A 72089-nucleotide genomic window follows, 5' to 3' on the forward strand; every position below is an offset into this window, starting at 1 on the left:
GAAAAGTCAAGCGTGCAGCTGCCAAGATGCCACTTGCCACCAGTTTGGCCATATTTCAGAGCTGCAACATCACTGGAGTGCCCAAAAGCACAAGGTGTGCAATACTCAGAGACATGGCCAAGGTAAGAAAGGCTGAAAGACGACCACCACTGAATCACAGAAAAAATGCACCACACGGATATGCCACTGACTATACTGGCTAGTCATAAATGCAGATATTAAAAGCTGAGACTTTTGCCAATATATTCCTGTCAGGAAGATATCGGAGCCCCAGGCACCACGTCACGGTTCTCAGCATGGCAAGGGGTCCTACCACTACGCTACCTATGGTGTAAACAAGGTCTGAAGGTGATGTAATCCAGCTCACAGCCAAGCTTCCACACAACCGCCTAGCAGGACAACTAGTGCAATGTGAACAAAGCCAGACTGTAAGCCACACCCATATCAGACCATGTAATGGAGGCTACCAGGTGCAAAGAGTGTTTGAGTGCCAGGTGAAGGCACATACACTACATGTAAAACAAGACAAAAACACAGAAATATAGTGGCAAATCTGGGGGAGCTGCTCAACCCCTAACACTGTAGCGTGTTTTTCATTGGGGGAGCAGCCCCACCGCATGTGGACCGCAGCAAACGACTATCCCCAGCAAAAAATATTTTGCATACGGTGGAGGATGTCGGCGCGGTCCACATGCACCACAAAGGCATCCTACACAAAACGGAGCATTGTGCGGATGAAAATATAATCATAAATCACAGAAAAAATGCACCACACGGATATGCCACTGACTATACTGGCTAGTCATAAATGCAGATATTAAAAGCTGAGACTTTTGCCAATATATTCCTGTCAGGAAGATATCGGAGCCCCAGGCACCACGTCACGGTTCTCAGCATGGCAAGGGGTCCTACCACTACGCTACCTATGGTGTAAACAAGGTCTGAAGGTGATGTAATCCAGCTCACAGCCAAGCTTCCACACAACCGCCTAGCAGGACAACTAGTGCAATGTGAACAAAGCCAGACTGTAAGCCACACCCATATCAGACCATGTAATGGAGGCTACCAGGTGCAAAGAGTGTTTGAGTGCCAGGTGAAGGCACATACACTACATGTAAAACAAGACAAAAACACAGAAATATAGTGGCAAATCTGGGGGAGCTGCTCAACCCCTAACACTGTAGCGTGTTTTTCATTGGGGGAGCAGCCCCACCGCATGTGGACCGCAGCAAACGACTATCCCCAGCAAAAAATATTTTGCATACGGTGGAGGATGTCGGCGCGGTCCACATGCACCACAAAGGCATCCTACACAAAACGGAGCATTGTGCGGATGAAAATATAATCATAAATCACAGAAAAAATGCACCACACGGATATGCCACTGACTATACTGGCTAGTCATAAATGCAGATATTAAAAGCTGAGACTTTTGCCAATATATTCCTGTCAGGAAGATATCGGAGCCCCAGGCACCACGTCACGGTTCTCAGCATGGCAAGGGGTCCTACCACTACGCTACCTATGGTGTAAACAAGGTCTGAAGGTGACCACCACTGAACAAGACACACAAGCTGAAACGTCAAGACTGGGCCAAGAAATATCTCAAGACTGATTTTTCTAAGGTTTTATAGACTGATGAAATGAGAGTGAGTCTTGATGGGCCAGATGGCTGGATTGGTAAAGGCCAGAGAGCTCCAGTCCGACTCAGACGCCAGCAAGGTGGAGGTGGAGTACTGGTTTGGGCTGGTATCATCAAAGATGAGCTTGTGGGGCCTTTTTGAGTTGAGGATGGAGTCAAGCTCAACTCCCAGTCCTACTGCCAGTTTCTGGAAGACACCTTCTTCAAGCAGTGGTACAGGAAGAAGTCTGCAAGGTAAGAAAAACATGATTTTCATGCAGGACAATGCTCCATCACACGCGTCCAAGTACTCCACAACGTGGCTGGCAAGAAAGGGTATAAAAGAAGAAAATCTAATGACATAGCCTCCTTGTTCACCTGATCTGAACCCCATTGAGAACCTGTGGTCCATCATCAAATGTGAGATTTACAAGGAGGGAAAACAGTACACCTCTCTGAACAGTGTCTGGGAGGCTGTGGTTGCTGCTGCACGCAATGTTGATGGTGAACAGATCAAAACACTGACAGAATCCATGGATGGCAGGCTTTTGAGTGTCCTTGCAAAGAAAGGTGGCTATATTGGTCACTGATTTGTTTTTGTTTTGTTTTTGAATGTCAGAAATGTATATTTGTGAATGTTGAGATGTTATATTGGTTTCACTGGTAAAAATAAATAATTGAAATGGGTATATATTTGTTTTTTGTTAAGTTGCCTAATAATTATGTACAGTAATAGTCACCTGCACACACAGATATCCCCCTAAAATAGTTAAAACTAAAAACAAACTAAAAACTACTTCCAAAAATATTCAGCTTTGATATTAATGAGTTTTTTGGGTTCATTGAGAACATGGTTGTTGTTCAATAATAAAATTAATCCTCAAAAATACAACTTGCCTAATAATTCTGCACTCCCTGTACAGTGAGGAACAGATGTATTTAAACACCCTGTGATTTTGCAAGTTCTCCCACTTAGAAATCATGGAGGGGTCTGAAATTCACATTGTAGGTGCATTCCCACTCTGAGAGACAGAATAAATCAAATTTAAAAAAATTAGGAAATCACATTGTATGATTTTAAAATAATGTATTTTCCTTACACTGCTGAACATAAGTATTTGAATACCTGAGAAAATCAGTTTTAATATTTGGTACAGAAGCCCTTGTTTGCAATTACAGAGGTCAAACATTTCCTGTAGTTCTTGACCCGGTTTGCACACACTGCAACAGGGATTTTGGCCCACTCCTCCACACAGATCTCCTCTAGATCTGTCAGGTGTTGGGGCTGTTGCTGAGCAACACCGAGTTTCAGCTCCCTCTAAAGATGCAACTCATCCTTCTTTTTCCTCCAAACATGACGAGTGATGTTTAGAGCAAAAAGTACTACTTTGGTCTCATCTGACCACATAACTTTCTCCCATGTCTCCTCTGGATCATCCAGATGGTCATTGGCAAACTTCAGACGGGCCTGGACATGTGAAGACTTGAGCAGAGGAACCTTCCGTGCAATGCATGATTTGAAACCATGATGGTGTAGTGTTCTACTGACAGTGACCTTTGAAACTGTGGTCCCAGCTCTCTTCATGTCATTGACCAGCTCCTCCCTTGTAGTTATGGGTTGGTTCCTCAACTATCTTATCATCAGTGATACCCCACAAGGTGAGATCTTGCATGGAGCCCCAGTCTGAGGGAGACTGACAGTCATCTTTAGCCTCTTCCATTTTCTAACAATTGCCTGGCAATTGCTTGGCAATTGCTCTGTAGCCCTTTCCAGCCTTGTGGAGGTCCACAATTTTGTTTCTGGTATCTTTTGACAGATCTTTAGTCTTGCCCATGGTAGGAGTTGGCGTCTGACTGACTGTGGGGTAGACAGGGGTCTGTAAAGAGCTCAGACAGGTGCTACTGAGTAAGATTCATGAGTGGAGTAGAGGTGGACTTTTTAAAGGCACAGTAACAGGTCTTTAAGAGCAAGAATTCTTGCTGTTTCTCAGGTGTTCAAATACTTACGTTCAGCAGTGCAAGACAAATAAATTCTTTAAAAATCATACAATGTGATTTCTCAATTTTTTTTTTTAATTCTGTCTCTCTGAGTGGGAATGCACCTACAATGTGAATGTCAGACCCCTCCATGATTCCTAAGTAGGAGAACTTGCAAAATCGCAGGGTGTGCAAATACTTATATTCCTCACTGTATGTACAGTCGTGGGCAAAAGTTTTGAGAATTAAATAAATATTGGAAATTGGAAAAGTTGCTGCTTAAGTTTTTATAATAGCAATTTGCATATACTCCAGAATGTTATGAAGAGTGATCAGATGAACTGCATAGTCCTTCTTTGCCATGAAAATTAACTTAATCCCCCCAAAAAACTTTACACTGCATTTCATTGCTGTCATTAAAGGACCTGCTGAGATCAGAATGTTGACGAGCACAAGGCTGGAGATCATTATGTCAGGCTGATTGGGTTAAAATGGCAGACTTGACCTGTTAAAAGGAGGGTGATGCTTGAAATCCTTTTTCTTCCATTGTTAACCATGGTGACCTGCAAAGAAACGTGTGCAGCCATCATTACGTTGCATAAAAATGGCTTCACAGGCAAGGATATTGTGGCTACTAAGATTGCACCTCAAGAACTTCAAGCAAAGAGGTTCAATTCTTGTTAAGAAGGCTTCAGGGCGTCAAAGAAAGTCCAGCAAGTGCCAGGATCATCTCCTAAAGAGGATTCAGCTGCGGGATCGGAGTGCCACCAGTGCAGAGCTTTCTCAGGAATGGCAGCAGGCAGGTGTGAGCGCATCTGAACGCACAGTGAGGCGAAGACTTTTGGAAGATGGCCTGGTGTCAAGAAGGGCAGCAAAGAAGCCACTTCTCTAAAAAAAAAATCATCAGGGATAGATTGATCTTCTGCAGACAATATGGTGAATGGACTGCTGAGGACTGGGGCAAAGTCATATTCTCCGATGAAGCCTCTTTCCGATTGTTTGGGGCATCAGGAAAAAGGCTTGTCTGGAGAAGAAAAGGTGAGCGCTATCATCAGTCCTGTGTCATGCCAACAGTAAAGCATCCTGAGACCATTCATGTGTGGGGTTGCTTCTCATCCAAGGGAGTGGGCTCACTCACAATTTTGCCCAAAAACACAGCCATGAATAAAGAATGATACCAAAACACCCTCCAACAGTGGGATTTTCCAATGCATTTTCCAGCACGATGGAGCACTTTTGGGTCCATGGCCTGGACATTTTGGGTCCATGGCCTGGAAACTCCCCAGATCTTAATCCCATTGAGAACTTGTGGTCAATACTCAAGAGGCGGGTGGACAAACAAAAAAACACTAATTCTGACAAACTCCAAGAAGTGATTATGAAAGAATGGGTTGCTATCAGTCAGGAATTGGCCCAGAAGTTGATTGAGAGCATGCCCAGTCGAATTGCAGAGGTCCTGAAAAAGAAGGGCCAACACTGCATATACTGACTCTTTGCATAAATGTCATGTGATTGTCGATAAAAGCCTTTGAAATGTATGAAGTGCCTGTAATTATATTTCACTACATCACAGAAGCAACTGAAACAAAGATCTAAAAGCAGTTTAGCAGCAAACTTTGTGAAAACTAATATTTGTGTCATTCTCAAAACTTTTGGCCACGACTGTAGTGCTGGGCCAGCATGCTCGGCCGAACACTTTTTTCACTTATTTATTGACTATGCACTCATTTTAATGCCGTAGCCTTGTTGGTTACTGACATTACAGTGATTGGCTGGCTGGAAGGCATCATCGGGTGCTGTATAGCACCCGATGACACGTGGTTCGGCTCAGTCTTAGTCAGGCAGAGCTGCAGCAGAAGGGACAGATAGTGTAGAGACAGAAATAGTGTTAGAGACCCAAAAGTCCATTTAAGGACTATTGTTTTATCTGGCTGCCATATACAGTTGAAACTCGAAAAATTTGAATATTGTACAAAGTTCATTTATTTCAGTAATGCAATTTAAGAGGTGAAACTTACATATGAGATAGACTCATTACATGCAAAGCGAGATATTTCAAGCCTTTATTTGTTAGAATTTGGATGACTATGGTTTACAGTTTATGAAACCCCAAAGTCACAATTTTGAGGTACCCTTTGCTCAGGGGGTACCGATTAATTAGCTGACTAGAGTGTGACACTTTGAGCTTAGAATATTGAACCTTTTCACAAAATTCAAATTTTAAGCTGCATTAATTCCTTTTAATTTGCATTACTGAAATAAATGGACTTTTGCTCGATATTCAAATTTTTCGTGTTTCACCTGTATATTATTAGCGCAACCTGCGCTACATTGCATGCAATTGTTTGGCCGCTGCTGACAGTGACACTACCTCTGCTATATCTGTTGCGTTACATTTGCGCTGTGAAATTCAGCGCAATTGTTTGGCCGCTGGTGACAGCGACATTACCTGGCTACATCTCCAGTATAATGTTAGCGCATCCGAAATATCAGTGACATTCAGTGCAATTTTTTTACCGCTGGTGACGACATTACCTGTGCTACATCTCCATTATAAAGTTAGCGCATCCTAAATATCAGTGACATTCAGTTTAATTCTTTCGCTACTGCTGACAGTGACATTACCTGCGCTACTATCTCCTATATAACATTTGCAAATCCTAAATATCAGTGACATTCAGTTTAATATTTTCACCGCTGGTGAAAGCGACATTACCTGCGCTACATCTCCTGTATAACGTTTGCGCATCCTAAATATGAGTGACATTCAGCTTAGTTTTTTCACCACTGGTGACAGCGACATTACCTGCACTACATCTCCTGTATAACGTCTATGCATCCTAAATATCAGAGACATTCAGTGAAATTTTTTCGCCGCTAGTGACAGCGACATTACCTGTGCTACATCTCCTGTATAACGTTTGTTATTTGTGCATACACTTAAAAAACCTGTGCTACTGTACGTGTGACATACTTGCAATCATATATTCCATTTAATATGCTCAAAGCGAGCAGTAAGGGACAGGGAAGTGGCTTTGCTGCTGATGGTTCACGTAGAGGCTGTGACCCTGGGTACCATGAAACTGTGCCTGCTGCCAGAGCACAAAAAAAACACAATGTCTAGCTTCATGTCCAAGTTTGCAGGGAGGAGCAGGACACAACTCTCGAAGTCACATCAGTTGGATTGCAGCAGATAATGCTTCCAGTTGATTAAGCACCACCCTGCCTTCGACAAAGTCCAGTCTAAGCAGTCAAGAGTCTGGTCAACAGAATCCTCACCCTGATCCTCTTTCCTCCCACCATGGAGAGTCCTGTCAAACAAGTGATCCCACACTCTGATATTCCGAGGAGCTCTGTTCATCGCCATTCCTTGATTTGGCCCTCTTGCCAAGTCCGCTTGAAGAGGGACGTGATGAGTTCTTCTGCACTAATTCCAAAACTCTTGAGCATCCACAGTCAGGAAAAGATGACAGTGGGGAACGGCAATTAGTGTTTCACGAGGTGCATGATGATGATGAGACACAGTTGGTTGCCAATAAGTCAACCACAATTAGTGCCTCAAGAGGTTCATGATGAGGATGAGACACAGTTGTCAATAAGTGAGGTTCTTGTTAGATAAACAAGTTAAGAGGATGACCAGAGTGAATAAGTGGAAGAGGAGGTGGTAGACAATGAAATCACTGACCCAACCTGGGAAGGTGGCAAGCCGAGCGAGGACAGCAGTACAGAGGGGGAGGGATCTGCAGCAATGCAACAGGCTAGAAGAGGCAGCGGGATGGCAAAAGGGAGAAGGCGGGCTACACCAAACAGGCCCACAACTGTTTCCCAGAGCACCCCCTTGTGGCAATCTCCCTTGCCAAGGGGTAGGTGTTCAGCAGTCTGGCACTTTTTTGAAGAAAGTGCAGACAATAAAATAATTGTCATTTGCAACCTGTGCAGTACCAAAATGAGCAGGGGTGTGAAAACTAGCAACCTCACCACCACCAGCCTAATAGGTGGGCCAAGCGCCTGGGTCCACAATCAGTGTCTGCAGGTCACACCACTGCCTCTTCTTCCCCTGTGTTACAAGCTAGCCAATCCCCTGTCCAATACGCAGGATACCTCCCGCCCTGCCCCTATACCTTCGCAAGCACCATCAGCTAGCACATCCACTTCTTTGTCCCAGCACAGCATACACATGTCCATACCCCAGGCCTTTGAACGAAAGCGCAAATACCCAGCCACCCACAGGCCATAGCACTAAATACGCACCTTTCCAAAATTCTGGCCCTGGAAATGTTGCCATTTAGGCTGGTGAACACTCAGGTTTTCCGCAGCCTGATGGCGGCAGCGGTCCCTCGTTACTCAGTTCCCAGCCGCCACTATTTTTCCCCGTGTGCCATCACCGCCTTATACCAGCATGTGTCCCGTAACATCACCAGTGCCCTGACCAACCTAGTTATTGGGACTGACACATGGGCAAGTGCTTTTGGCCAGGGACGCTACATTTTCCTGACGGCACACTGGGTGAACGTTGTGGAGGCTGGGAGCGAGTCGTACCCTGGGTGCTACCGATGTCAAGGATTGAGGGCCCTACTTCCATCAGGATTTCTGCCAACATCTACATTAGTGGCTGTAACCCCCATTCTCCTCCTCCACCTCCACCTCCACTTCCACCTCTGAATTGTCATCTTGCAGCACCAGTCAGCCATCAGTCAGTAGCTGGAAGCAGTGTAGCACTGCAGTTGGGTAGTGGCAACAGGCTGTGCTGAAACGTATTTGCGTATGTGACAAACAGCATACTGCTGCAGAGCTGTGGCAGGGTATAAGGGACCAGAGTGAGCTGTGGCTCTCACCACTCAACCTACAACCAGGCATGGTTGTGTCTGATAATGGCAGTAACTTGGTGGCGGCTTTGGAGCTTGGCAAGCTCACACACATACCATGCCTAGCCCACGTGTTAAACTTAGTGGTTCAGTGGTTTCTCAAAACCGACCCAAATTTGCCTGAGCTACTGGTAAAGGTGTGCCGCGTGTGTGCCCATTTCCGAAAGTCATCTACAGCCGGCAACGCTGCAGCAGCACTTGCAATTGCCAGCTCACCGACTGTTGTGCGAAGTAAGCACGTGCTGGAACTCCACATTTCACATGTTAGCCATGCTTTGTGAGAAGCAGAGGGCAGTAGTGGAATACCAGCTGAAACACGGTCGTGGCCATTTCATTCATTTTCCGCTCATCACAAGCGACTAGTCAGCATGGATGTCTGATCTCTGTGAGGTTTTACACAACTTTGAGGAATCAACACAGTCGGTGAGTGGCGATGCCGCTATTATCAGTGTAACCATCTCACTTCTGTGTCTACAGAAAAGCTTGCTGCTCAAAATAAAGGCGGACACTTTGCATGTGGAAGAGGTGGAAATGGGGGAAGACAGTACACAGGGTGCTATCCAGACCACACTCCATTCGTCTTCTCAGCAAGAATTTAATGATGATGAGGAGGATGAGCAGTAGACGGTTGCCTCTGCTACAGTGGGCAGTACCCATAGCAGGTTTATTCCATCTGTTCAGCGTGGATGGGCAGAAGAGGAGGAAGGGGATGAGGAGATTGAGAGTCATCCTCCTGCTGAGGACAGCAAAGTTTTGTCTGTTGGGACTGTGGCACACATGGCTGACTTCATGTATTTCAGCCTTTTTCGTGACCCTCGCATTTCCACGTCCTTGTGGAAAAATTGCTCCAAAAATTTACAGCTGACAACGCTGGTGGCAGAGTACGTAGTTCCCTGGTCAACCGAGGAGGTGAGATGAAGGGAACACACAGCAGTTCCAGAGGCAGGGCAACACTCTCCAAGGCCTGGCATAGTTTCATTACACCCCGCCAGCACCCTCACTCTGATGCGTGGCCTACTGTCACAAGGAGGGAAAAGTTTTGGAAGATGGTGAAGGAGTACGTAGCGGAATGTGTCAGTGTCCTCAATGATCCCTCTGTGCCTTATAATTATTGGGTGTCCAAGCTGGCACTAACTGGCGCTCTACGCCTTGGAGCTGCTGGCCTGCCCTGCCACCAGCGTTTTGTCAGAGCAGGTATTTAGTGCTCCTGGGGGCTAATAACTGATAAGCGCTTCCGTCTGTCAACTGAAAATGCTGACAGGTTGACTCTTATGAACAATGAACAAGGCCTGGATTGCCCCTGACTTCTCGACTCTAGCAGGGGAAAGCGGCTGAACATAAAGGCACTTTAAGCGTGGCTTTTATGGTGCATTGAATACACTCAATTCCCATGCACCTCTTCCACCACAAATAAGGGTATATGGTTCAATCTTCCTTTTCTCGTCCTCCTCCATCATATCAACATGCTTATTAGGCTGCCGTCGCTCCTAATTTTTTAGAGGGTCGCCAGCAGGCCCTAGCCCATAATGTTTTAAATGGTTAGATCAGCAGCAGGCCCACACCCCAAATGTTTTAGAGGGTCAGCTCAGCAGCAGACCCTCACCCCAAATTTTTTAAATGGTCAGATCAGCAGCAGGCCCTCACCTCTAATGTTTTAGATGGTCAGCTCAGCAGCAGACCATCACCCCTAATGTTTTAGATAGTCAGATTAGCAGCAGACCCTCGCCCCTAATTTTTTTGATGGTCATCTCAGCAGCAGGCACTAACCCCTAGAATGTTTCCTAACAATTTTTCCTCTAAAATCGACTTTATCTTTGGTTTTGTGCGTATTATTGTCAGTCTGTAAAAGTGGTGTACTACTCGGACAACACCGTTCTCAACAGAGATCTGGAAGTCCAAGATGCATCCATTGGTCTCTGGAATAGGTGCCTTATTCTTTAGGGCTTTGCGGCCCATGGCAAAGTGTCATGCCTTTTTCTTGAATCAGCTAGCTAAGCGCATCGAGCCCCTAAGGGTAAGACTGCGTGTACACAAGACTATACATCATCATCATCATCATCCAGACAGCCTCCCCATGCTGTTCCCAAACCATTTCAGTTGTGTTTTATTCAATTTCTGACCTTTTTCTATGAACCAGACACCCTCCCCTCTTCAGAGCAGGGGTGCCTGTTTTAATGTTCGGGTTCTCCCATTGACTTCCATTGTGCTCGGGTGCTCTGTAGAGCACCCGACCATCCCAAAGTGTTCTACTCGAGCACCCAAACACTTTGGTGCTCGATCAACATTAGTTATATGTGAGTACTCACATGTCACAATTCTAATGGGCCACTGTGGCATTTACAATGCTTGACTGTGGCACACTGCCATTGAGAGAGGTTTTGTCCTGCCAGTAAGTGGGAGTGGTGGATCGTAGTGTTACAATAAAGAGTAGTAAAAAAAAAAATCAATGCAGAAAACTCAGGACATACTGTATACCTTCGGCCTCTTGCACACAAACCATTTTTTTTGCCGTTTTTGTGGATTCCATTTGCAGTGCGTATGCGGAACCATTCATTTCAATGGTTCCGCAAAAAAAAACTGAATGTACTCCATATGCATTCCGTTTCCGTATTTCCATATATCCGTTCCGCTGAAAGATAGCACTTGTCCTATTATTGCCCGCAAATAATGATCCGTGACTCCATTCAAGTCAATGGGTCCGCAAAAAATACGGAATGCATACGGAACACATCCGTATGTCATCCGTTTTTTGAGTATACATGCCCACTTTGCTCATGTGTATACTGTTAAAACACATTACTGTACATTACATTAATGATTAAAAATGTTATGTTTCTGTTTGCGATCTGCAAATAACGGATTGCATACGGAAACCATAAACAGATTTTTTGTGGAACTACGGAACGGAAACGAAACAGAAACACAACAGAAACAAAAAACTGAACAACGGATCCGTGAAAAACAGACCGCAAAATACAGAAAAGGCCATACGGACGTGTGCAAGAGGCCTTCTTGATGTTTTAGGCCAGTTGCAGAACAAATTAAAAATATACTAAAAAGACATCAAACTTAGATAATTGGTTTTCAATGCCTTTAGACTGTCCCTATTGTGCTCCTCTAGTCCTGGGTCTGGTCTACATTATGATGATACCCTACTGATCACCAGTATGGCACTGTTAATCGATCACTGTATGACTGTGTTATTTACTTACTGCATGACAGTATTATTTAAACACTGTGCAAGATCAGACTGCTGGACAAGAGTACCAGAGGATCCTTTGGTGGTCCCAGATTCTAAAATAATTGTGGACCCCAAGAACTGGCAACCATAACTTTGGGGCTGACTTCAGAACAAATTATTACCTTCTAGGGTTTTTTATTGATTAATTCACAAAAAAACTATTTAATATTAATGATGATGTCTTCAGTACGTACAATGACATTAACAAAGTTTCCAATATACTTAAAGGAGGAAGTGTACATGTTTTGCACATGTTTTTGGGATGTAGGGGTCTCAAGTGCGGATGAGTGAATTGACTTCAGATAAGACATCCGAAGTCGATTCACATAAAACTTCGTTAGAATACTGTACAGAGCGAAGTTATGTATGAGTCAAAGTTATTAACTCGCCAAGTCTTGCAAGACTTTTGGTAATAACTTCAAAAATGAATTAAAAACCTTTTACCGAACTCAGGTAATATATCATATGACCTAACCCCTCAGGTAAACACCGTAAAAAAAAAAAGCGGTGTCAAAAAAGCAATTTTTGTCACCTAACATCACAAAAAGTGTAATAGCAAGCGATCAAGAAGTCTTATGCACTCAAAATAGTGCCAATCAAACTGTCATCTCATTCCACAAAAATTATACCCCACCTAAGACAATCGCCCAAAAACTTAAGAAAATATGGCTGTCAGACTATGGAGACACTAAAAAATGATTATTTTTTTTTGTTTAAAAAATATATTATTGTGTAACACCTAACTAAAAAAAAGTATATATAATAGGTATTGCCATGTCTGTAAGGACCTGCTCTATAAAAATATCAAGTGAATAAAGATAAATTGCGGCACTCAACTTACGTTGCAAAATGACCTTTTTATTTCAGCAGAGGGGAGGGATACAAAACAGGATACAATCGCAGGTTACATGGCGACGGTCGTTTCGCGTTGTCCACGCTTTATCTGGCCATGTTTGACAAACGTGGCCAGATGAAGCGTGGACAACGCGAAACGGCCGTTGCCATGTAACCTGCGATTGTATCCTGTTTTGTATCTCTCCCCTCTGCTGAAATAAAAAGGACATTTTGCAACATAAGGTGAGTGCCGCCATTTATCTTTATTCACTGGATATTTGCATCTTCACCTACATGGCTAAGCACCACTTGTTGCTGCTTCTTAGTGATCACCCGAATACATTTGTGTCTCGGATCCAGATCCAGCAATTATGGCAAGAGAGAAATGGGGAGAGGCGCTCATAGGGTGGTAAGTTACGATAGTTCGGTTTAGCGAAATGGATGGAGTAAGCTCACCTTTTGGTGTTGTGCGTGTGTGAGCACAACGTCCGTAAGGGCAGATACACAGGGAGAAGAGGGTCGGTGCTGCCAGTACCCCTTCGGTCCCTTTGGATGGAGTTGCCAAAAACTCCTAAGGATTGTGGAGGAAGTAATGAATGGTTTGTGTGCTAGCATACAGTAGCACAGAAACGACCTCAATTCGGCGGCTTTTGGTGTAATAGCTGTTTATTGTGCAATGGACAATGCATTTCGGAGTTTATAGCTCCTTTCTCAAGTCTAGAAAGATACAACAAGAATGCCGAAGCCAAATGTATCCCCACATAATCAGAGGGATATGTATGTACATTATACAATAAAAAAAAAAAGAAATATATATATATATATATATATATATATATATATATATATAAGTATCAAAAGGATAAGGCAGCACTCCAGGTAAAGTGAAAAAAGGTGGATCTTTATTCCCTCTGCCTTTTTTCACTTTACCTGGAGTGCTGCCTTATCCTTTTGATACTTATCTACATATAGCCGCCTGAGCCCACGGCTGTGAGGACGTGCACCGGTTTTTTGTCTTGTGCTGCTGAGACCCGCATTTTGTTTATATATATATATATATATATATATATATATATATATATATAAATAAAAAAGATAAGAACTGTGGTTTATAGAGAAGAATAAAATGTGAATGCAAAGTAAACTAAAATAGATCAATTGATTAAAAGAAAAGAAAATCAATGAATGTTTGATATCACATGTTACATATTACGCGTGAAAGGCCACTCATAGACCCAGTGATGTCTAATAAATTCTACTAGCATAAAATTTGCGTACTCCAGTATGTCCTAAATGAACAACGTTATCATATAGGTAGATATAAATGGCATAAAAGTTTCACACTTTTTGTATATAATTTATATAATGTATATAATTCCACATGTGTTAATTCATAGTTTTGATGCCTTCAGTGTGAATCTACAATTTTCATAGTCATGAAAATAAAGAAAACTCTTTGAATGAGAAGGTGTGTCCAAACTTTTGGTCTGTACTGTAGCTGCTTCCACAAAATACTGATTAAGGGGTTTGATACACCTACTGCCACCAAATATTGATTGAGACCTTTGATATACCTGCTTCCACAAAATATTAATTAAGGGGTTTTATATACCTGCTTCCACAAAATACTAATTGAGGGCTACGATATACCTGCTTCCACAAAAATACTGATTAAGGGGTTCGATATACCTGTTTCCGCCAAATATTGATTGAGGCCTGCAATATACCTGTTCCACAAAATACTAATTAAGGGGTTTAATATACCTGCTTCAACAAAATACTGATTGAGGGCTGCGATATACCTGCTTCCACAAAATACTGATTAAGGGGTTTGATATACCTACTGCCACCAAATATTGATTGAGGCCGGCAATATACCTGCTTACACAAAATACTAATTAAGGGGATTGATAAACTTGCTTCCACCAAATATTGATTAAGGCCTATGAGATACCTGCTTCCACAAAATACTGATTAAGGGGTTTGATATACCTGTTTCCACCAAATATTGATTGAGGGCTGCAATATACCTTCTTCCACAAACATACTGATTAAGGGGATTGATATACCTGCTTCCATCAAATACTGATTAAGGGGATTGATATACCTGCTTCCACAAAATACTAATTAAGAGGTTTGATATACTTGCTTCAACAAAATACTGATTGAGGGCTACGATCTACCTGCTTCCACAAAATACTAATTAAGGGGTTTGATATACCTGCTTCCACCAAATATTGATTGAGGCCTACGATATACCTGCTTCCACAAAATACTAATTAAGGCCTCTTTCACACTTGCACTGGGAGCCGCACGGATAGTAAGTATGCTGCTCTCCCGCTCCCCGCTACACTTTACCATGGCTGCCAGGACTTTAGCGTCCCGGCAGCCATGGTAACCACTCTAAAAAAGCTAAACGTCGTATTCGGCAATGCGCCGAAACGTCCGATGTTTAGCTTAAGGCCGGATCCGGATCAATGCCTTTCAATGGGCATTAATTCCGGATCCGGCCTTGCGGCAAGTCTTCATGATTTTTGGCCGGAGCAAAAAGCGCAGCATGCTGCGGTATTTTCTCCGGCTAAAAAACGTTTCGTTCCGGAACTGAAGACATCCTGTTGCATCCTGAACAGATTTCACTCCATTCAGAATGCATTAGGATAAAACTGATCAGGATTCTTCCGGCAGCCCCGAAGACGGAACTCTATGCCGGAAGACAATAACGCAGGTGTGAAAGAGCCCTAAGGGGATTGATATACCTACTTCCACCAAATATTGATTGAGGCCTGCGAGATACCTGCTTCCACAAAATACTCATTGAGGGCTGCGATATACCTGCTTCTACAAAATACTGATTAATGGGTTTGATATACTTGCTTCCACAAAATACTGATTGAGGGCTACGATATACCTGTATAATAACAATGCAAAGACTAGTGTTGAGCGCGAATATTCGAATTGCGAATTTTTTTCTCGAATATCGCAATTTCGAGATTTCGCGAATATTTAGAATATCGTTCTATATATTCGCGAATTCGAATATTCGTTTTTTGTTTTTTTTTATTATTATATTTTTTTCTTTCCCACTTCTCTAAAGTTGTTCTTACCTGTCCTTTGGATTCCTGGCTTCCTGGCTGCTCCAGTCAGTGGCGTTTTCAACTTACTGCTATATTCCATATTAGCTAAATTACAATCTAATCTATATGTGTATTTTACGAAATTTCGCAAATTGCGATGCGAATAATATAACACGAAATAATCGCATGAAGATTTCAATTTAGCACTGCTATATTCCATATTCTAGCCTAATATGGAATATAGCTGGGCTAAGTTAGCACTGCTATATTCCATACTAGGCTAGAATATGGAATATAGCAGTGCTAAGTTGAAATCTTCATGCGATTATTTCGTGTTATATTACTCGCATCGCAATTTCGACTTTTGCAAATGTTCTTAATATTGCTCTAACTTCGTCTTTTAGAATATTACGAATATTCTAAAAGACGAAGTTAGAGCAATATTACGAAATTTCGTAAAATACACATATAGATTGTAATTTAGCTAATATAGTGCTATAATCCCTTTTTTTGCCTCTAAATTTTTTTTTGCCTCTTCTGAACTTAAGTTTTGTAAAATATGTACACTGTTAAAAAATATTACTATAGCAGTATATTAGCTTAAATACAATCTATGTGTATTTTACGAAATTTCGTAATATTGCTCTAACTTCATCTTTTAGAAATTTCGTAATATTGCTCTAACTTCGTCTTTTAGAATATTCGTAATATTCTAAAAGACGAAGTTAGAGCAATATTAAGAACATTTGCAAAAGCCGAAATTGCGATGCGAGTAATATAATACGAAATAATCGCATGAAGATTTCAACTTAGCACTGCTATATTCCATATTCTAGCCTAGTATGGAATATAGCAGTGCTAACTTAGCACAGCTATATTCCATATTAGGCTAGAATATGGAATATAGCAGTGCTAAGTTGAAATCTTCATGCGATTATTTCGTATTATATAACTCGCATCGCAATTTCGGCTTTTGCAAATGTTCTTAATATTGCTCTAACTTCGTCTTTTAGAATATTACGAATATTCTAAAAGACGAAGTTAGAGCAATATTACGAAATTTCGTAAAATACACATAGATTGTATTTAAGCTAATATACTGCTATAGTAATATTTTTTAATAGTGTACATATTTTACAAAACTTAAGTTCAGAAGAGGCAAAAAAAATGTAGAGGCAAAAAAGGGATTATAGCACTATATTAGCTAAATTACAATCTATATGTGTATTTTACGAAATTTCGTAATATTGCTCTAACTTCGTCTTTTAGAATATTCGTAATATTCTAAGAGACGAAGTTAGAGCAAATCACGAAATTTCGTAAAATACACATATTAGCCTAGCCATAGTCAATTAGCATAGGAACGTTGCCTTATACTATCAAGATAAATAATCGCAATACGCGAAAAAAAAAATCGTATATTATTCGCGATAATTGGAATAATTACGAATATTCAATTTCGACGAATATAACACGAATATTCATTCGAATATTTGCGGAATATCGCGAAATCGAATATGGCACCTCCCGCTCATCACTAGCAAAGACAGGTGCACTCTACGGTCTTTTTAAACCCTCATACTGATGTTAAAATTGAGAGATTAGCCAACATATCCTACTGTGGAGGACATGTCTGAGCCCGAGCACCATGCCAAGGTTTCTCAAATAGCTTGGGACCTAAAACTCACTTACTTATGCCGTATGGGCAATACCAGGAGCAAGTGGGCGAATTACAGAAGCGTAAGGTCCGACTCATCACCAACTCACCAGTTACCTCCAGCATGTAGCCATGCTTGCAATGGGAGGAGTCTACAAGTCCCACTCAAGACTGGCTGATATGGCCCAGGACTCACCGGTGAGTTGGTTATGAGTTGGACCTTATGCTACTGTAATTCTCCTACTGGCTCCTGGTATTGCCCATATGGCACAGGTAAGTGAGTTTTAGGTCCTGAGCTATTTGAGAAACCTTGGCGCGTTGCTCAGGTTCAGACATGTCCTCCACAGGAGGATATGTTGGCTAATGTTCTCAATTTTAACATCAGTATGAGGGTTTAGTAAAACCGCAGAGTGCATCTGTCTTTGCAAAAGTTATTATATTGGTTATCACATCCACATAATTGCAATTTTGTGTAGGATGTCTATTGTGGTACTTGTGGTCTGCTGTGGGCATTCTCCCGAGCAATGGGCTAGAAGAGCAGGATTTGCTCCCCTGTATACACAAGCACGCCATTTATTCTGTTGGTCTACGGTATACCTGCTTCCACAAAAGGCTGATTAAGGGGTTTGAAATACCTGCTTCCACCAAATATGGATTGAGAACTGCGATATACCTGCTTTCACAAACTTATTAAAGGGATTTATATACCTGCTTCCACCAAATATTGATTGAGGCCTATGATATATCTTCTTCCACAAAATACTGATTAAGGGGTTTGATATACCTGTTTCCACCAAATATTGATTGAGGGCTGTGATATACCTGCTTCCACAAAATATTGATTAAGGGGTTCAATATACCTGTTTCCTCCAAATATTGATTGAGGCCTGCGATAGACCTGCTTCCAGAAATACTGCTTTTCTCTAGGGAAAGGGTCATTTTGAAAATGACAGGCAGGGAAGAGGCAGGCCATTCTGCAGGTGTGGTAGGGATCGGGCTAGTGTCAGTGCCTAAGTGGGAAGTTGGAGAAGGCGCGTGCGATTAATTCAAAAGACGCACCAGAGCTGGTTGAGTGGCTCATTCAGCCTTCTGCTTCTGCACCCTCCTTAATCTCTGTTTCTGCACCCTCCTCACTCTATGCTGTGTGCACCCCCAAAGACACCACCCCCACCATAGCCCTTCCACTCGAGTCAGAGGAATTATTTTCTCATCCATTCCCAGATCTTACCGATGTGCAGCCATTTTTGACATCAGATGAGGAAGAGGAGGTAGCAATGGCCGCCACCCAGCGGTCTGACGACAGTACCCAGATCAGCCCAAGGAGGGAGGTCCCAGCTGTTGCTGCCTACTCTGATATCTCAAATGTCAGTGGTGGTGAAGGTGGCGATGACGTGTCGATGGATGTCACGTGGGTGCCCACAAGAGAGGAAGAGGAGGGGAGTTCAAAGAGAGAGACGGAGGAGAAGGAGGAGAAGCAGGCAGAGCTTGCATGGCACAGGAGGCAAAGAGCAGACTGCAAATGTATCTGGAGCGCGGCATCCACCATGCATGGTCACTTCTGGTGCTCCCAGGACGCTGTCACATGGCTCCGCAATGTGGTCTTTTTTTAACGAGTCAGCTGCTGACAATAGTGTTGCCATCTGCTTCCTGTGCTGTCAACACATAAGTCGCGGTAAGCCCAACACTCACCTGGGGATGACCGCCTTAAGAAGGCACCTGGCCTCCCATCACCGAGCCCAGTGGGAACAACTCCATCAGAACCCACAAAGCCACTATCCCGGCGCTCCACATCCTGCCTCTTCTCCTACTCCTTCTCCACTTTCCTCCTATTTGTCCTCCCCTCCACCTTCCACCGTGCCGTCGTCGCGTTCATCTGGCAGATGGCAGGTTTCCATGGCCCAAATGTTTGAGCGTAAAAAGTTGATGACAGCGGATAACCCTCTTGCTGACCGCTGGCTTGTTGGAACTGGTAGCCCGCCAACTACTGCCATATAAACTGGTAGACACAGAGGCCTTTAGAAAATTTGTGACCATTGGCACACTGCAATGGAAGGTCCCTGGAAGGAAATATTTCTCCCAAAAGGGCATCCCAGAGCTATATGGCCACGTTCAACGGCAAGTGAATATATCTCTGGCACACAGTGTCGGTGCCAAGATACATCAGACAACAGACACGTGGTCTATGAAACACGGGCAGGGAAGGTACATAACTTTTACTGCCCACTGGGTGAACCTTCTGATGGCCGTCAAGCATGTAACCCGTGGCTCCCGCGTGGTTTTGCTGTTACCGCCACAGATTGCATGCAGGCCTGCCTCTTCTTCTCTTTCTACTACTCCATCCTCCGTCTCCTCCTCGGCTGACTCCTCCTTTTCCACTGCTACCGCCTCTCCTGCTGCGCCTCTCAAGGTCCCCAGAACCTATTCGATGTCCCAGGTGAGACGTTGCCATGCTGTGCTCCGGCTGTTGTGCCTGGAAGCCAAGAGCCACACCGGTACTGCACTGCTTTCTGATCTGCGGTCACAGGCCGATCAGTGGCTAACCCCGCTTAATTTGATAGTTGGTAAAGTGATGTGCAACAATGGTGCCAATCTGCTGAGCGCGCTGAAGCAGGGCAAAATGACACACGTGCTGTGCATGGGACACTTAGTCGTGCAGCGTTTCGTTGCCAAATACCCCCAGGGTTTCAGGATGTCTTGTGGCAGGCCAGGAAAATCTCTGGCCATTTTAGAAGATCTTAGACGGCCATGGCTCGCCTTGCTGACGTTCAGCGACGACACCACTTGCCCGTCAGATGTCTGATTTGTGACAGCCCAACGTGCTGGAACTCCACCTTGTATATGCTTAATAGGCTGCTTCAGCATCAACGTGCCAATAACGACTACCTGTACGAACTCTGCAGCAGGTCAGGTTCTGGGGAGCTTGGTTTCTTTTCACCGCGCCAGTGGCTGCACATATGTGACACATGCAGACTTCTGCAGCCATTTGATGAGATCACCAAACTGGTCAGTCGCAGCCAGGGCGCCATCAGTGACATTGCACTTTACGCCTTCTTTCTGGAGCGTGCATTGCGTTGTGTGTGGAAGATGAGGAAGTTGCAATGCTGAATGAATTCCCAGGGGGTGCTACCCCATCTGAGACATTTCAGCAGTAGTCTGAAGAGGAGTCAGAGGAGGATGGTGGCTGGGGGGGAGGAGGAGCAAGAAGAGCAGGCTTTGAGGGGTACTTTAAACTTTTTGGGGATCCCTGGGGTTGCCCGTTGCTGGGGGAGGAGACCAAGAACGACATTCTTCTGGGCGATCAGCAGGAGCCAGGATGCTTCCAATTTAGTGCAAATGAAGGCCATCATGCTCCAGTGTTTGAAGAGAGACCCCCGTATAAAAAGCATAATGGGAAAGGACCAGTACTGGGTGGCAACGTACTTAGACCCCCGATACAAACACAAAATGGCGATCATAATATCACAGAGGGCTGGCAGAATAAGAAGGAAGGAACCCCTGGACTATTGGGTGTGCAGGCTTGTCCTGTGGCCAGAGCTGGCAAGATTTGCCATGGAACTCTTGGCTTGCCCCTTGTCGAGTGTCCTGCCCGAAAGGACGTTCAGCGCAGCAGGGGGGAACGTGATCGATAAGCGCACTCGCAAAGCTCACAACAGTCTGGACTACCTCACATTTCTAAAAATGAATGAGGCATGGATATTGGGGGAATTCAACACCTGTGATGGCCATGTGTAATTGAATTTCCTAATGCCAGCCCACAAATATCTGCCACCACCCAGAACAAAGAATGGTCCTTGTCTTATGTATATTCAGCGGCATAAAATGTCTTTTCTGTCAGGTGAATGCCTAATTTTTGGGGCCTATATTGGCCTACAGTAAAATTTTTAGCCAGTGACCGCCTAAATAAAATATTTTTAGGCTCCAGCAGGGCACATTTTTGAGAGTTTCCCTTTAAGACGCGTAAAATGGCACCTGATTAAAATACATATTTTTTATGGAAATTTTTGCCAATTATTCCCCTCTAGTAGGTCACTGTCCATGTTGTGTGACTATTTGCGCACTTCTAGTAAGTATTTGGTGGCTGCAAATATGACCTGAAGGTTTTTCAGGTTCACCTGCCATTAAAGTCAATGGGGCCCGCCGCTGCGAATGCGCATTCGCGAACCGTCCCATCCATCACTAATGGAGACACTAAAACATTATTTTTTTTGTTTTAAAAATGCTGATATTGTGTAAAACTTAAATAAATTAAAAAAATTGATATATTTTAGGCATCACCGCATCCGTAAGAACCTGCTCTATAAAAATGTCACATGAACTCAGGTGAACACCGTAAAAAAAATTTTTTTGATAATAATTAAATTAAAGCCATTATTTGACACCTTGCATCACAAAAAGTGTAATACCAAGCGAACAAAAATTAATACCCCCCCAAAAAATAAAGAACTATGGCTCTCAAAATATGGAGACACTAAAACATGTTTGTTTTTTTGTTTCAAAAATGCTGTTATTGTGTAAAACTTAAATAACAAAAAAAAAACATATTAGGTATCACCGCCTCTGCAAGAACCTGCTGTATCAAAATATTCAATGACCTAACCCCTTAGGTGAACATCGTAAAAAAATTTAATAAAAAATGTGTCTTACATCACAAAAACTGTAATACCAAGCGATCAAAGTCATATGCACCCAAAAATAGTACCAATCAAACCGTCATCTCATACCAAAAATAATGAGTCCCTACATAAGACAGCTGCCCAAAAAATAAAAAACATTTTTTTTCAAAAATGCTTTATTATGTAAAATTGAAAAACACAAGATAGTCATATTTGGTATTGTCGCGTCCGTAACAACCTGCTCTTTAAAAATACCACATGATCTAACCTTTCAGATAAACATTGTAATTAACAAAAAATAAAAACTGTGCCAAAACAGCTATTTTGTGTTACCTTGCCTCACAAATAATGTAATATAGAGCAACTAAAAATCATATGTACCCTAAAATAGTACCAACAAAACTGCCACTTTATCCCGTAGTTTCCAAAATGAGGTCTAGGGGTGTATCAGGGGGTCTTCAAATGTGATATTGCAGCTTAAAATTATCCCAAAGAAATCTGCCTTCCAAAAACCATATACAGATGTAGCAGGGTTAGTACTCTAGCTTTTAACTCAATTTTTTAAACTCATAGCGTTATCTTGAGATAGAAGCCATTGAAAAGCAATTGAAGGTGTTTGCTTAGATTAGATAATATAACACAGCACAACAAAACTACAGAATCAGGGCAAAAAATATTGACTTTTGTTTGGCTGTTAACCCTTGCTTTGTTATCGGGAAAAAAGTTATTAAAATGGGAAATCTGCCAAAAAAGTGAAATTTCATCTACATTTTTCTTTAATTCTTGTGGAACACCTAAAGGGTTAACAAGGTTTGTTGAATCAGTTTTGAATACCTTGAGGGTGTAGTTTCCAAAATGGGGTCTTTTTTTGGAGTTTGTACTCTATGGGTGCATCAAATGTGACATGGCAACTTAAAAGTATGCCAGTGAAGTCTGCCCTCCAAAAACCATATGGCATTCCTTTCCTTCTGGGACCTGCTGTGTGCCCATACAGCAGTTTGCAACCACATATGGGGTGTTTTTGTAAACTACAGAATCAAGCCCATACATATTGAGTTTTGTTTGGCTGTTAACCCTCGATGTGTTGAAGAAAAAAATGGATTAAAATGGACAATCTGCCAAAAAAGTGAAATTTTCTAAATTTTCCTTTAATTCTTATGGAACACCATTGAGTTGAGCGCGAATATTTGAATATAAATTTTCTTTGCGAATATTGGCATTTTGCTAATTCGCTAATATTTCGAATATAGTGCTATAAATTCAATATTTCGAATATTCATTTTTTTATTGTTATATTTTTTTCTTTCCTACTTCCCTAAAGTAGTTCTTACCTGTCCTTAGGATTCCTGGCTTCCTGGCTGCTCCAGTCAGTGCCCGTTGCCGCTTCTGCCAACTTCCGTGCTCATGGAGCGTCCCCATCACCATGGGAACGTCTCCATACTAGAATGTACTGTTGGATTTGAGAATTACTTTGAAATCGCATTTCGATTAATTCAAGTTATAATAATCGAATTGCGATTTCAACTTAGCACTGCTATATTCCATATTCGTTAATTCTAGCCTAATATGGAATGTAGCAGTGCTAAGTTGAAATCGCAATTCAATTAATTCAAGTTATAATAATCGAATTGCGATTTCAACTTGGACCTGGTTTACTATGGTTGGCTTGGTAGAATTAGCGAATATGACAAATGTATTCGTCATATTCCTCAAAACAAAGATAACGAAGTATTCTCCATCTTCGTTTTAGCTACCTATTTGTCAACTTTGCTAATTCTAGCAATCAAATAGGAAAGTTGACTATAGAGACAGCTAAGTTTAATTCGCTATGCGATTATATTACTTTGCTTTTTTTAAAATAATAGAATAATTATAATACTTGATAATTATTACAATTATTCTATTTATTAAAAATAGCAAACTTAACTGTCTCTGTAGTCAACTTTTCTATTTAATTGCTAGAATTAGAAAAGTTGACGAATATGGAGCTAAAATGAAGATGGAGAATACTTTGTTATCTTCGTTTTGAGGAATATGACGAATACATTCGTCATATTCACTAATTCTACCAAGCCAACCATAGTAAACCAGGTCCAAGTTGAAATCACAATTCAATTAATTCAAGTTATAATAATCGAATTGCGATTTCAACTTAGCACTGCTATATTCCATATTAGGCTAGAATTAACGAATATGGAATATGGCAGTGCTAAGTTGAAATCGCAATTCGATTATTATAACTTGAATTAATCGAATTGCGATTACAACTTAGCACTGCTATATTCCATATTCGTCAACTTCCTTAATTCTAGCAAGCTGACCTATTAGAAACACAGCTCTAAGTTGAAATCGCAATATTCCATATTAGGCTAGAATTAACGAATATGGAATATGGCAGGGCTAAGTTGAAATCGCAATTCGATTATTATAACTTGAATTAATCGAATTGCGATTACAAATTAGCACTGCTATATTCCATATTCGTCAACTTCGTTAATTCTAGCAAGCTGACCCATTAGAAACTCAGCTCTAAGTTGAAATCGCAATTCCCGTAATCTCAGGGAGCATGTGAGCGTCTGATGCAGGACGCTAGGCTCCGCCTTCCCTCCCCCCGCCACACTAGCCCGCTCGTGTGCTGCTGTCGTCCGGTGGACGGTGATTTATGGAGGACATCACGCTTGCTGTCGATAACTGAGGGCAACTGAGGATGCCGATCCTGGGGTGGTGAGATCCCTCGACTGGAGGAGTGGTGGAGCGGTATCACCGCTGAGTATTGATGGGGGCTGACCTGTGATGTTGTCTGGGGTCTGATGCCCACATATGTGGAAGTTGGGAGCTGAGTATGCGGCGGTCCCCTTGTGATTCCCTGTGTGGTCTAGTGTGTGGTCGAGTGTTGCAATCGCCGACCGCTGACTGGCGGGGGGCTATTGCTGGCTTGTGGCATGCTCAGTGAAGAGGACGGTGTGTGCGGTGTCCATCTTGCGGTGCAGAGGCCTCGCTACAGCCGTGTTGCTGCTGCGGATGCGGTGAGGACTGGGCTGGAGAGCGGAGCTTGGAGGCAGCCGGACATTCCATTCTGTGCTGTGTGATGTACCCATAAGTTTATCCCCTGTGATAGCAGTTCGAGGGAGAGAGGAGGGAATATGTAGAACAAGATATATTTAATTGTATATTATGTTCCTGGTCTGGATTATGAGTCCCCTTTGTAATTTTTCCCAGGTCTAAACCCGCTTAACCCTCTCCTAACCTTCTGGACTAATTAAGGACTAACTTCATGCACATTAACCCTCTCCTGCATCTGTTTTGTTGTTTAAAATTGTTGATTGCTGGTCCCTTTAGCTTTCTCACCCTCGACTAATATACAGGAGGATTAAGGAACCATCTCCGGACAGACTCTACCCTATTTCCTGTGGACACTAGGAATTGTAGTAATAATTTTCTAACTGGCATATTTTTTTTTTTTCCTTTTCCTTTTTCCTCTCTATTGCTATTGCTTTTTAAGACTCAGCCGTTGTAATCAACCTCCCTTTCCTTTTTGGAACTAAGCTGTTTGTACCGGTCAGGTGCGGCTGGACTAACCATGTGGACTAATTGTCGTAACACATTAACATTGATAAATTACTAACAATTTCTAACAGAGTTTAGGTGCTGGTGATAAGAGAATCTGTTAAAATTTGTAAAATCTGTAAAAAATTGCTGGAAAACAGGTGAAAACAGTTGAAACACTTGTAGGAAAGGGAGTGGGAGGAGTAGTATAGGTGGGAGAGAGGAAAGCCGGAGCAGAGGAAAAGAAGAATAATACCAAAAAGACAAGATGTCCCCAAAGAAAAAAGATGAACAACGTGCCCCTAGTAGTGCTAGTGCCAGGAGATCAACAACAGGGCTAGAGACCGGGCAAAAACAGCATAGTTTAAGTAAATATTTGACTCCAAATTCCCCGGTCTCTACTCCTCCACAAAAAGAAAAAATTATATATACAGAGGCACATATTTTGACACAGGAGAATGGGTAGGCACTACGGGGGATTTAGGCACCCCTGAAGTAGCTCCAGAGGTGGATCCAAAAATGATGAAAGATATATTGCAGACCGTGTCTAGGACGGAAAATATAATGGGGATAATGATACAGATTGGGGCAGTCCAAACTGATGATAGTATAATACAAGCTGATATGGAGAAAATAAGAGAGCGAAAACAAAAAAAAAAGTAAAAAACAAATAAAAGCGGCCAAACTAGAGACCGAGAGATGAATTGTCAAAGAGAGTAAAACTAACCCTAAAATGTTCTTCAATTATATAAATGTTAAAAAGTATAAATCTGAAGGTGTCGGCCCTTTAAAGAGTAATGAGGGGGGAGTCGCAGAAAGCGACGAGGAGAAAGCAAAGCTGTTAAATATTTTTTTCTCCAATGTATTCACTGAGGAAAATAAACTGTCAGATGAAATGCTGAATGTTGAAATAAATTCCCCATTAAAACTGTCCTGTCTGACCCAGGAAGAAGTACAACAGCGACTTAAAAAGATTAAAATAGACAAATCGACAGGACCGGATGGCATACACTCCCGTATCCTAAGGGAATTAAGTAATGTCATAGTCAGACCCTTATTTCTGATATCTGCAGATTCTATACTGACAGGGAATGTCCCACAGGATTGGCGCATGGCAAATGTGGTGCCAATATTCAAAAATGGTCCAAAAACAGAGCCTGGAAACTATAGGCCAGTAAGTTTAACATCTGTTGTGGGTAAAATGTTTGAAGGTTTTCTGAGGGATGCTATGTTAGAGCATCTTAACAGAAATAAGCAAATAATGCCATATCAGCATGGCTTCGTGAGGGATGGGTCATGTCAAACTAATTTAATCAGTTTCTATGAGGAGGTAAGTTCTAGACTTGACAGGGGCGAATCAATGGATGTCGTGTATCTGGACTTCTCCAAAGCATTTGACACTGTACCACATAAAAGGTTAGTATATAAAATGAGAATGCTGGGACTGGGAGAAAACGTCTGTAAGTGGGTAAATAACTGGCTCAATGATATAAAACAGAGGGTGGTTATTAACGGTACACACTCAGATTGGGTCACTGTCACTAGTGGAATACCTCAGGGGTCAGTATTGGGCCCTATTCTCTTAAATATATTTATTAATGATCTTGTAGAAGGCTTGCATAGTAAAATATCAATTTTCGCAGATGACACTAAACTGTATAAAGTAATTAACACTGAAGAGGACAGTATACTACTACAGAGGGATCTGGATAGATTGCAGGCTTGGGCAGATAAGTGGCAGATGAGGTTTAACACTGACAAATGTAAAGTTATGCATATGGGAAGGAATAATGCAAGTCACCCGTACATACTAAATGGTAAAACACTCAGTAACACTGACATGGAAAAGGATCTAGGAATTTTAATAAACAGCAAACTAAGCTGCAAGAAACAGTGTCAGGCAGCTGCTGCCAAGGCCAATGAGATAATGGGTTGCATCAAAAGGGGCATAGATGCCCGTGATGAGAACATATTCCTAGCACTTTACAAATCATTAGTCAGACCACACATGGAGTACTGTGTACAGTTCTGGGCTCCAGTGAACAAGGCAGACATAGCAGAGCTGGAGAGGGTCCAGAGAAAGGCAACTAAAGTAACTGGAATGGGGCAACTACAGTACTCTGAAAGATTATCAAAATTAGGGTTATTCACTTTAGAAAAAAGACGACTGAGGGGAGATCTAATTACTATGTATAAATATAGCAGGGGTCAGTACAGAGATCTATCCCATCATCTGTTTATCCCCAGGACTGTGACTGTGACGAGGGGACATCCTCTGCGTCTATAGGAAAGAAGGTTTGTACACAAACATAGAAGAGGATTCTTTACAGTAAGAGCAGTGAGACTATGGAACTCTCTGCCTGAGGAGGTGGTGATGGTGAGTACAATAAAGGAATTCAAGAGGGGCCTGGATGTATTTCTGGAGTGTAATAATATTACAGGTTATAGCTACTAGAGAGGGATCGTTGATCCAGGGAGTTATTCTGATTCCCTGATTGGAGTCGGAAAGGAATTTTTTATTCCCCTAAAGTGAGGAAAATTGGCTTTTACCTCACAGTTTTTTTTTTTTTGCCTTCCTCTGGATCAACTTGCAGGATGACAGGCCGAACTGGATGGACAAATGTATTTTTTCGGTATTATGTACTATGTTACTATGTTACTATGATTACACGAGATGGAGAAAAGTATTCCTGCTTTGGAGAAATTGGTAGGGAAGTTAGAGAAAGAGGTTGTAAATTTAAAAGAGATAAATACTAAGATGGAACAAAAAATTATAAATCAAGAAGATAAATCCAAGAGAGCAAATATACGATGTGTAGGGATCCCAGAACGGGAAGAGGGGAATAATACTATAGATTTTATGGAACGATGGTTAAAGGAGAATTGTAGGGAGGGCATTCTCTCGCCCATGTTTTCTATTGAAAGAGCACACAGGGTTCCCGGGAAAAAGAGGGTCCCAGGGGATTATCCTAGACATATGTTGGTGAAATGCTTACTGTTTAAGGACCGTGATGCAATATTGTCGGATGCCAGAGTTTATTTCCTGATTACTCGGCAGAGACCAACGCACGCAGGAAGGAGTTTTTTAGTATAAAAAAGAGATTAAGGGAGCTAGAGTTGAAGTATAGCCTACTTATTCCTGCAAAGTTAAGGGTGGAGCATAAAGGAAAGGTTGAATTCTTTCAGTCACCAATAGATGCAAATGAATGGTTGGATAGGATGGATAGCTGAGGGGGCTGGGGTATGGGGGAGGGTTGGGGAGCCATTGTGCTGAGTAATGGAGCTGCCTTGTCTGCTGACCAGCGGAGGGGGAGCTACTCAGAAGGGGGGCGGGAGAAAGGTGGTAGGTTGGAGAAGAGAGAGAGATTATTTTTTTTCCCCTCTGCTAGATGATTAGCTTTGTCTCGCTAAATGTCAAAGGTTTGCGAGAAAGGATAAAGAGATATGCTGTCTTTGAGTGGATTAGGAGGTTCTTGCCAGCCATCGTCTGCCTCCAAGAGACACACTTAGGACAAAGATTCTCTCAGGTGGATGGAGAAGGGATGGATATTGGCGGGGTACGACTCGGTATATACTACTTACTTTAGAGGGGTTTCAATTTTGGCACATAAAAAGATTACATTTGAGTGTGTTGCATGTGAGGCAGACGACTGTGGCAGGTACCTCTTTTACATTGTAATGTAGAGGGGGTCAAAATGGCAATTGCAAATATATATATTCCTCCACCATATAAATCAGATGTGTTGTACGAGTTGCATAGATTTATGTTGAATAAACAGGAATGTATAATGATTGCGACAGGAGACTATAATGCTCTAATGGATCCACTCAGAGACAGAATGTCTAGTGGAGGGGGAAGAATACAAAACATAGAATTATTTAAATTGGCCTTGGAGTTTAACTGGACTGATGTCTGGCGTTATTTAAATCCATAAGAAACAATGTATTCTTGTTACTCTAAAACACATCAAACGTGGTGAAGAATAGATATGGTTTTTGGAAATAAAAACTTAATGACCCAAGATAGGATTAAGATAAAGTATTTGCCTATGGCTTTATCCGATCATAGTGCCATTGTAATGGAGCTGGACTTGAATAGGAAGCAAAATTTTCCATTGTTTAAGTTTAATCCCCATTGGTTATCGTTTATTCCAGAAAAGGAGAGTATAGTGCTGGAGCAAAATATCGGTTCTGCTTATAGTGTGGGATACTGCTAAGTAGGGGTGAGCGAACCCGAACTGTATAGTAAAAGTCCGGGTTCGGTGTTCGTCGTTTTCTTGGCGCTTTTTGAAAGGCTGCAAAGCAGCCAATCAACAAGCGTCATACTACTTGCCCCAAGAGGCCGTCACAGCCATGCCTACTATTGGCATGGCTGTGATTGGCCAGTGCAGCATGTGACCCAGCCGCTATTTAAGCTGGAGTCACGTAGCGCCGCACGTCATTCTGCTCTGATCAGTGTAGGGAGATGTTGCAGCTGCGACTGTTAGGGCGAGATTAGGCAGTGATTAACTCCTCCAAAACACTTAAGTCAGTGATCGATCTACAGCTGTGGATCATTGAACTGCTGCTATTCAATTGCTCACTGTTTTTAGGCTGCCCAGAGCGTTTTTCAGTCACTTTTTTCTGGGGTGATCAGCGGCCATTTTGTGTCTTGTGGTGCGCCAGCACAAGCTGCCACCAAGTCCATTTAACCATCAATAGTGTGGTTCTTTTTTGGCTATATCCTACATCAGGGGCAAGCTGCCACCAAGTCCATTTAACCATCAATAGTGTGGTTATTTTTTGGCTATATCCTACATCAGGGGCAAGCTGTCACCAAGTCCATTTAACCATCAATAGTGTGGTTATTTTTTGGCTACATCCTACATCAGAGGCAAGCTGCCACCAAGTCCATTTAACCATCAATAGTGTGGTAATTTTTTTGCTATAGCCTACATCAGGGGCTTGGCTGTGCTTGCTATTTTATTGAGGGGTGAAATACAATTGACAAAATAGCAGTACCCAAAATCTGGTGTTTCAGCTGTGGCCAGCCAATTGTAATACTGTCTGCTGTCTGGCAAAATATATATTTTTGTTCTGGGTTGAAATACAATTCCCAACTTAGCAATTTCCTAAATTAGTGGTTTCTGCTGTATCAGGCCTATTTTAAATCTATCCCTAAAAGGGTATATTAGATTCAAGGTGCTGATAGGGTCATTCTCAATAATTTTACACACGCTACTGTGCATTTCCAAGTCTAATTCTGTCTGTAAACGTATACCTGTCACCCAGCGCCTAAATAATAGGCCTCAAATTTATATTCAGCTGAATCTGTGGTTATTGCTGAGGCTGGTCAAGTTATTTTGTATCCGTCAAAGCACAGTTTTTGTTCTGGGTTGAAATACAATTCCCAACATAGCAATTTCCTAAATTAGTGGTTTCTGCTGTATCAGGGCTACTTTAAATCTATTCATTAAAAGGGTATATTAGATTCAAGGTGCTGATAGGGTCATTCTCAATAACTTCACACACACGCTACTGTTCATTTCCAGGTCTACTTCTGTCTGTAAACGTATACCTGTCACCCAGCGCCTAAATAATAGGCCTCAAATTTATATTCAGCTAAATCTGTGGTTATTGCTGAGGCTGGTCAAGTTATTTTGTGTCCGTCAAAGCACAGTTTTTGTTCTGGGTTGAAATACAATTCCCAACTTAGCAATTTCCTAAATTAGTGGTTTCTGCTGTATTAGGCCTACTTTAAATCTATCCCTAAAAGGGTATATTAGATTCAAGGTGCTGATAGGGTCATTCTCAATAACTTCACACACACTCTACTGTGCATTTCCAGGTCTAATTCTGTCTGTAAACGTATACCTGTCACCCAGCGCCTAAATAATAGGCCTCAAATTTATTTTCAGCTAAATCTGTGGTTATTGCTGAGGCTGGTCAAGTTATGTTGTGTCCGTCAAAGCACAGTTTTTGTTCTGGGTTGAAATACAATTCTCAACTTAGCAATTTCCTAAATTAGTGGTTTCTGATGTATCAGGCCTACTTTAAATCTATCCCTAAAAGGGTATATTAGATTCAAGGTGCTGATAGGGTCATTCTCAATAACTTCACACACACGCTACTGTTCATTTCCAGGTCTACTTCTGTCTGTAAACGTATACCTGTCACCCAGCGCCTAAATAATAGGCCTCAAATTTATATTCAGCTAAATCTGTGGTTATTGCTGAGGCTGGTCAAGTTATTTTGTGTCCGTCAAAGCACAGTTTTTGTTCTGGGTTGAAATACAATTCCCAACTTAGCAATTTCCTAAATTAGTGGTTTCTGCTGTATTAGGCCTACTTTAAATCTATCCCTAAAAGGGTATATTAGATTCAAGGTACTGATAGGGTCATTCTCAATAACTTCACACACACGCTACTGTGCATTTCCAGGTCTAATTCTTTCTGTAAACGTATACCTGTCACCCAGCGCCTAAATAATAGGCCTCAAATTTATATTCAGCTAAATCTGTGGTTATTGCTGAGGCTCGTCAAGTTATGTTGTGTCCGTCAAAGCACAGTTTTTGTTCTGGGTTGAAATACAATTCTCAACTTAGCAATTTCCTAAATTAATGGTTTCTGCTGTATCAGGCCTACTTTAAATCTATCCCTAAAAGGGTATATTAGATTCAAGGTGCTGATAGGGTCATTCTCAATAACTTCACAGACACGCTACTGTGCATTTCCAAGTCTAATTCTGTCTGTAAACGTATACCTGTCACCCAGCGCCTAAATAATAAATCTGTCATTACTGCTGTGCCTGTATTAGTGTAATATGGTACCTAACTAGATAGCCAGATAGTGTTAGGTGTCTGTAAAAAAAGGCCTGAATTTGAATTCAATACATTGGGCCAAATAATATTTTTCTTATTGTGGTGAACGGTAACAATGAGGAAAACATCTAGTAAGGGACGCGGACATGGTCGTGGTGGTGTTAGTGGACCCTCTGGTGCTGGGAGAGGACGTGGCCGTTCTGCCACAGCCACACGTCCTAGTGTACCAACTACCTCAGGTACCAGAAGCCGCCAGAATTTACAGCGATATTTGGTGGGGCCCAATGCCGTTCTAAGGATGGTAAGGCCTGAGCAGGTACAGGCATTAGTCAATTGGGTGGCCGACAGTGGATCCAGCACGTTCACATTATCTACCACCTAGTCTTCTGCAGAAAGCGCAAGATGGCGCCTGATAACCAAGCCCATCAGTCTGTCACATCACCCCCATGCATACCAGGGAAACTGTCTGAGCCTCAAGTTATGCAGCAGTCTCTTATGCTGTTTGAAGACTCCCAAGGGCATCCACCTAGCCCTTCCCCAGCGGTGGTAGACATAGAATGCACTGACGCACAACCACTTATGTTTCCTGATGATGAGGACATGGGAATACCACCTCAGCACATCTCTGATGATGACGAAACACAGGTGCCAACTGCTTCGTCTTTCTGCAGTGTGCAGACTGAACAGGAGGTCAGGGATCAAGACTGGGTGGAAGACGATGCAGGGGACGATGAGGTCCTAGACCCCACATGGAATAAAGGTCGTGCCACTGACTTTCACAGTTCGGAGTAAGAGGCAGTGGTGAGACCGAGCCAACAGCGTAGCAAAAGAGGGAGCAGTGGGCAAAAGCAGAAAACCTGCCGCCAAGAGACTCCGCCTGCTACTGACCGCCGCCATCTGGGACCGAGCACCCCAAAGGCAGCTTCAAGGAGTTCCCTGGCATGGCACTTCTTCATACAATGTGCTGACGACAAGACCTGAGTGGTTTGCACGCTGTGCCATCAGAGACTGATTCTCTGCTGACATGATGCCAGATTCTCTGTTATGGGACCTCTCTCCTCTGCCTGGGGGCCTGGGCCTAAATATCTGACAATGGACTGTTCCAGTGTTGGGTGACGTGAAGCCTAATTCTCTGCTATGACATGAAGACTGATTCTCTGCTGACGTGAAGCCAGATTCTCTGTTATGGGACCTCTCTCCTCTGCCTGGGTGCCAGGGCCTAAATATATGACAATGGACTGTTCCAGTGGTGGGTGACGTGAACCCTGATTCTCTGCTATGACACGAAGACTGATTCTCTGCTGACATGAAGCCAGATTCTCTGTTATGGGACCTCTCTCCTCTGTCTGGGTGCCGGGGTCTAAATATCTGGCAATGGACTGTTACAGTGGTGGGTGACGTGAAGCCTGATTCTCTGCTATGACATGAAGACTGATTCTCTGCTGACATGAAGCCAGATTCTCTGTTATGGGACCTCTCTCCTCTGCCAGGGTGCCTGGGCCTAAATATCTGACAATGGACTGTTCCAGTGTTGGGTGACGTGAAGCCTGATTCTCTGCTATGACATGAAGACTGATTCTTTGCTGACATGAAGCCAGATTCTCTGTTATGGGACCTCTCGCCTCTGCCTGGGTGCCGGGGCCTAAATATCTGACAATGGACTGTTCCAGTGTTGGGTGACGTGAAGCATGATTCTCTGCTATGACATGAAGACTGATTCTCTGCTGACATGAAGCCTGAATCTCTGTTATGGGACCTCTCTCCTCTGCCTGGGTGCCAGGGCCTAAATATATGACAATGGACTGTTCTAGTGTTGGGTGACATGAAGCCGGATTCTCTGCTATGAAATGAAGACTAATTCTCTGCTGACATGAAGCCTGAATCTCTGTTATGGGACCTCTCTCCTCTGCCTGGGTGCCGGGGCCTAAATATCTGACAATAGACTGTTCCAGTGTTGGGTGACGTGAAGCCTGATTCTCTGCTATGACATGAAGACTGATTCTCTGCTGACATGAAGCCTGAAACTCTGTTATGGGACCTCTCTCCTCTGCCTGGGTGCCTGGGCCTAAATATCTCACAATGGACTGTTCCAGTGTTGGGTGACGTGAAGCCTGATTCTCTGCTATGACATGAAGACTGATTCTCTGCTGACATGAAGCCAGATTCTCTGTTATGGGACTCCTCTTATCTGCCTGGGTGCCGGGGCCTAAATATATGACAATGGACTGTTACAGTGGTGGGTGACATGAAGCCTGATTCTCTGCTATGACATGAAGACTGATTCTCTGCTGACATGAAGTCAGATTCTCTGTTATGGGACCTCTCTCCTCTGCCTGGGTGCCTGGGCCTAAATATCTCACAATGGACTGTTCCAGTGTTGGGTGACGTGAAGCATGATTCTCTGCTATGACATAAAGACTGATTCTTTGCTGACATGAAGCCTGAATCTCTGTTATGGGACCTCTCTCCTCTGCCTGGGTGCCGGGGCTTAAATATATGACAATGGACTGTTTCAGTGGTGGGTGACGTGAAGCATGATTCTCTGCTATGACATGAAGACTGATTCTCTGCTGACATGAAGCCTGAATCTCTGTTATGGGACCTCTCTCCTTTGCCTGGGTGCCTAGGCCTAAATATATGACAATGGACTGTTACAGTGGTGGGTGACGTGAAGCATGATTCTCTGCTATGACATGAAGACTGATTCTCTGCTGACATGAAGCCAGATTCTCTCTCATGGGACCTCTCTCCTCTGCCTGGGTGCCGGGGCCTAAATATCTGACAATGGACTGTTCCAGTGTTGGGTGACGTGAAGCATGATTCTCTGCTATGACATGAAGACTGATTCTCTGCTGACATGAAGCCTGAATCTTTGTTATGGGACCTCTCTCCTCTGCCTGGGTGCCAGGGCCTAAATATATGACAATGGACTGTTCCAGTGTTGGGTGACGTGAAGCCGGATTCTCTGCTATGAAATGAAGACTAATTCTCTGCTGACATGAAGCCTGAATCTCTGTTATGGGACCTCTCTCCTCTGCCTGGGTGCCGGGGCCTAAATATCTGACAATAGACTGTTCCAGTGTTGGGTGACGTGAAGCCTGATTCTCTGCTATGATATGAAGACTGATTCTCTGCTGACATGACGCCTGAAACTCTGTTATGGGACCTTTCTCCTCTGCCTGGGTGCCAGGGCCTAAATATATGACAATGGACTGCTCCAGTGTTGGGTGACGTGAAGCATGATTCTCTACTATGACATGAAGACTGATTCTCTGCTGACATGAAGCCAGATTCTCTGTTATGGGACCTCTCTCCTCTGCCTGGGTGCCTGGGCCTAAATATCTCACAATGGACTGTTCCAGTGTTGGGTGACGTGAAGCCTGATTCTCTGCTATGACATGAAGACTGATTCTCTGCTGACATGAAGCCAGATTCTCTATTATGGGACCTCTCTTATCTGCCTGGGTGCCGGGGCCTAAATATATGACAATGGACTGTTCCAGTGTTGGGTGACGTGAAGCCTGATTCTCCGCTATGACATGAAGACTGATTCTCTGCTGACATGAAGCCAGATTCTCTGTTATGGGACCTCTCTCCTCTGCCTGGGTGCCTGGGCCTAAATATCTGACAATGGACTGTTCCAGTGTTGGGTGACGTGAAGCATGATTCTCTGCTATGACATGAAGACTGATTCTTTGCTGACATGAAACCTGAATCTCTGTTATGGGACCTCTCTCCTCTGACTGGGTGCCTAGGCCTAAATATATGACAATGGACTGTTCCAGTGGTGGGTGACGTGAAGCTTGATTCTATGCTATGACATGAAGACTGATTCTCTGCTGACATGAAGCCAGATTTTCTGCTATGGGACCTCTCTCCAATTGATATTGGTTAATTTTTTTAATTTTTTTTATACTTTTTTACTTCATTTCCCTATCCGCATTTGTTTGCAGGGGATTTAACTTTTGCAGCCCTCTAGCCCTTTCCTGGGCTGTTTTACAGCCTTTTTAGTGCCGAAAAGTTCGGGTCCCCATTGACTTCAATGGGGTTCGGGTTCGGGACGAAGTTCGGGTCGGGTTCTGATCCCGAACCTGAACATTTCCGGGAAGTTCGGCCGAACTTCTCGAACCCGAACATCCAGGTGTTCGCTCAACTCTACTGCTAAGGCGTATTTAAGAGGGTATCTGTTTAAAAAGGTGAACCATTGCAAAAAAATTATTAAAGAAAAGGGGAAATTACTCGAAAAGAACTTAGAAGAAGCAAGAGCAATATGTATAATGAATCCGACCGGAAATACCAAGAAGAAATGGGAGGAGGAACACAAAAAGTTAAAAATATATTACATGGAAAAAACAAGGAAGGAATTGTTCTTCCAAGGGTTTCGGTTAGCCTGAGAGGGAGAAAAGGTTGGAAAAATCTTAGCAGTTATAGTGAAAAACCAGAGAGGGAAATCATGGATTGGGGCAATTAGGGAAAATAGAGATGAAATAGTTAGTTCACCTGAAGGAATTAAAAATGTTTTTGTTGACTATTTTGAGGAACTCTGTAAGTCCAGGGTACAATATACAAAAAAAGATCTGGATCAGTATTTAGACCAGATTGCTATTTCCGAGATATCTAAAGCACAAAAGGAATACCTGGATAAAGAAATATCTATCTCGGAAATAGAAGAGGGTTCTGGGTCAGGTGAAACCAGCAAAATCACCAGGGTGTGATGGACTCTCCTTTGAAATATATAAAAACTTTTCGCAGGTGTTAATACCAGAATTAAGAGCGACATTGTGTCAGGCACAAAAAATAGGCGATCTACCGGAGTCAATGAAGGAAGCAATAATTATTTTGATTCCAAAAAAGGGCAAAGAACAACTAGATCCCGGCTCATATAGACCAATATCCTTGTTGAATACGGACGTTAAGATTTTGGCAAAGGTTTTGGCAGGTAGGCTTTCTAAGGTAATTAAAAGTATGATCCAAGAAGATCAGACAGGTTTTATACCCGGAAGAACAATATATTCAAATATTAGAAGGCTGTACCTTAACATTGTAGCTAATAAAATAGAAGCCAGTGAAAAAGCTATACTCTCATTGGATGCGCAAAAGGCGTTTGATTGTATTTAGTGGGAGTATTTATGGGCAGTTCTAAAAAGGGTTGACATAGGGGAGGGATTTATAAGATGGATTCGACTCATATATTCCAATCCAAGGTCCCGGCTGATGGTGGATGGGAGCTTGTCCCCGCCTTTTGCCCTTTATAGGGGCACTAGGCAGGGATGCCCTCTCTCCCCACTATTAATCGCTATTGCAATAGAACCTTTGGCATGTATGATAAAGAATTAATAGGGAGTGTAAGGGCTTCCAATACAGGTATGGAAACGAGAAATTAATAATGTACGCGGATGATATTTTATTATTTTTGCACAATACTGCGGATGAGTTTAACAGAGTAATAGATATAATAGATTTTTTTTTTTTTCGGGTTTAAATATAAATTGGGGGAAATCCCATATGATGTTATTAGGGAAGGGGGTATCACAGAACACTTCAAGGGTGCATGTACTTGCGCAACATGAGAGCTTTAAATATCTAGGCATACAGATTTCTAGAAATATACAAGATTATGAAAAGTTAAATGTACTCCCTTTAATAAAAGAACTTAGAACTAAAATACACATCTGGAAAGAATTATCAATGTCAATTCAGGGCCGGGTGAATATAATAAAAATGATTTTTCTTCCAAAAATATTGTATGTGTTACAAAATGCCCCAATGTGGTTGCCTAAGAAAATTTTTAGGTTGTTGGATAGTTTAATGGGGGAATTTGTTTGGAAAGGTGATACTCCCAGGTTAAGGAGAGAAGTTCTTCAGCTTCCAGTAAAAGAAGGTGGATTAGCAGTGCCCAATTGTTTTTTTCTTTATTATTTAATAACACAATATAGCCAGATAAAAGGAAGTTTAAAAGGATTAGAGGGAGGAATTAATAAAAATTGGGTGGATTAGGGACACAAATCACTTAGAGGTGTTGGAGTCAGGAACATTGGGGAAAAATATCACAGGCAATACGATAATGAATTTAATGGAATACATATGGGTGGAACTTAAAAAAATTATGGATATTAAAGGGTACTTGCAGTATAAACCTATATGGAAGAATATGAATTTAAAGGAAGTACAAATGATTAGGCCCTATATAGATTGGGAAAAAAAGGGAGTAAAATATCTAGCACAAATATTTGAGGAAGATACATTGAAGGACCTAGCCACCTTAGTAAGGGAGTTTGGGATCCACCAAAATGACAGTTATACATATCTCCAGCTTAAAAATGCTGTCAGGTCATCAGTAGAGTTGAGCGAACACCTGGATGTTCGGGTTCGAGAAGTTCGGCCGAACATCCCGGAAATGTTCGGGTTCGGGATCCGAACCCGATCCGAACTTCGTCCCGAACCCGAACCCCATTGAAGTCAATGGGGACCCGAACTTTTCGGCACTAAAACGGCTGTAAAACAGCCCAGGAAAGGGCTAGAGGGCTGCAAAAGGCAGCAACATGTAGGTAAATCCCCTGCAAACAAATGTGGATAGGGAAATTAATTAAAATAAAAATTAAATAAATAAAAATTAACCAAAATCAATTGGAGAGAGGTTCCATAGCAGAGAATCTGGCTTCCCGTCACCCACCACTGGAACAGTCCATTCTCAGATATTTAGGCCCCGGCACCCAGGCAGAGGAGAGAGGTCCCGTAACAGACAATCTGGCTTCATGTCAGCAGAGAATCAGTCTTCATGTCATAGCAGAGAATCAGGCTTCACGTCACCCACCACTGTAATAGTCCATTTTCATAAATTTAGGCCCAGCACCCAGGCAGAGGAGAGAGGTCCCGTAACAGACAATCTGGCTTCATGTCAGCAGAGAATCAGTCTTCATATCATAGCAGAGAATCTGGCTTCCCGTTACCCACCACTGGAACAGTCCATTCTCAGATATTTAGGCCCCGGCACCCAGGCAGAGGAGAGAGGTCCCGTAACAGACAATCTGGCTTCATGTCAGCAGAGAATCAGTCTTCATATCATAGCAGAGAATCAGGCTTCACGTCAGCCACCACTGCAACAGTCCATTGTCATAAATTCAGGCCCAGCACCCAGGCAGAGGAGAGAGGTCCCGTAACAGACAATCTGGCTTCATGTCAGCAGAGAATCAGTCTGCATGTCATAGCAGAGAATGAGGCTTCACGTCACCCACCACTGCAACAGTCCATTTTCATAAATTTAGGCCCAGCACCCAGGCAGAGGAGAGAGGTCCCGTAACAGAGGATCTGGCTTCATGTCACCAGAGAATCAGTCTGCATGTCATAGCAGAGAATCAGGCTTCACGTCACCCACCACTGCAACAGTCCATTTTCATAAATTTAGGCCCAGCACCCAGGCAGAGGAGAGAGGTCCCGTAACAGAGGATCTGGCTTCATGTCACCAGAGAATCAGTCTGCATGTCATAGCAGAGAATGAGGCTTCACGTCAGCCACCACTGCAACAATCCATTGGCATATATTTAGGCCTAGCACACAGGCAGAGGAGAGGTTCATTCAACTTTGGGTAGCCTTGCAATATAATGGTAAAATGAAAATAAAAATAGGATTGAATGAGGAAGTGCCCTGGAGTCCAATAATATATGGTTATGGGGAGGTAGTTAATGTCTAATCTGGACAAGGGACGGACAGGTCCTGTGGGATCCATGCCTGGTTCATTTTTATGAACGTCAGCTTGTCCACATTGGCTGTAGACAGGCGGCTGCGTTTGTCTGTAATGACGCCCCCTGCCGTGCTGAATACACGTTCAGACAAAACGCTGGCTGCCGGGCAGGCCAGCACCTCCAAGGCATAAAAGGCTAGCTCTGGCCACGTGGACAATTTAGAGACCCAGAAGTTGAATGGGGCCGAACCATCAGTCAGTACGTGGAGGGGTGTGCACACGTACTGTTCCACCATGTTAGTGAAATGTTGCCTCCTGCTAACACGTTGCGTATCAGGTGGTGGTGCAGTTAGCTGTGGCGTGTTGACAAAAGTTTTCCACATCTCTGCCATGCTAACCCTGCCCTCAGAGGAGCTGGCCGTGACACAGCTGCCTTGGCGACCTCTTGCTCCTCCTCTGCCTTGGCCTTGGGCTTCCACTTGTTCCCCTGTGACATTTGGGAATGCTCTCAGTAGCGCGTCTACCAACGTGCGCTTGTACTCGCGCATCTTCCTATCACGCTCCAGTGCAGGAAGTAAGGTGGGCACATTGTCTTTGTAGCGTGGATCCAGCAGGGTGGCAACCCAGTAGTCCGCACAGGTTAAAATGTGGGCAACTCTGCTGTCGTTGCGCAGGCACTGCAGCATGTAGTCGCTCATGTGTGCCAGGCTGCCCAGGGGTAAGGACAAGCTGTCCTCTGTGGGAGGCGTATCGTCATCGTCCTGCCTTTCCCCCCAGCCACGCACCAGTGATGGACCCGAGCTGCGTTGGGTGCCACCCCGCTGTGACCATGCTTCATCCTCATCCTCCTCCACCTCCTCCTCATCCTCGTCCTCCTCGTCCTCCAGTAGTGGGCCCTGGCTGGCCACATTTGTACCTGGCCTCTGCTGTTGCCAAAAACCTCCCTCTGAGTCACTTCGAAGAGACTGGCCTGAAAGTGCTAAAAATGACCCCTCTTCCTCCTCCTCCTCCTCCTCCTCCTGGGCCACCTCCTCTTCCATCATCGCCCTAAGTGTTTTCTCAAGGAGACATAGAAGTGGTATTGTAACGCTGATAACGGTGTCATCGCCACTGGCCATGTTGGTGGAGTACTCGAAACAGCGCAACAGGGCACACAGGTCTCGCATGGAGGCCCAGTCATTGGTGGTGAAGTGGTGCTGTTCTGTAGTGCGACTGACCCGTGCGTGCTGCAGCTGAAACTCCACTATGGCCTGCTGCTGCTCGCACAGTCTGTCCAGCATGTGCAAGGTGGAGTTCCACCTGGTGGGCACGTCGCATATGAGGCGGTGAGCGGGAAGGCCGAAGTTACGCTGTAGCGCAGACAGGCGAGCAGCGGCAGGATGTGAACGCCGGAAGCGCGAACAGACGGCCCGTACTTTATGCAGCAGCTCTGACATGTCGGGGTAGTTGTGAATGAACTTCTGCACCACCAAATTCAGCACATGCGCCAAGCAAGGGATGTGCGTCAAATTGGCTAGTCCCAGAGCTGCAACGAGATTTCGCCCATTATCACACACCACCAGGCCGGGCTTGAGGCTCACCGGCAGCAACCACTCGTCGGTCTGTTGTTCAATACCCCGCCACAACTCCTGTGCGGTGTGGGGCCTGTCCCCCAAACATATGAGTTTCAGAATGGCCTGCTGACGTTTACCCCGGGCTGTGCTGAAGTTGGTGGTGAAGGTGTGTGGCTGACTGGATGAGCAGGTGGAAGAAGAGGAGGAGGAAGCCGAGAAGGAGGAGGTGGCAACAGGAGGCAAAGAATGTTGCCCTGCGATCCTTGGCGGCGGCAGGACGTGCGCCAAACAGCTCTCCGCCTGGGGCCCAGCTGCCACTACATTTACCCAGTGTGCAGTTAGGGAGATATAGCGTCCCTGGCCGTGCTTACTGGTCCACGTATCTGTGGTTAGGTGGACCTTGCTACAGATGGCGTTGCGCAGTGCACACTTGATTTTATCGGATACTTGGTTGTGCAGGGAAGGCACGGCTCTCTTGGAGAAGTAGTGCCGGCTGGGAACAACATACTGTGGGACAGCAAGCGACATGAGCTGTTTGAAGCTGTCTGTGTCCACCAGCCTAAATGACAGCATTTCATAGGCCAGTAGTTTAGAAATGCTGGCATTCAGGGCCAGGGATCGAGGGTGGCTAGGTGGGAATTTACGCTTTCTATCAAATGTTTGTGAGATGGAGAGCTGAACGCTGGCGTGTGACATGGTTGAGACGCTTGGTGACGGAGGTGGTGGTGGTGGTGTTGGTGGTACATCCCCTGTTTGCTGGGCGGCAGGTGCCAACGTTCCTCCAGAGGCGGAGGAAGAGGCCGAGGCGGCAGCAGCAGAATAGGCCGAGGCGGCAGCAGCAGAAGAGGTAGCAGGGGGAGCCTGAGTGACTTCCTTGGTTTTAAGGTGTTTACTCCACTGCAGTTCATGCTTTGCATGCAGGTGCCTGGTCATGCAGGTTGTGCTCAGGTTCAGAACGTTAATGCCTCGCTTCAGGCTCTGATGGCACAGCGTGCAAACCACTCGGGTCTTGTCGTCAGCACATTGTTTGAAGAAGTGCCATGCCAGGGAACTCCTTGAAGCTGCCTTTGGGGTGCTCGGTCCCAGATGGCGGCGGTCAGTAGCAGGCGGAGTCTCTTGGCGGCGGGTGTTCTGCTTTTGCCCACTGCTCCCTCTTTTGCTACGCTGTTGGCTCGGTCTCACCACTGCCTCTTCCTCCGAACTGTGAAAGTCAGTGGCACGACCTTCATTCCATGTGGGGTCTAGGACCTCATCGTCCCCTGCATCGTCTTCCACCCAGTCTTGATCCCTGACCTCCTGTTCAGTCTGCACACTGCAGAAAGACGCAGCAGTTGGCACCTGTGTTTCGTCATCATCAGAGACATGCTGAGGTGGTATTCCCATGTCCTCATCATCAGGAAACATAAGTGGTTGTGCGTCAGTGCATTCTATGTCTTTCACCGCTGGGGAAGGGCTAGGTGGATGCCCTTGGGAAACCCTGCCAGCGGAGTCTTCAAACAGCATAAGAGACTGCTGCATAACTTGAGGCTGAGACAGTTTCCCTGGTATGCATGGGGGTGATGTGACAGACTGATGGGGTTGGTTTTCAGGCGCCATCTGTGCGCTTTCTGCAGAAGACTGGGTGGGAGATAATGTGAACGTGCTGGATCCACTGTCGGCCACCCAATTGACTAATGCCTGTACCTGCTCAGGCCTTACCATCCTTAGAACGGCATTGGGCCCCACCATATATCGCTGTAAATTCTGGCGGCTACTGGGACCTGAGGTAGTTGGTACACTAGGACGTGTGGATGTGGCAGAACGGCCACGTCCTCTCCCAGCACCAGAGGGTCCACTAACACCACCACGACCATGTCCACGTCCGCGTCCCTTACTAGATGTTTTTCTCATTGTTATGGTTCACCACAACAACAAATATATTATTTGGCCCAATGTATTGTATTCAAATTCAGCGGGATATAAATTTGAGGCCTAGTATTTAGGCGCTGGGTGACCGGTATGGATTTAGTGACAGAATTAGACTTGGAAATGCACAGAAGCGTGTGTGTGAAGTTATTCTGAATGACCCAATGTGCACCTTGAATATTATATACCCTTTTTGGGATAGATTTCAAATAGCTCTGATATAGCAGGAACCACTAAATTATGAAATTGCTAAATTGGGAATTGTACTTCAACCCAGAACAAAAAATGTGCTTTGACGGGCACTAAATAACTTTCCCAGCTACAACAGGACAGCGGTAACGAGAGATTTAGAGGGATTTAAATTTGAGGCCTAGTATTTAGGCGCTGGGTCACCGGTATGGATTTAGTGACAGAATTAGACTTGGAAATGCACAGAAGCGTGTGTGTGAAGTTATTCTGAATGACCCTATGTGCACCTTCAATATTATATACCCTTTTAGGGATAGATTTCAAATAGCTCTGATATAGCAGAAACCACTAAATTATGAAATTGCTAAATTGGGAATTGTACTTCAACCCAGAACAAAAAATGTGCTTTGACGGACACTAAATATCTTGCCCAGCAACAACAGTACAGCGGTGGGTAACGAGAGATTTAGAGGGATTTAAATTTGAGGCCTAGTATTTAGGCGCTGGGTGACCGGTATGGATTTAGTGACAGAATTAGACTTGGAAATGCACAGAAGCGTGTGTGTGAAGTTATTCTGAATGACCCAATGTGCACCTTGAATATTATATACCCTTTTTGGGATAGATTTCAAATAGCTCTGATATAGCAGGAACCACTAAATTATGAAATTGCTAAATTGGGAATTGTACTTCAACCCAGAACAAAAAATGTGCTTTGACGGGCACTAAATAACTTTCCCAGCTACAACAGGACAGCGGTAACGAGAGATTTAGAGGGATTTAAATTTGAGGCCTAGTATTTAGGCGCTGGGTCACCGGTATGGATTTAGTGACAGAATTAGACTTGGAAATGCACAGAAGCGTGTGTGTGAAGTTATTCTGAATGACCCTATGTGCACCTTCAATATTATATACCCTTTTAGGGATAGATTTCAAATAGCTCTGATATAGCAGAAACCACTAAATTATGAAATTGCTAAATTGGGAATTGTACTTCAACCCAGAACAAAAAATGTGCTTTGACGGACACTAAATATCTTGCCCAGCAACAACAGTACAGCGGTGGGTAACGAGAGATTTAGAGGGATTTAAATTTGAGGCCTAGTATTTAGGCGCTGGGTCACCGGTATGGATTTAGTGACAGAATTAGACTTGGAAATGCACAGAAGCGTGTGTGTGAAGTTATTCTGAATGACCCAATGTGCACCTTCAATATTATATACCCTTTTAGGGATAGATTTCAAATAGCTCTGATATAGCAGAAACCACTAAATTATGAAATTGCTAAATTGGGAATTGTACTTCAACCCAGAACAAAAAATGTGCTTTGACGGACACTAAATATCTTGCCCAGCAACAACAGTACAGCGGTAACGAGAGATTTAGAGGGATTTAAATTTGAGGCCTAGTATTTAGGCGCTGGGTGACAGGTATGGGTTTAGTGACAGAATTAGACTTGGAAATACACAGTAGCGGGTGTGTGTGAAGTTATTCTGAATGACCCAATGTGCACCTTCAATATTATATACCCTTTTAGGGATAGATTCCAAATAGCTCTGATATAGCAGGAACCACTAAATTATGAAATTGCTAAATTGGGAATTGTACTTCAACCCAGAACAAAAAATGTGCTTTGACGGACACTAAATATCTTGCCCAGCAACAACAGTACAGCGGTAACGAGAGATTTAGAGGGATTTAAATTTGAGGCCTAGTATTTAGGCGCTGGGTGACAGGTATGGGTTTAGTGACAGAATTAGACTTGGAAATACACAGTAGCGGGTGTGTGTGAAGTTATTCTGAATGACCCAATGTGCACCTTCAATATTATATACCCTTTTTGGGATAGATTTCAAATAGCTCTGATATAGCAGGAACCACTAAATTATGAAATTGCTAAATTGGGAATTGTATTTCAACCCAGAACAAGAAATGTGCTTGAACGGACACTAAATAACTCGCCCAGCTACAGCACTAGGGACAGATTTAGCTGGATATAAATTTGAGGCCTAGTATTTAGGCGCTGGGTGACCGGTATGGATTTAGTGACAGAATTAGACTGGGATATGGCCAAAAAATAAACAGACTATTGCTGGTTAAATGCACTTGGTGTGACAGCTTCACCCTGATGTAGGCTTTAGCCAAAAAACAACCACACCATTGAGGGTTAAATGCACTTGGTGACAGGCGCAGCTTGCCCCTGATTTTGTATATGGCCAAAAAATGAACAGACTATTGCTGGTTAAATGCACTTGGTGTGACAGCTTCACCCTGATGTAGGCTTTAGCCAAAAAACAACCACACCATTGAGGGTTAAATGCACTTGGTGACAGGCGCAGCTTGCCCCTGATTTTGTATATGGCCAAAAAATGAACAGACTATTGCTGGTTAAATGCACTTGGTGTCACAGCTTCACCCTGATGTAGGCTTTAGCCAAAAAACAACCACACCATTGAGGGTTAAATGCACTTGGTGACAGGCGCAGCTTGCCCCTGATTTAGTATATGGCCAAAAAAATGAACAGACTATTGCTGGTTAAATGCACTTGGTGTGACAGCTTCACCCTGATGTAGGCTTTAGCCAAAAAACAACCACACCATTGAGGGTTAAATGCACTTGGTCGCAGCTTGTGCTGGCGCACCACAAGACACAAAATGGCCGCCGATCACCCCAGAAAAATGAGACTGACAAACGGTCTGTGCAGCCTAAAAACAGTGAGCAATTGAGGATCAGCAGCTCAATGATCCACAGCTGCAGATCGATCAGTTAATCAAGTCCTTTGGAGGAGTTAATCTGCCTAATCTCGCCCTACTGTCGCAGCCGCAACCTCTCCCTACGCTAATCAGAGCAGAGTGACGGGCGGCGCTATGTGACTCCAGCTTAAATAGAGGCTGGGTCACATGGTGCTCTGGCCAATCACAGCCATGCCAATAGTAGGCATGGCTGTGATGGCCTCTTGGGGCAAGTAGTATGACGCTTGTTGATTGGCTGCTTTGCAGCCTTTCAAAAAGCGCCAAGAAAGCGTCACAAAAGCGCCAAGAAAGCGACGAACACCGAACCCGAACCCGGACTTTTACGAAAATGTCCGGGTTCGGGTCCGTGTCACGGACACCCCAAAATTCGGTACGAACCCGAACTATACAGTTCGAGTTCGCTCATCCCTAGTCATCAGTTAATTTAAATAAATATAAAAAAGAACAATCAAATAGAATAGATAAATTTACCAATGGAGGGGAAAAAAGAGGAACTACGGCAAAAAGATATAGAATCTTGATGGATGCAAAGAAAGAACGGATCATAATATCAGCCAGAGGAAAGTGGAAAAAAGAGCTCTTATTTTTCACAGAAGAAAAGGCCTCAGAAAGGGCCTCACATAAAATCTCCCAGTTTTTTATCGTCCACAGGTTACATCGATCTCCTTGAGCGTTAAAGAAAATGGGGGTTAGAGCTTCAGATAAGTGTCCAAAATGCAGGGGTGAGAAGACTGATCTTATCCACAGTTTTTGGAGATGCCCTAAATTGTTAAGTTATTGGAAAGATATTTTAGAGATAACATCATTATTTTTGGGTATCCAAGTTTTGGAAGACCCTGTTGTCTGTATTGTGGGGGCCATGACACATCTTAAATTAAAAAGAGAGATACAATTGGTATTGTGTAAAGTACTATTTCAGGCTAGATTGCTTATTCTTCAAAAATGGGTAAATAAAGATCCTCCTACAGTGGGACAGTAGCAGGAAGCAGTGCTCAATCTGATTAAACAGGAACAGGCGCTTGAGAGATATAGGGATAGAGATAAAAAAAACGGATATAATATGGAAGAATTGGTTGAACCAGGGACATGGTGTTTGATTTTTTATTTGTTTTTCCTCTTTCTGTCTCTAAGGGAAAGGGAGAGAAACTCTCTCTCTCTCTCTCTCTCTCTCTCTCTCTCCAACCGGATGGGGGGTGGTTATTTGGGGTAAAATTGTGAATACATGAATGATTACTGTAATGGACCTTTTGGACGGTCCGATATTGTATATTGTATATGTTTTTGTATAACAGATAATAAAAGATTAATAAAAAAGGGAAAAACAAAACAAAGATAAATAGAATAATTATAATAATTATAAAGTATTATAATTATTCTATTTATTTTAAAAAAAGCTAAGTAATATAATCGAATAGCGAATTAAACTTAGCTGTCTTTATAGTCAACTTTCCTATTTGATTGCTAGAATTAGCAAAGTTGACAAATAGGTAGCTAAAACGAAGATGGAGAATACTTTGTTATCTTCATTTTGATTTTGAGGAATATGACGAATACATTCGTCATATTCGTCATCTTCGCTAATTCTAAATATCAAACCAATAGAAAAGTAGCCTTAAGTTACAATCGCAATGCACGATTATTTAAATCGCATAATAATCGCGATAACTAGAAAAATGACTAATATGGCACCTCCCACTCATCACTAGTGGTTTCTATTATGTAAGCCTCCCAAAGTGACTTCAGACCTGAACTGGTCCTTAAAATGTGGGTTTTGGAAATTTAGTGAAAAATTTTAAGATTTGCTTCTAAACTTCTAAGCCTTCTAACGTCCCAAAAATAGAAAATGTAATTTACGAAATGATTCAAACATGAAGTAGATATATAGTAAATGTAAAGTAATAACTATGAACTCTGCCTTATAGGTCGATGTTAGTGTCAAGAAGAAGTGCACTCCTTTTACATCCTTGTCAGCTGATTCCACATAGATGTCTACAGAACCTGTTCTATTGCACGCTTATACAAGTAGAGCCCCCCTGACCGAGTGGAAAGGATGTCAGCAGTAAGTTTGAATATTTGCATGTCTTCTGTGTTTTGTACCCACTCCTGCTTTTGTCTACCAAATAATAAGCCAATTCTAATGGGACCATACAGGCCTTACAGCTGCTACACAGACAGGATCTGTTGTGCGTCTCATTTTTCCTTCCTTCTCACAGATCAGAAGAAAGGTCAAATAAATGATGATGTCAGCCAGGCTGAAAGCTAAAATAGTGGCCCAGTCATGAAGTGGGGAGGGTGTGAACGGCATGTGAAGTTCACAATGTGTCCCTATGACAGAGTGGTGAGGTGGAAGCAGCATGAGGAGACCACACAGTGGCCCAATGACAAGGTCTGGAGGTGGCGGCAGCATCAGATGGCCACAGAGTGGCACAATGACAGTGTGGAGGTGGCAGCAAAATGTGGAGGCCAGCGAGTGGCCAGGTTACATAGTGTGGAGATTGCAGCAGCATGATACAGCAGAGTGGCACTGTGACATAGTGCGGACATGGCAGCAGCGGCAGCATGATACAACAGAGTGGCACAGTGAAATAGTGTAGACATGGCAGCACCAGAAGGCCACAGAGTGGCAAGGTGACATATTGTGGACATGGCAGCAACAGTAGGCTACAGAGTGGCAAGCTGACAGTGTGGAGGTGGGTGGCAATACTAGTACTTGCTGAAGATGGTAGGTGAAAGAAGGAGCACTTGGCATCAGATGTTCGGCATCAGGCGGGTAACAGCATCAGAATAGTAGCTGAGGCAGTTAGCCAGAAGAAAACGGTCTCTTTTGTCAAAATGTTGGTGTGGCACCATGGATGATCTAGTCCAGTGATGGCTAACCTTGGCACTCCAGCTGTGGTGAAACTACGACTCCCAGCATGCTCCATTTATTTCTACAGAGTTTTGAGAGCAGCCAAGCAAGGGGGGCATCTTGGGAGTTGTAGTTTTACCACAGCTGGAGTGCCAAGGTTAGCCATCACTGATCTAGTCTGATGCATCAGACGTTGGTGTGTTGAAATCCTGGCTGATCCACTCCTGATTGAACTTGATGCAGTGTCCCACTAAGTGCTATATGTGGGCACTTTAAACGCTTGCTAAATGTCAAATGTATTGTGGTATCATGCTGTAGTTCCCTTTAACAGGTAGGCAGTACCATTTACCTTTATTTGTTCCTAGGTGGTGCATTAACCAATTAGATATATAGCTGGGGGGAAGTAAAGTTAGTGTGTCAGATGTTAATGAAGAGATGAGGACGTTAATGGAGGAGGTGGAAATTTTTATAATTCACAAAAGATTTTACCGCATATCAGTGCAGCGCTTAATGCCGAATACAAGTTTTTTCCCACCAAAATATTTCGAAAGAGATTTTAGCGCATATCAGTGCAGCGGTTAACGCCGAATACAATAATTTTTTTCACTCAAATATTTCAAAAGAAACTTTAGCGCATATCAGTGCAGCGCTTAACGCAGAATACAAGATTTTTTCTGAAGTGAACAGGACGTAGCAGATGAAGGAGGTCCACGCTGGAAGAGCGAGAAGTGGACCTCATGCGGGTTTCTGCTTTTCTGCAGAAAAGTCCCCGTAGTGTCCAGTAAGCAATACTGTAGATAGATGCGGGCTGGTGTGAATTAATTCACAGTTTTGTGCAGGGTTAGTGCATCGTGTAGTCACCTATATTGGTGCGCCGCTCTTATGGACGTTGTAACGTAAGTGCAAAGTGTGTGAAACGTAAATACAAAATATTAACACAACGTAATTCAGTCCATAACGCAAAAAGGACTTTCCCACATATAACTGCAGTGCTGAACGGTAAATATATCTTGATTTCTGTACAGAAATACGCCACTAAAGGATTTACCTTATATAACTGCAACAGTGAAAGCTGAATATATTTATATTTTTCTACTGATATACATCAATAAATGTTTTTCAAGAAACAAGTGCAGCAGCGAATGGCAAATGTATATTTCTTTTTCTACTGCTATACGCCAGTAAAGGCTTTACCAGATATAACTGGAACAGTGAACTGAGGATATATTTTTCTTGTAGTACTGAAATACACCCCTATATACTTTCACCAGAAATAACTGCAGAAGTGACCTGAGAATATATATTTCTTGTTGGACTCAAAAAGGCCACTATACACATTCAACAGAAATAACTGCAGAAGTAAACTGAAAATAAATTTTTCTTGTTGCACTGAAAAAGGCCACTACACGCTTTCACCAGCAGTGTGTATGTATTATTTTATTTTTTTATGAAATAAGCCCACAAGGCTGGGACAAGGTACACCACCAACAGTGGCTGAGCTGCCCAAGCACGCCCCCCCCCCCCAACTTGTGGAGTCTTTACTAAATACTTACTGTTGCAATCACACATAAATATACACAGTTTAATGTACCAATTAACTATAGCTGTAAACAAATGCACAACCTCTTTAGATCCATATAAAGATAGAAATAAAGTTAAAAAACAAGTCATGTACAGTAAGCCAATAACCACGTAATCTTAATATAAATAAACATAATCCTGTCAACAAGACAGAATAAAAACTAGCACGTTTTGCAGGGGTACGGGTAGATGGGGTGGTAGGACAAGGGCTAATGGGGGAAGGGGGCTGGGTTAGATCATCTAACCCCCCCTCCCCAATCAGCCCTCGACCCCCCATCTACCCTACCAGACATTTAGATGTTATTTATTCCTGCAGCTCTAATGCTCTGATGATCACTGATCAGTAGATGACTCAAGTCAAGCACCCCCCGGCCATTTAGATACAGACGTGGACAAAATTGTTGGTACCCTTTGGTCAATGAAAGAAAAAGTCACAATGGTCACAGAAATAACTTTAATCTGACAAAAGTAATAATAAATTAAAATTCTATAAATGTTAACCAATGAAAGTCAGACATTGTTTTTCAACCATGCTTCAACAGAATTATGTAAAAAAATAAACTCATGAAACAGGCATGGACAAAAATGATGGTACCCCTAACTTAATATTTTGTTGCGCAACCTTTTGAGGCAATCACTGCAATCAAACGCTTCCTGTAACTGTCAATGAGACATCTGCACCTCTCAGCAGGTATTTTGGCCCACTCCTCATGAGCAAACTGCTCCAGTTGTGTCCGGTTTGAAGGGTGCCTTTTCCAGACTGCATGTTTCAGCTCCTTCCAAAGATGCTCAATAGGATTGAGGTCAGGGCTCATAGAAGGCCACTTTAGAATAGTCCAATTTTTTCCTCTTAGCCATTCTTGGGTGTTTTTAGCGGTGTGTTTTGGGTCATTGTCCTGTTGCAAGACCCATGACCTGCGACTGAGACCAAGCTTTCTGACACTGGCTAGTACATTTCTCTCTAGAATTCCTTGATAGTCTTGAGATTTCATTGTACCCTGCACAGATTCAAGACACCCTGTGCCAGACGCAGCAAAGCAGCCCCAGAACATAACAGAGCCTCCTCCATGTTTCACAGTAGGGACAGTGTTCTTTTCTTGATATGCTTCATTTTTTCGTCTGTGAACATACAGCTGATGTGCCTTGGCAAAAACTTCGATTTTTGTCTCATCTGTCCACAGGACATTCTCCCAGAAGCTTTGTGGCTTGTCAACATGTAGTTTGGCATATTCCAGTCTTGCTTTTTTATGATTCGTTTTCAACAATGGTGTCCTCCTTGGTCGTCTCCCATGTAGTCCACTTTGGCTCAAACAACGACGGATGGTGCGATCTGACACTGATGTTCCTTGAGCATGAAGTTCACCTTGAATCTCTTTAGAAGTCTTTCTAGGCTCTTTTGTTACCATTCGGATTATCCGTCTCTTAGATTTGTCATCAATTTTCCTCCTGCGGCCACGTCCAGGGAGGTTGGCTACAGTCCCATGGATCTTAAACTTATGAATAATATGTGCAACTGTACTCACAGGAACATCTAGTTGCTTGGAGATGGTCTTATAGCCTTTACCTTTAACATGCTTGTCTATAATTTTCTTTCTGATCTCTTGAGACAGCTCTTTCCTTTGCTTCCTCTGGTCCATGTCGAGTGTGGTACACACCATATCACCAAACAACACAGTGATTACCTGGAGCCATATATATAGGCCCAATGGCTGATTACAAGGTTGTAGACACCTGTGATGCTAATTAGTGGACACACCTTGAATTAACATGTCCCTTTGGTCACATTATGTTCTGTGTTTTCTAGGGGTACCATCATTTTTGTCCATGCCTGTTTCATGAGTTTATTTTTTTACATAATTCTGTTGAAGCATGGTTGAAAAACAATGTCTGACTTTCATTGGTTAACATTTATAGAATTTTAATTTATTATTACTTTTGTCAGATTAAAGTTATTTCTGTGACCATTGTGACTTTTTCTTTCATTGACCAAAGGGTACCAACAATTTTGTCCACGTCTGTATGTATGTTTGTTATTAATCATCATTCACCCCAACCCACCCAACTCCCCTTCCTCCCCAGGGGCGTTCCTTGTAATTTTACCCCATCCAGAACCCCATCAGACCTCAGATCAGACGGAAAAGAATATTATCTTTATTTAAAAACTATCTTACTTCACTTCAGGGCAGACTCTCACGCTCTATCCCTGCTGGGGCCTGGGCTGGGTTGTGACACAGTGCTGCCTGCTGCTGCCCGCACTGCTCCTGGTCTCCAGAGGGCGCACATGTGACCTGACTGCGTACAGTGCGTCAGGTCAAAGTGCGCGCTGTACGCAGCCAGTCAGGCAAGCGACTGAGCAGAGACCAGAGCAGCGGAGCGGCCGAGCCAGGATGCAGAGCAGGGAGGGAGCACGTAAGTCAGTGCCAAGTGCTCACTACTCCCTCCGTCCTCCAGCGCGGCCGGCAGCCCGACAGGCGGCGATGTGGTCAGTGGCCTGCCTGCCGCCCAGAGGCTGGGGAGCTGGCCTGCGCCCTGAGGCTGGAGCCTCCCCAGCCTCTGTGCCGGCCTGGCCCTGTAAGCCCCTGTACTCTATCACCAGAAATGAATGCAACCGTGCAGTGAGTTTAAATATTTCATGTATTATTGAAATACCGCCCTATGCTCTTTCACAAGAAATGACTGCAAAATGATTTTAGCTTAAATAGCACCCCTGCTTCAATCAATTTTTAGGGGGGGGGGGCAACTGGTATATCACACTAGTAGAAAATATTTGTTCCAATGGTGTTTGTCACTCTGTGTAGCTGAGGTAACACAGCAAAACCGCAAACAAATGCTGCACTACCCAAATGCACTATATAGAAAGGATATAATTGGTATATAACACCCCTGCTTCAATCAGTTTTTGGGGGGCAACTGGTAAATCGCACTAGTAGAAATTATTGGTTCCAATAGTGTTTGTCACTCTGTGTAGATGCAGTAACGCAGGAAAACCGCAAACAAATGCTGCACTACCTAAATGCATTATACAGAAAGTATATTATTGGTATATAACACCCCTGCTTCAATCAATTTTTTTGGGGGGCAACTGGTAAATCAAACCAGTAGAAATTATTGGTTCCAATAGCGTTTGTCACTCTGTGTAGATGCGGGAACGCAGCAAAACCGCAGACAAATGCTGCACTACCTAAATGCACTATACAGAAAGTATATTATTGGTATATAACACCCCTGCCTCAATCAGTTTTTTTGAGGGGCAACTGGTAAATCACACCAGTAGAAATTACTTGTTCCAAAAGCGTTTGTCACTCTGTGTAGCTGCAGTATCGCAGCAGACCCGCACACAACTGCTACACAATACAAATGCACTATAATATACTTTCTATGTTATAAAGTATATTATCAGTATATTACACCCCTCAGTAAGTCACACCTATCGATAGCACACCTATACCAGTCCTTAAAAGGACTTTTGTGGCCCTATTAGCTAGAATTTTGCGTCCCTAACAGTCTGTCCCTGCTCCACACAGTAAAATCTCCCTACACAGGCAAAAGACTGAATGTAAAATGGCAGCCAGATCAGGTTTATTTATAAGGTAGGGGGTGTCCATGTGCTGAGACGTCTCAATTGGCTGTCCTGTACCACCTGATGAATGTGTCATGGGTCAAAGTTCTTCACAATGTAAAAGAATATGGCGTGCACGAATATCACCATATGTTCGCCCCGTTCGGCGAACAGCGAATGAGCAAAGTTCGCCACGAAATGACCGCCAGGCTAATCGCAAGGCCATCTCTAATGCCAAAAAAACAGGAGTGGATCTAAAACAAGGATGACACGTGAAGTTAATATTTGCATTTCTTCTGTGTTTTGTACCCACTCCTGCTTTTGGCTCCCAAATCATAAGCCAATTCTGATGCGACCATACATGCCTTATAGCTGCTACACAGACAGAATCCGTTGTGCGTCTCATTTTTTCTTCCTTCTGACCAAGCAGAAGAAAGGTCAAATAAATGGTGATTTCAAGAAGGCCAAACAAGGACAATAGCGACCTCATCATAGAGTGGGGAGGGTGGTAACAGCATGAGAGTGGCCCTATGATATAGTGGTCAGGTGGAAGCAGCATGAGGAACCGCCAAGTGGCACAATGACAAAGTCTGGAGGTGGCGGCAGCATCAGGAGGCCACAGATTGACACAATGACAAAGTGTGGAGATGACAGCAGCAGTATGAATAGGCCACAGAGTGGCATGGTGACATAGTGTGGAGATGGCAGCATCAGGAGGTCACAGAGTGGCAAGGTGACATAGTGTAGACATGGCAGCATCAGGAGGCCACAAAGTGGCACGGTGACATAGTGTGGACATGGCAGCATCAGGAGGCCACAGAGTGGCATGATGACATAGTGTGGACATGGCAGCAACAGCATGATACCACAGAGTGGCACAGTGACATAGTGTGGAGATGGATGATCTAATCTGATGCATCAGACCTTGGTCGGTGGAAATACTGGCTGATCCACGCCTGATTCATCTTGACAAAAGTAAGTATCTACACACCTGGACAGGTGAGTTCTTCTTGGGGTAACTATGGCCCCCGCTGCACTAAACACCTGCTCTGATGCCACACTACTAGCCGGACAGAATAGCTTTTCCAGGGCAAACTCAGCCAGTTGCGGCCACAAATCCAGTTTGGCTGGCCAGTAGTCCAGTAGGTCTTCTATTACGGCTGGCAGGGAGCTGTCAAAGTATGGCACCATCTTTCTTCACTATGCGGGTGAAGAAAGCTGCTCATCAGTGACTCTAGACTCAGGCTGCTGGTGCGGCTGTCACTTGCGGCAAAGTCGAAGATCCAGTCAACCAATCAAGAACCGCTCGGTTGCTGGTCAAGACACGACCCCTAGCTGACATGTGGACCGGAGGCCTCGGGAAGAAACCCCTGCTGCTACGCCCCATTATTGTGCTGCGACCTGTGCCTACGCCAGAATCATTTACGCCTCTGACATTCCCCTGTGCAGGACCTGGCACTTCTCTGACATACCTTTAGCTGAACTAAATAAATGAAAAGCAAATTAACTCCTTAAGGACCGGGCTCATTTTCACCTTAAGGACCAGGCCATTTTTTGCAAATCTGACCAGTGTCATTTTATGTGGTGATAACTTTAAAACGCTTCGACTTATCCAGGCCATTCTGAGATAGTTTTTTCGTCACATATTGTACTTCATGACACTGGTAAAATGGAGTCAAAAAAATTCTGAAATGTCATCTCCATTTGCCATAAACTGTTGAGTAACACCTAAAGGGTTTGTAAAATCAGTTTTGAATACCTTGAGGGGTGTAGTTTCTTAGATGGGGTCACTTTTATGGAGGTTCTACTCTAGGGGTGCATCAGGGGTTCTTCAAATGAGACATGGTGCAAAAAAAAGGCCATCAAAATCTGCCTTCCAGAAAGCATACGGCGTTCCTTTCCTTCTGCGCCCTGCCGTTTGGTCAAACAGCAGTTTACGACCACATATGGGGTGTTTCTGTAAACTGCAGAATCAGAGTAAAAATATAAAGTTTTGTTTGGCTGTTAACCCTTGCTTTGTTACTGGAAAAATCGGTTAAAAATAGAAAATTTGTCAAAAATAGCTGTTTTGGCACAGTTTTTATATTATGTTTTTGACCGTGTTCATCTGAGGGGTTAGGTCATGTTTTTTTTTATAGAGCAGATTCCTACGGACGCAGCAATACCTAATATGTTTACTTTTTTAAATTTTATTTAGGTTTTACGCTATATTATGCTTTTATAAACAAAAACAAAAAACATTTTTGTATCTCCATAGTCTAAGGGTAATTTTTATTTTAGTTTTTAGCCGATTATCTTAGGTAGGGGCTCATTTTTTGCGGGATGAGAGGATGGTTTTATTGGCACTATTTTGGGATGACTTAATCATCGCTTGCTATTACACTTCTTGTGATGTAAGGTGACAAAAAAAATCTTTTCTTGCACCGTTTTTATTTTATATTTTTGACCGTGTCCATTTGAGGGGTTAGGTCATTGGGTATTTTTATAGATCAGATTCTTATGGACATTTCATACCTAATATGTCTAGTTTTTTATTTTTTTTATTTTAGTTTTACTAAATAATATTTTTAAAAAAATATAATTTTTTGTTTTAGTTTCTCAAGTCTGAGAACCATAGTTTTTTCCGATTGTTAGTGACTAAATGGAATTAAAATTGGGGAAGGGGATTATAAATTTAGTACTCCGTGGAAGTGTGGTACTCCCTGAAGCAACCGTCAATGCAGAGGCCCGGATGATCGGGGCACGTGTCACACTGAGTGGTGGTGTCCTTCCGTATCCCCCTCCTGTGACACACTCTGCACTTTTTTGGGGACCGTCCCTTCTTTCCAGTATGGGGGACCACACCTAGAAAGTGTTGGCCAGGGACAATGCATCAAATATGGTGCATAGGTGCCCGGGGGGCTATTTTGGGAAAGGGATAAAGTAAGCGCAAATCCATATTCAATAGTACATGTGCATATACAATAATTTAAGCAGGGGAAAACCATTCATTCATCAACGGCCATTCATTCATTAACAATCGTGCCTGGAGGGCAGAGTTAAAAACAACCACCCGCCAATCCCGTCGTACTAAGCCACAGTTGCCATACAGGTCTCCACTAGAGACTTCTGGAGGCGAATCCACTGTGAGCACAGAAGACGTTTAAGATTGGTTGGTGGGCCCAGACAGGATGCAATCACGATTGTATGTACAATCGGTAAAAATAAAATTACTGATTTCACGCTGGAAATCAAATTAATTTGCTGCCACCACTCTTCGTATTGAATCGGGGCGAAGAGACCCCGGCTAGCTAATCCTAAAGGGACGAAACGGTTATTTGCAACCTAGCTAGTACATTAACAATTTATAAAAATAACACAAATTGGTAGTATGTCTTCTGAGGACAGAGTTCTTAGCATAGATCAGGTCATCGAGTAACAAGGGCAAAACTGGAACGATGAAATCGTTAGTTTTTATTCTAAAACTACACACAAAAATATATATATTAAAGCTGACAGAAAAATATACCTGCCACTTGAACAGATTGGTTTGGATAGAAATAGGTAAGAGGTGGAAGGGAATAGAATGTCTGTAAGTTCAGAATTACCGTGGTAGGGTCCAGTAATAGGCAAAGTCTTTGTAGAATAATCCAAGATGGTGGGGTGTGCCCGTGTCCCGCGGGCGGTCGTGATGTTAGTCGACGTCAGATGGTAGAATAAGGACGCAGGACCTGAGTGTGTCACTGTTTTTACCTACTCTGAAGTGGGGAGTGGTTATGACACGTTCAGGTCCAGCCTTGTGTAATTGGAACAGGGGCAGTCCTTTGCCCCATAGGGAGAAAACCTGGCAGCATCTTTGCTTTGCCCATTTCTCCATATCCCGTAAGTCCAATTAAGAAATATAGTTGATATTGATAATCAGTACAATTTTACGCATCATCTGATAACAAATACGACTAGAAGATAATATAGGGTGCCCGAGAACCTTTATATCTCAGAGCGGGAATCTCTGATTTGTCCGCGGGTTTCCTAGAAGGTGGGTTAGGAGAACCAAAACCATCTCTGAAAAGATGGTTCCTTTCACATTTCCATAACCCATGAAATATTAGGAAAATATGGGAAGAATATGAAGTTTATGGATTGGAGGTGACTTTCAGGTCATCTTCCCTCCTGTACCAACCAGCTGTGTGATAAGGATCTGTCCTTTTCTTCTGAAGCTCGCTGCCCAGGCTAAAGGTGTGAGACCCCTGCTGGTATTGGAGACACTATGGCTGCAGAAAGACCAGGTTTATGAGGTTCTGTCATAAGAGAACTAGATGGATGGGTACTCAACTTGGCATGGGCAGGAAAGGTTTGTCACAAGGTGGTGATAATGGCACCTCTGCTCTGTGAATTACTTTTTTAGTCAAAAGAGAAGATTTTTAGTGAAGGCTCTTTTGTCTTTGTGATTGTGAAATAAGATAGGGCCAGGGGCTATCCATAGTATTCAGAATATTGTGCAGACTAGATAGGCCAAATGGTTCTTATCTGCGGACACATTCAATGTTTCTATATTTCTATGTTGATATGGCGCATTTGCGATTTCCTAGTATCGCAAAGCGTCACACACCTATTGTCCATTATCCACGGAAATACATTTATCCTACTATGCATCACTTAGATAAAGAGATAGATAGACACTGTTGATAGATAACATTGATAAATATATCATGTACAAAGATAGATAATTAGATGACAGATAGATAGACAGATACTGTAGATAAATACTATAGATAGATAGTAATATATTGATACATACATACAGTGCATTGAAAAAATATTCATACCCCTGGAACTTTTCCTCCTTATTTCAATTTACACCTACAAACTTACTAGTGACAGTAATCCAATCTGAGTGTGTACCGTTAATAACCACCCTTGGTTTTCTATCACTCAGCCAGTTACTTACCCACATACAGACATTTTCTCCTAGTCCGAGCATTCTCATTTTATATACTAACCTTCCATGAGGTACAGTGTTAAATGCTTTGGAGAAGTCCAGCTATACGACATCAATTGATTTGCCACTGTCAAGTCTAGAACTTACCTCCTCATAGAAACTGATTAAATTAGTTTGACATGACCAATCCCTCATGAAGCCATACTGATGTGGCGTTATTTGCTTATTTTCATTGAGGTACTCCAAGATAGCATCTCTTAGAAAATCTTCAAACAGTTTACCCACGACAGATGTTAAACTTACTAGCCTATATTTTGCGGGCTCTGTTTTTGGACCCTTTTTGAATATTGGCACCATATTTGTTATGCGCCAATCCTATGGAACACTCTCTGTCAGTATAGAGTCCTTAAATATCAGAAATAAGGGTCTGGCTATGACATTACCTAATTCTCTTAGGATACGGGGGTGTATGCCATCTGGTCCTGGCAATTTGTCTATTTTAATCTTTTGAAGACGCTGCTGTACTTCTTCCTGGGTCAGACAGGGCACTTTCAATGAGGAATTTACTTTTACATTCTGCATTTCATCTAACAGTTTATTTTCCTCAGTGAATACAGTAGAGAAAAAATATTTAATAGCTTTGCTTTCTCCTCATTGCTCTCTGCAACTCCTCCCTCATTACTCTGTAGATGGCTGACACCTTCAGATTTATACTTTTTACCATTTATATAATTGAAGAACATTTTAGTTTTGCTCTCTTTGGCAATTAATCTCTCAGTCTCTAGTTTGGCTGCTTTCATTTGTTTTTTACATATTCTATTTTTTCCTTATAGTTTTTCAGTGCTTCCTCGCTACCCTCCTCTTTTGGTGATTTAAATGTTTTCTTTTTGTCATTTATTTATCCACATTGTTTTTTTCTTGTTCCTTAACCTTTTATTCCCATATGGTATGTACCTCTCACAATTAGATTTTAGGATGCTTTTAAAAATATCCCATTTTGTGGCTGTATTTTTATTTTTTGAGGACTTTGTCCCAGTTAGTTAGGCCTATGGCCTCTCTTAGTTGGCTAAATTTAGCTTTTTTGAAGTTTGGTATTTTTGTTCCTCCCTGAGGAAACAATCTTTGAATGACAATTGGAATGTTATTACTTTATGGTCACTATTTCCAAGTTGTCCCCCAACCTGCACATCTGTTGTTCTGTCAGGTCTATTGATTAATACTAACTCCAGTATGGCTATCCCTCTAGTCAGGTCCTGAACCAGTTGGGAAAGGTAATTGTATTTGGTTATGGCCAAGAACCTCTTTCCTTTATGAGATATAAAGGTTTCAGTTTCCCAGTCAATATCTGGGTAGTTGAAGTCCCCCATAATAACGACCTCATTATGATCTGCTGCCTAGTCTATCTCGTTTAATAGCAGATTTTCTGTGGACTCTAGTATATTAGGTGGTTTATTATAAACTCCTACTAGTATTTTATTATTGTTTTTGCCTCCATGTATTTCTACTCACAGTGACTCTACATGTTCATGTCCCTCACTTATATCTTCTCGGAATGTGGGCTTTAGACAGGACTTTGCATAAAGGCATACCCCCCCCCCCCCCCCCTCTCCGGTTTTGTCAATCCTTTCTACACAGACTGTAACCCTGTACATTAACTGCCCAGTCATCCAGCCATGTCTTAGTTTTTCCCACTATGTCATAGTCCTCCTCACACATAACTTAGTCCAGTTCACCAGTTTTATAAGTCAGGCTTCTGGCATTAGTATGCATACAATTAAGAGGTTTATGTATATTTTTATCTACACCTTTTCTTCTGAACTGTTCTAGTCCCTCCTTCTATTCCTTCCCTAGTCCCATTACCTTGCCCCCGGTCTCTATCTGCACTTCCCATCCTGTAACGTAATTACCCTCCCCCAGTCCCTAGTTTAAACACTCCTCCAACCTTTTAGCCATCTTCTCCCCAAACACAGCTTCCCCTTGCCCATTGAGGTGCAGCCCATCCCTACGATAAAGCTTGTAGCCGACATCATCAATGACAGCTTGACAATGATGTCTCATTTTGTTCACACGACTTATTGTCTCCTGAGGCATGGCATCCCACTCTTTTTGAGTTACGAGCCTTTACATGGGGACTCAGCTGATCCCATAGGTTTTCAATGGGATTTAGGTCTGGAGAAAGTCCAGGCCACCCCATTTGAGGTACCCTAGTATCCAGCAGCCATTCCTTAATGATGCAACCCAGATGAGCTGGCGCATTGTCATCCATGAAGATGAAATTAGGCCTGTGTTGTTCATGCAGAGGCACAATGATTGGATTAATGATGTTATTCAAGTAGTACGGGCTTATCACTGTACCATTCACAAAGTGTATGGCAGTTCTGTATTGACTAGACACACCTTGCCACACTGTAACACCACCAAAGGCAAACAGTGGCTGATGCATAGCGCTCTCCTTGACATCTCCAACATCATTGGCGGCCTTCATTTCTGCTCAGTGTGAATCGACTTTCATCAGTGAACAGCACTGGGGCCCACTGGTCCCTCGTCCAGCATAGATGTTCCCTGGCCCATGCAAGATGATGACATCTGTGCCTGGTGGTGTGGTCAGATACCCTTGCAGGTCATCTAGCACGCAGACCAAACTTATGTAAACTGTTTCAAATGATCTGATATGACACTTGAGTCCCTCTTACCTCTCTCAAATATGCCTGAAGTTGTGTGGCATTCATTCGTTTCCACAGGGCATTGTTCACAATGAAGCGGTCATCAGTGTGGGATGTGGCCATAGGACGTCCACTACTATGTTTTTCTGTAACTCCAGTCTCTCTGTATCTCTTTTGCAACCTGTTGAAGACACTCTGTGACACTCTAAGCTCAGTGGCCACTTCCATCTGAAAATATCCTGCTTGAACAGGACATGCAACTTTCTGACATTAATGGCATAATCTAAAGATATGGTATCAATGACCTAGATGGGCCCAGGTACACATGTATCTCTGATGCAGTGTCCCTCTAGTTTTTGGTTGTGGAGTATTAGGCAGTATTGTTACCGACATACTTCACACTCATTAACACCTTGTGTTCAGGCTCTATGAGAGGTGATTTTCTTTTTGCTTGTAATCCATACCCGCCCAACTTATTAATCCTATGAAGCCTCTTTGTATTGTGCATTATGTTAAAGAGATGTGCATCATGCACTTTACATGATCAAATGTACTGATGCACTTTTTACCATTGCATTATATATGATTATGCACACTTTTTCTACAATTTTAGCAATAATAATCAGGTTGATATGCACTACAGGTATATACAGGGACATAACTAGAAATGGCTGGGCCCTGTATCCATTTTTTTAACAGGGCCACCACAGCTATTTCTGTACAACCCCCTCCTCCCATGCAATCCTCACCCCTAGTTACCCATGCTCATCATACAACCCCCCTCTCACTTGGTCATATAACAAATATGAAAATAAAATCACCAGCAGGGTTGGATGTTTTGTGATTCTGCTGCCACAGTCACGGCAACCTGTTGTGCAGGCAGGTAGAGGATAAATTAAGGGACACATCATGCACCTGTAGTCCTATGGAATGAAGCAGATAATACAGTGACAAGTTTCTGAGTACAGATAATATATGTACCTACAGTCCTAAGTGACAATACAGATAATACAGTGACAAGTTTCTGAGTACTGATAGTAGATTTACCTGCAGGCCTATGTAACAGCAGATAACACAGTGACAAGTCTGTAAGTACAGATAGTAGGGGTACCTGCAGGCCTATGTAGCACAGTAGATAACACAGTGATAACTCACTGAGTACAGAAAGATGTTCCTGCAGTCCTATGTAGCATAGCACATAACACTGACATTTCTCTGATAAAGATAGTAGATGTACTTGCAGTCTTATGTGAAACAGCAGATAACACGGTGACAAGTCTGTAAGTACAGATAGTAAATGTACATGTAGTCCTACGTAACACAGCATATAACACAGTGATAACTGAGTACAAGTAGTAGATGTACCTGCAGTCCTATGTAACACGGTAGATAACACGATGATAACTGAGTGCAGATAGTAGATGCACCAGCTGCTACTGCAGTATTTAAACTCTTACAATACACTATATATAAGGTATCTAGTCTATCGACCATTAGGCCGAATGCACACGGCCGTGTTTCATGGCCCTGAGCGGTCCGTGGAATCACGGGCTGGATTCCTGCTGAGAGCAGGAGCGCACGGCGTCACTGGTTGCTATGAAGCCATGCGCTCCCTGCTGCCGCAGCAATACAGTAATACACTGGTATAGATCATAGCAACCAATGATGCCGTGCGCTCCTGCTCTCAGCAGGAATCCAGCCCGTGGTTCCACGGACCGCTCACGGACTGAAACACGGCCGTGTGCATTCGGCCTTATACTGCTTGAAAAAGGCACGCCCCTTTTAACAGATACTGTAGTAGATCACTAGAAGTCCTATGTAACACCACAGATAACAGTGCTAACTCTCCGTGTACAGAAAATGTAGAAGATTCACCTGCAGTCCTATGTAACACCACAGATAACACAGTGATAACTCTCTGAGTACAGATAATGTAGTAGATGGGTGTGAGCCCCCAGAATTCAGAATACATACGGTGTGACCTGAAGTCTGGGGCCAGGATGCGGCAGGGTGGGCCATATTCTCAATCTCCTCCCCCAACCCTACCGTTAAACAGCTATGTGCATGGACATTATTATTACAGTAGAATACCGCACCATGCCTGTTGTATCCAGTGACGTCTCCTGTGATGTAGACTTTCCTCGAAGTCTTCATTCGGAGATAAGACAGCCATGATAACTTCTTTCAGCCGCTTCTAGTCTATGAAGAGTTTCACAGAAAAAAAACTTGGTTCCTCACTCTACTATCATCCTCTCCTTCCTGGTGTCTCAACAACTCATCCTGCTGCCCACCCCCAATACTGTGCTAGAGCCATACAGATAGTCCCCCATTCCCCATAATATTATTCCCCATGTATATTATAATGGCCCCCTCTTTATTAATAATGTAATGGTCCCTCTTTATTATTAATATAATGGCCCCCTCTTTATTATTAATATAATGGCCCCTCTTTATTATTAATAAAATGTCCTCCTCTTTATTATTAATGTAATGTCCCCCTCTTTGTTATTAATATAATGGCCCCCTCTTTGTTATTAAAGAGGGGCCATTACATTAATAATAAAAAGGGGGCCAGTGACTCTGCAATTAGGGTAGGGTACATAAAAAAAATATTAATACTTACCTCTCTCCATCACAGCTTGTGGCGTCCCGGCGCGGGTGGTCACGAGCGCCTCACTGTGCCTTCCCGCGCTCTCACGAGATCCGAAGCAGGAGGTCACAGTGAGGTAATCGATTCATGACCGAGTACTGCGTCGCTCTACTGCCTTATAGGCTTCAGGCCTAATGGCCTGAAGCCTATGAGGCATAACAGAAGGGGACGGGAGCCATAGGCTCCCGTGGCCCTCATTGAAATTTCAGCTGCCTGGCGCCCCCTGCAATTTGGCAACCAGGGCAACGGCCTCCCCGGCCCCCCCGGCCCCCCCCCATGAAACGCCACTGACCACGTGTTGCTTCTCTCCGGAAGGGTTGGTAAGGAGTGGTGCACCCAAATGGAAAATAAGTCCAGAGAGTCAGGGTCTGCAGTAAACCAGGGTACGTCTTACTTATCCAGTCTCCTTCCTGGCAGAAGAAGGTTTTGATGCTAAGGAAATGCCTGAGCTAGCTGTCCCTCTCTCTCTCTTCAGAAGGCTGGTACCCTAGCCAAAGGCTGGTGATCCAGGGTCTGTGGCAGAGTATCCCCGTCTGAGTGTTTTCTTCTGGTCACTCAAGTGGTCTCTTCTTCTAAGCACCGTTCCTTAACTGCAGCACACTAGGGCCTCTCATTGCTCTTCTTATATAAAGTTTCTGGCTAGACTAGAACCTTCTAGTGGGAGGTGTGGAGTGGAGAAACTCAACACAAACAGTTACAATTTTACTACTCCCGTTTCTCAAAGACTTGCATTAGTTTCAATGATACAGCAGTTTTTCCAGACAAGAGTTAAACCAGACATCTAAAAGGTCAGTCTGTCTGGTTTTGGTGGTAAACAAGTCAGATTTTTCCCTACAAAGCATGCTCTTCTTTAAACCCTATGTTAGCTGTGGAAAATCACTAGCTTCTCATTATTAGCTAAAAAGTCTCACAAGTCACTCAGTGTTCATTAAACCTTTCCATAGTGCTGTGCAAATAAACAGGCTGTATATCATGACATATACACTCACCTAAGAATTATTAGGAACATCATACTAATGCGGTGTTGGACTCCCTTTTGCCTTCAGAACTGCCTTAATTCTACGTGGCATTGATTCAACAAGGTGCTGATAGCATTCTTTAGAAATGTTGGCCCATATTGATAAGATAGCATCTTGCAGTTGATGGAAAATTGAGGGATACACATCCAGGGCACGAAGCTCCCGTTCCACCACATCCCAAAGATGCTCTATTGGGTTGAGATCTGGTGACTGTGGGGCCATTTTAGTACAGTGAACTCATTGTCATGTTCAAGATACCAATTTGAAATGATTCAAGCTTTGTGACATGGTGAATTATCCTGAAAGTAGCCATCAGAGGATGGGTACATGGTGGTCATGAAGAGATGGACATGTTCAGAAACAATGGTCAGGTAGCCCGTGGCATTTAAATGATGGCCAATTGTCACTAAGGGGCCTAAAGTGTGCCCAGAAAACATCCCCCACACCATTACACCACCACCACCAGCCTGCACAGTGGTAACAAGGCATGATGGATACATGTTCTCATTCTGTTTACGCCAAATTCGGACTCTACCATTTGAATGTCTCAACAGAAATCGAGACTCATCTGACCAGGCAACATTTTTCTAGTCTTCAATAGTCCAATTTTGGTGAGCTTGTGCAAATTGTAGCCTCTTTTTCCTATTTGCAGTGGAGATGAGTGGTACCCGTTGGGGTCTTATTCTGTTGTAGCCCACCTTTCTTTCCCTTTCTGACATTCAGTTTGGAATTCAGGAGATTGTCTTGACCAGGACCACAACCCTACATGCATTGAAGAAACTGCCATGTGATTGGTTGACTAGATAATCGCATTAATGAGAAATAGAACAGGTGTTCCTAATAATTCTTTAGGTGAGTGTATATGAAATGCAGTTACACAGTATTAAACAGTATAAGTCAGTGCAAGTTAATCCTTCAAGCAAAATAAATGAAGGAGTTGATAACTTTGCATAGGGGAAACAGGGGCAAATTTCCAGACTTCAAAGTACTCCTGCTCCAAGGCACTACATATCTCATTTTTAGAGCAGATAAGTGCCTGGAGACTTGTACCCATCCATTCACACAGTGCTGCTAATTATTTTTTTTTGTTTTTAGACTAATCACTAACCTTATTGTTCTACCACTCTTATTTTCTAATGAAGCAGAGTGTAAAGGTGCCATATACATTAGTGTACTGACGGCCCAACCCAGACTAAAACAGTGGGTTTGGCTGACAGTCAAATGTTAATTGGGGTCTCTGAACTTTCCCCAACAATTGATGTTGGAGTAAAGAATGGTCATGCAAAGTGAATATTTTCACCTGATCTTTTTGTTCTTCCAAGTGTCTGGCAGGTTCTTTCTACTGTCTCTCCATTGAGTATACATATGCGTGGTTGGGCAAACAAAATGTGTATATGTATGGGGAACTCGGGAGAATCTATTTTTTTATTTTCTGATTGCAAGATTATGGGGGCAGCCATCTTTATTGAGCTGTTGATAATGAGATGACTGTTAAAAAGTGATCTGTTCATAATATAAATTATTGACATGTTATCTGGCTTACTGTAAATATGACAAAATTGTGTTTTTAGCTACCATGATGTGGTCAAACATATTACTAAACCAGACAGCAATAATAATTATTTTAAGTCATTATTATTCATTTTTTCTTGTTTATATAACATCAACATATTTTGCTGCACTGTACACAGATCATCACTTTTCCTAATATATATTCCATTCACAAATAGCATCTTTATATAACTGCCCATTGTGTAAAGATTTTTTTTGTCTTCTTGTAATGTTGCTTATGTCTGCTCATTTTTACTGCCCATTTCCTTTTCTTATTTACCCCTCCCTGGATTATGCTGAATACATGCTTCAGGAAACAGGACAGCTGAGGTGTTTCACAATTAAAGCATCTAACCTGTATGATGAAACATGTGTATATAAAATGTATAACGTTGTAAATTTCAATGAAAATAAATATCACTCCCATTCTGTCTATCTGAAATTCTATAAAACATTTCCCAGCCAGTTTCCAAAAAATTTATGATGACATTTTAGTATGAGTAATTTGACAGCGAGAACACAGGAGTAAATAACGTTTAAAGGGAACATTTAATCAGGAAATGACCTATCATTAAAAGGGTTTCTGTCATGAGAAATAACGTTATATAGCTGACTGACATGAGCGATGTGCTAATGTCATCAGTACATAACAGTATGCTTTATAACTCCCTGCCTGCCGCCGTTCTCTTAAAATACTTTACAAAAATGCTAATGAGCAACCAGGTGCTATTAGGGCGTTGCTTCAGCACCTAAAGGCTCGGTCTACGCACCCTTTGGCACGCCCAGGTCCAGTTGATTGACTTTGGGTTCTCCTCAGTGTCCAGTAAATCCCGCGCCTGCGCTGTCCCATGTTTTCTGTGAATCCCATCAGATAACTGCTCTGATGGCTGGATGTGTAGCACTTATCTACAAACTTCTGATGTCTCATAAACAGTCATTATAGGCCAATCAAACTGATAAGAATTGAGCTATAATGAGTGTACAGCCATAATGAGCTGTCAGAAGTTCAGAGATAACGACTACAAACCCTGCTGTCAGAGTTGCTGTCTGCCAGGATTCACTATGAAGGGAGAGCCTGCACATGCACATACACAGAAACTGAAATCTGCAAATATATTGGGTGTGTTAAATTCTAATATGTTAAAATGTATTATGCAAAGCCTTGTTTCAATCAACAGATTGTCTTCAGTGGTCATAAGCATAAAGGGGTTTTCCGGGATTTTAATACTGATGACCTATCCTTGAGATAGGTCATCAATATCAGATTGGCAGGGGTCCCACACCCGGCACCCCCACTGATCAGCTGTTTGAAGAGAAGGCCGCACTTCATGCCAGCGCTGCCTTCCCTTCATTGTTTGCCTGCTCACTGTCGACATTGCAGTGGCGAGCAGGTGTAATTACAAGACGCTGTCTCATTCACTTCAATGGGACGGCTCGTTCCTATACAATTAAATAGGAAGAAGCTGTCCTATTGAAGTGAACCGGACAGCTTGTAATTACACCTGCTCGCCACTGCGATGTCGACAGTGAGCAGGCAAACAATGAAGGGAAGGCAGCGCTGGCATGAAGTGCAGCCTTCTCTTCAAACAGCTGATCAGCAGAGGTGCCGGGTGTGGGACCCCTGCCAATCTGATATTAATGACCTATCTTAAGGATAGGTCATCAATGTTAAAATCCTGGAAACCCCCTTTAATGCTTTTGTCCAGTGTAAATTGCCAATACATTATGTGACACTACTACTCTTACTACACCTTCAATAGTTTTGGGTTGACAGTTATGTCTCCTGACTCCTCATGCACACACATGCACAACTCGGCTGAGTGTGTATATGTATTCAGTGGAGAGAGAGGAGATAGCAATTTCTAGACATCTCTGATGGTGTCTTATCTCCCAGAAGAACAGAAAGATAAAATTACAAAAATTCTAATTGAACAATCCTTTTCTCCCCTGACATCTATGGGGCAAATTCACAAGCTCCCCACATACAGTACATTAGATTGCCTACCGGTCATGCTCAAAATGGAAAGTTAAGCGAACAATACACCAATGTATATGGAGGCCTTAGAAAATGATTATCCCAAACCAATAAAATTTGCAACAGCCTATATTCTCTGTTTATGTAAACTGAGCACATGTAATAGAAATTAGGCCTCTTGCACATGACCGCAAAAAAAACGGATCCGCAAAAAATACGGATGACATCCGTGTGCATTCCGTATTTTACGGAACAGCTGGCCCCTAATTGAACAGTACTATGGTTGTACATAATGCAGACAATAACAGGACATGTTCTATTTTTGTGCGGAATGGAAATACGGACACGAAATGCACACGGAGTACCTTCCGTTTTTTTGCAGACCCATTGAAATGAATAGCAAAAAAAACGAACGGGCACGGAATGAAAATATGTTCATGTGCAAGAGGCCTTAGGGTCCATTCACATGTTCGTATGTGTTTTGCGGATCCGCAAATGCAGACAGCACATTCTGGCCCCATTGAAAATTAATAGGTCTGCACCCGTTCCGCAAAATTGCAGAATGGATGCTGACCCATTTTGCGGACGTGTGAATGAACCCTTAGTCATATTCATATCTGAAATCTGAATTCCAATTTACTATATTCAGTTTTTTTATTGTCTCATTTTTCTTTCCAAATCTCTACTAGTGAGAATTATAACAAAATAGCTGTCTATAAAGTGTCATGCATCTCCATTCTCTACTCCACTTATCAAGTCACTCATGCTCTTTATTCAGCCAAAGATTTAACATGTTAATCCTTACATATGTTATGGCAGTGCTCTGTGCCCACTGCCATCCTAAGGGCATGGGCTCTGCACTAGTCACACTGCTGCTCCCCTGCCAGCTTCACAGCCTCTGGAATTTTATGGCTGTTTTCCTGTTGCAGGCTGCTACCTGCGTTTGATGGGCAGGCTTTTCCTATATACCAGTAGGCATACATGCTCTTTCGCTCTTAAACAATCTGCACATGCACGTCCTAATCTTTACCAGCTAAAGGCTGGCAACCCTGAGGTACTTATGGCACCTTACCCTATGGGAGGGTCCCTGAGCAGTAGGTGTTTCTAGCTTGCTATTCCCTGAAAAGGTGTTTTGTTCTGCCTCTGTACAGAGCTATGCTTGATTCCTGACTCTATGCCAGTTTACCATATTGACGCTTTGCTGCCTGCCCTGATCTCAAACTTGTTTTATAGAATTGCATTAACTCTGCCTGCCCTGACCTTATTCTCTTACTGACTATGGGGTTTCCTGATTCCTCACTGCTCTACACCAGTGTCTCTGACCCCTGGGGGTCAGCCGTCTACCAAACTGGGGTTACTCCAAAGGTAGCAAACTGGTGGATCCCCTGCAGTAAAGTTCAGATCCCTGTATAGGGGTTAAAGGGTTAATACCAGGGGACTACCACCATAACACCCTTAGGTTTAGCCTAAACTCAAACCAGTTGGTTGACACAGTGGCTCCACACCCACTGATCATTACAGAATGAAAATGCTTGCCTGTCCTCGGCTTTAAATTGCTAAATGTGACCATGCTGTTGTGCCTTATGACTCTTCTGGACCCATTCTGTAGAGCTGATTAACCCTGATTATCAGACTTGCTCCTAATGTTCTTAATCCGCCCATACACTTGGGATAAAATTCATCTCAAATCCCCATTTTAGTTTTATGTTATTATTCATCCATTCAGTTGCAAAATTGTGGCTGTGGTTTGCCAAAAATGCAAGTTTATGGAATGAATAGCGAAATTCTGCAATTCATATACCGATCTGCTCAAGATCAGTGTGTCGCGTGACTTTTTGTCACAGCTATTATAATGATAGGCTATGGTGTCGCACTGCGACATGCTGTGACTGTGACACGACAGTCACAAAAAAATCCATCCAAGATGAATGCATGTAGCAGCGTAGTGCCCTATGTGTCGTGCGACTTATTGTCGTCCTGTAGCCCTAGCCTAAGACTTTGTTCACATCACCATTCAGCCTTTCTGTTCTCCTCCCCTGTTTAGGGGCAGGAAAACGGAAAGGACAGATTCAGTACATAACTGAGCCAAACGGAGCCCACAGGCCCCATAGACTATAATGGCGTCCATTAGGTTTCCGCTCAGAAGAAGATTTTAGAATCGGAGACAAAAGTCCTACATGCACAACTTTTGTCTCAGAGAACAGCCTGCTCCCAGTGACCGCATGTGTTTTAGAGCGGCTCACGGTGCAGGCACATGTAAGGACTTACCTCTGCATCCCCGGACTTGGGAGTGAAGATGACAGATTGCATGTGTTCGTCGGCGAACACTGCGAACTGGCCATCACTGCTGGGGATGTAGCTGTTTTCATAATTAAGCAATCACATTAAAAATCATGTTAAATAGGATTCAGCATACACCTGCCATCATATAAAGTGCCTCATGTTAACCCCAAATGAAGTTCAGCTGCTATAGTTGGTCTTTCCTAAAATTTTCTTAGTCGCATCCCACAGCAAAAGCAATGGTCCACAGAGAGCTTTCAAAACATCAGAGGGATCTCATTGTTAAAAGGTGTCAGTCAGGAGAAGGGTACAAAAGAATTTGCAAGGCATTAGATATACCATGGAACACAGTGAAGACAGTCATCATCAAGTGGAGAAAATATGGCACAACAGTGACATTACCAAAAACTGGACTTCCCTCCAAAATTTAAGAAAAGACAAGAAAAAAACTGGTCTGGGAGGCTACCAAGAGGCCTACAGCAACATTAAAGGAGCTGCAGGAATATTTGGCAAGTACTGGCTATGTGGTACATGTGACAACAATCTCCCGTATTTCTCATGTCTGGGCTATGGGGTAGAGTGGCAAGACGAAAGCCTTTTCTTATGAAGAAAAACATCCAAGCCAGGCTACATTTTGCAAAAACACATCTGAAGTCTCCCAAAAGCATATGGGAAAAGGTGTTATGGTCTGATGAAACCAAGGTTGAACTTTTTGGCCATAATTCCAAAAGATATGT

Source organism: Bufo gargarizans, chromosome 2 (genome assembly GCF_014858855.1).
Source record: "Bufo gargarizans isolate SCDJY-AF-19 chromosome 2, ASM1485885v1, whole genome shotgun sequence".
Classification (NCBI taxonomy): domain Eukaryota; kingdom Metazoa; phylum Chordata; class Amphibia; order Anura; family Bufonidae; genus Bufo; species Bufo gargarizans.